Source organism: Maniola hyperantus, chromosome 9 (assembly GCF_902806685.2).
Source record: "Maniola hyperantus chromosome 9, iAphHyp1.2, whole genome shotgun sequence".
NCBI classification, from domain to species: domain Eukaryota; kingdom Metazoa; phylum Arthropoda; class Insecta; order Lepidoptera; family Nymphalidae; genus Maniola; species Maniola hyperantus.
Genome location: NC_048544.1, coordinates 1,910,889 through 1,982,977, shown reverse-complemented (window position 1 = coordinate 1,982,977; position 72,089 = coordinate 1,910,889). Strand labels below are relative to the sequence as shown.

Genomic DNA, 72,089 nt, shown 5'->3' with positions numbered 1-72,089 from the left:
TTGAGCTGTGCGTTGATAGATCAGTCAGTCAGTCAGTCAGTCAGTCAGTCATTCACCTTTTCCTTTTATATATTTAGATATAGATTTATATATAGATTTATATATAGATCTATATATATTTAATAGATATAGTATATAGTAGAAATTTGACTGCTTAGTCTGTCTGTCTGTGGCACCGTAGCGCTTCAACCCATCATCGTCTAAACCAACGCCGCGCGCCGATCTACTTCTGAGCACGCAATGGGGAGGGTTTAACCCGTAGTCCAACACGCTAGCCTATAGTGCAGCTTCACCTTTGAGAACATTATGAAAAGTTAACTTCTGCCTCCTATTTGGGTGGTCCGCGGTTCAATCCCGAGCCTTCGTTATACCAAACTTTTAAGAGGAAAATATCATGCATGTCAAGTTTCAGCCCGATCCGTCCAGTAGTTTGAACTGTGCGTTGATAGATCAGTCAGTCAGTCAGTCACCTTTTCCTTTTGGATATTTAGATTGGACATCAAATCAGTGCAAATGCAGATATGCTTAGGGTAATTCCGGGGGAGATGGCCGTACGGGAGAGATGGCCAATACATAAAAAAATCGACAATTAAACAGTAAATGGCTCTAATATCAGTTTAGTACGCTTCCTTTCGCGACCGGCGACAGGTGTCCGTGAGTTTTTGACAAAAAAGTACATGAAAATGTAAGTAAATTCCACTTTTTTGTTTGTATAAACATTTCATATAAGGCAAGAGGTTATCATAATATGTGGTGGCAAAAAGATTTTACAATATTTGCATGTTTTAGCACAGTTATTGTAAAGTAGTTAAGTTTCCACGCATTTTAACCTATAAATTATAAATCATAGTTGCGTGTTTCTTTTTTTAATTCATATGGCCATTTCTCCCGGACAATCGGGATAGATGGCCTATTGTTAGAAAACGCAAAGCCATTCGGAGGATCTCAGAAAGTATAGCTGTGAAGAAGTTCCCTTCTCCCTTTGTGATACTTCTGAAAGTGAGAATGAAGACAACGAAGAAGATAACTGTAGAGGCTGTGGAGAAAATTATCACAAGACCCAACTCGTCGAAGACTGGCTGCAATGTAATATTTGTATGCTTTGGACGCATGAAAACTGTACGGAGTTTGAGGATATGTGCTCTGACTGCAGCAATAAGAAAAAGAAGGAGTTGAAAGGACGTAAGGGCAAAGGGAAAGGGAAAAAGAGTACTGGCTATCTCTCCCCGACTCCTATGGCCATCATACCCGGACAATCTGGGAGAGATGGCCAATCGTAAGTTTTTTATTTCGTGCCAGGTTGATTACTTTTGTTTATTTTAAGACTGATTATTGTTAACATTTGATAACAGATATAATTAAAGTTTCGTTTGTGATTAAAGTAATTGTTTGATTTATTATGAATTATGATTCATTGACAATCAGTCCTCAAAGTTAATGGGGCCATCTCCCCCGGAATTACCCTAGCGATATCGTAACAGTTGTGTATTGGGAGGTCGATTGTTATTCTAGGACTGTTCCGATTGGACCATTGACCTGGTTCGGAATCGAAACATCTATAACACTTTCGCTCTTCAAGTCTTCACACATTTCGTATTTCATTTAATTTATACTAGCTGATGCCCGCGACTTCGCCCGCGTGGTATTAGGTTTTTGTAAAAATCCCGTGGGAACCCTTTGATTTTTCGGGATAAAACTAGCCTATGTCACTGGTCTTTAACTATGCATATATACTATAATTGGTGAGGTATAATATTAGGTTAGTTTTTAGGAAACTTGTAACTGCCTTTCTGCAACACAGGTTTTTTCCTAGTGCAGAGGGTAGGAAACTCCTTCTCTTACCTATATATTTTAGTATAATATTAGATATAATATAATATTAAGTCCTTAGTTTAAAAAAAAACTTGTAACTGCCTTCTGCAATACAGGGTTTTCCTAGTGCAGAGGGTAGGAAACTTGTTTCTTGTGTCTAAATTCTAAATTCTAAATAAATTATTCTTATTCTTATTCTTATTCTTATTCTTATTCTTATTCTTATACCCATGCAAAAAATCACGGCGATCCATTGCGCCGTTGCGACGTGATTGAAGGACAAACCAATAAATCAACAAAGCAATAAACCAACAAACAAACACACTTTCGCATTTATAGTAGGGGTAGTGATTATAAATGCGAAAGTGTGTTTTTATTTTATATTATCAGATACAAGTGAGCCCTTGACTGCAATCTCACCTGGTGGTAAGTGATGATGCAGTCTAAGATGATAGCGGGCTAACCTGGAAGGGATATGGCAGTTTTTATTAAACCCGTACCCCTTTGGTTTCTACACGGCATCGTACCGGAACGCTAAATCGCTTGACGGCACGGCTTTGCTGGTAGGGTGGTAACTAGCCACGGCCGAAGCCTCCCACCAGACCGTAGCTGAAGCTGTGATAGCCTAGGGGTTAGGACGTCAAGCTGTGATAGCCTAGGGGTTAGGACGTCAAGCTGTGATAGCCTAGGGGTTAGGACGTCCGCCTTCTAACCGGAGGTCGGGGGTTCGATCCCGGGCACGCACCTCTAACTTTTCAGAGTTATGTGCGTTTTTATTAATTAAATATCACTTGCTTTAACGGTGAAGGAAAACATCGTGAGGAAACCTGCATGCCTGAGAGTTCTCCATAATGTTCTCAAAGGTGTGTGAAGTCTACCAATCCGCACATGGCCAGCGTGGTAGACTATGGCCAAAACCCTTCTCACACTGAGAGGAGACCCGTGCTCTGTAGTGAGCCGGTGATGGGTTGATCATGATGATGATGATGATGATGATGTATCTACTACTTGACCAACCACAATGTGATAAACATTTTTGAATTATAATGTGACTAGGGCCTAGGCCAATATTTTCGCACTAGTGTCACTACACATCAATTTGTATAGACTCGGTAATTGACACTAACCTACGAATGTATTAGTAAATGTGCGAATTACGCGCCTACCGTAATTTCCTAGTTTTTTCTATTGCCATGTCCGTAAAATTGTGATGTTATCTCATGTTATGTTGGTTTTTGTTTATATGCCTAAATATAAATAGCGATAAACAAACAGGCCGATCACCTGGTGTTAAGTGATTACCACCACCCATGAACATTTGTAGCAACAGCAACGACGGACTAAGGCTGAGATCTATAGATATCTATAGATTTTAACTTAATTCAATTTCAATCTTTTGTAAGTATATTTATGTTAGTTAATAATTTAATTCGTGTAATTGGGCCTTATGCCCGTTCCTATTAAATAATAGTAATAAATAAATAAATAAATAGAGCGCACTTTGACTTTGATCAGACTTTAGGCGATATGCGTCCCAAAAGCGGTGTTGAGAGACACATATCGGATATTCAAAGAATCAAGTTTTGGCCTCAAAAACTACAAATCTTTATTTTTAAATATTATAAAAATGAAAGATATTCTTTAGTGAATTACGAGAGCCAAAACACGATAGGCACAATTTGGCTCAATACTCATTTGTCTACCATTCGAATATTTATAACTATTTAGTTACCTAAACCACTTTATATATTCTATAATAATTGTCAATTTCTTTTTTCTGTGTTTTATAAATTGTATCTTATCAGTTAGTTAGTGCATATATTTATTTAAGCATTGTTGTGTACACATATTAAGGGTTACCGCTTAGATCTTAATCAATTCTTATCTATCTATACAATTATTTATTTTTTTAGTTCTAGTTTCTTTGTCATGTTATGTAATATTTTTTGTGTGCAATAAAGTATTTCTATCTATCTATCTATTTATCTATTGTTTTTTTATTTGGACCATTTATAGCTGAAACCTGTTTTGTGTGCCTTTATAATAAAATAAAATACAAAAAATCGCGAAGTTTCCTCAAAATACGCATTTTTAACACGACCATTGGGAGAAAAACCAGTGAATTGGCGCTCTGGTGGCCTAGTCTATTGCAGATTATGTTGTGAAACGGTTCATACGTTTTATTTATAAGCATACAAGCTGCCCCGGGGAACTTCGTACCGCCTAACAGTTGATTCTTTTTCAGGCAATTTTTTAAATTTTTCTCTCCGTAAGAACCATCCTCGTAGGTACTTCAAGGAATATTATGAAAAAAGAATTAGCGAAATCGGTTCAGCTGTTCTCGAGATTAGCGATGAGCAACACATTTAGCGATTCATTTTTATATATAGAGATAATAGGTAGGTATGTAGTAAAGAAGCATATACAGGTACTAGGTATCTAATACTTATTTGCAGGTTAATGAAATAGGATAAACATAATTATTATCGTGAGCAAACTACTAAGAAACCTAAAGGTAAATTAAACATTATAATAGCTTTTTTATGTGATGGCAAGGTAGCCCTTGGTTGCATACTCACAAACCTATGTACCTATCATCATCATGATCAACCCATCGCCGGCTCACTACAGAGCATGGGTCTCCTCTCAGAGTGAGAATGGTTCTGGTCATAGTCTACCACGCTGGCCATGTGCGGATTGGTAGACTTCACACACCTTTGAGAACATTATGGAGAACTCTCTAGCATGCAGCTGTTTCCTCACGATGTTTTCCTTCACCGTTAAGGCAAGTGATATTTAATTAATTAAAACGCACATAACTACGAAAAGCTAGAAGTGCGTGCCCGGGATCGAACCACCGACCTCCGATTAGAAGGCGGACGTCCTAACCACAAGGCTACCTTATCCTGACTAACTGACGGATTGACTGATCTATGCCAGGGTTGTTGCGTTTACAATATTTTGACATCCGCGGATGCGGATTATTAGAAGTTCACATCCGCAGACGCGGATGCGGATGTGGACTCTGAATTAATGCACATATTCCGCATTTGTAGATGCGGATGCGAATATCCGTAACACGTTGGGTACCATTGTACACTTTTTGATTAGGACCCTATTACTAAGACTTCTGTCCGTCCGTCTGTCTGTTAGTGCGCTGTATCTCGTGAGCCATAATAGGTAGAGACATGACGTTTTCACAGAATGTGTATTTTCTATCGCCGCTATAACAACAGAGATTAAAAATTTCAAAATTACCCCCACAAAAATTAAAGAATATTAAAAGTGTTATTTCTTGCGCGATGGTACGGTCTTCTTGTGCGAGTTAGACTAGCACCTGACCGATTTTATTAATAAAAAAAACCAGCCAAGTGCGAGTCAGGCTCGCGCAATGAGGGTTCCGTACTACAGTCGTATTTTTTCGACATTTTGCACGATAATTCAAAAAGTATGATGCATAAAAATAAATAAAAATCTGTTTTAGAATGTACAAGTGAAGACCTTTCATATGATACCCCACTTGATATAGTCACTCACTTCGAAAGTTGAAAATACTAATTATTAGTTCTTGACCACAATTTTATATGTTTTGTGTGATCTAACCCTAAATTCACGGTTTTCAGATTTTGTCCCAAATGTCAGCTATAAGATCTACCTACCTGCCAAATTTCATGATTCTAGGTCAACGGGAAGTACCCTGTAGGTTTCTTGACAGACAGACAGACAGACAGACAACAAAGTGATCCTATAAGGGTTCCGTTTTTCCTTTAAACCCTACCCTAAAAAACCACCCTACCAGCAAAGCCGTGCCGCCAAGCGATTTAGCGTTCCGGTACGATGCCGTGTAGAAACCAAAGGGGTATGGGTTCAATAAAAACTGCCATATCCCTTTCAGGTTAGTCCGCTATCATCTTAGGCTGCATCATCACTTACCACCAGGTGAGATTGCAGTCAAGGGCCTAACTTGTATATGAATAAAAAAAATAAAAAAAAAATAAAAAAAAGTATAATTTGTTAAAATGTTCGCCAAATTGACGAAAATAATATCACACAAGCCATTTGCTAGTGTACCTACAATCTACATAGAGTTATTTATACTTGAAATTCAAGGCCAATAAACTTTATTAAGTGTACCCAGAGATGCGTAACACACGCATGACTGTAGTTTTCACTCAATAGTTTTCCATACTAGAAGTCCGGTTAGGGTCTATCCACACTGTGGTACCGAATTTTATCTGATTGCCACACCAACCCGTGCTTTCGTGATTCCTTTCGCCAAAGGTTGCTTAGAAGAGAAGCGCCGCCTGGCCGCCTTTGCATGCTACAGCTATAAGATTTTTTTTTTTTTTTTTTAAAGAATATTAGCCATTTTTTAAATGACTAATATTCCCCTTTTCTCTCCAATTAAGCGTCAAGCTTGTGCTAGGAGTAGGTACGACAATAATGCAAGGGGCGGGGTTTGAACCGTCGACCTTTCGGTTTTCAGTCCACTCCTATACCGGTTGAGCTATTGAGGCTCTAAAGATTAAGATCCTTGTAGGTTTTTTATATGTTTACTTTGTGTTGTGTGCAATAAAGTATAAATAAATAAAAATATTTAATGTGGTACCTCTGTTGTGCAAAGTAGATAGGTATAGGTAATAAGTTTAATTGGTGTAGGTCAGGTTAATAGGTACCTAATCAAGAGTTCAAAGATGGTTCAAACTCGTAAATTGAATTGTGATTTTCCATCAAACTAATCTTAGTTTTCAATCAAAAAAAGGATGTTGCAAACACTTCGTAATAAATAGATTTGCTTTATTATATTTTCCTAACTTATGCCCGTGACTTCTTCCACGTAGACTACACAAATTTCAAACCTCTATATCAACCCTTAGGGGTTGTATTTTCAAAAATCCTTTTTTAGTGGATGTCTACGTCATAAAAGCTATCTTCTTGCCAAATTTCAGCCTGATCTGTCCAGTAGTTTGAGCTGTGCGTTGATAGATCAGTCGGTCAGTCAGTTACCTTTTCCTTTTATATATTAAGACTAGCACTAATTGGCACCGACCCCAAAAAATATTATTATGGAACTAAATTAACTCTTGTATACATAATATATTCGGTAATAAATTAAATTCTTTTTCAATTTTTAGTGTTTGTGTATCGAAGTCGATTTTTATTCTTTTTGTAAAAAAATATTATTTCACAATTTTTAGTGGCCCCATGGTATTAAAATATGCTATGACTGGTTAAAAATCTACTGTTTACTAAGCTATTACACTGATCGCGAGCAATTCACTCTTATCCATTATCTATCTTCGAAGATGTTCATCAGATCTTCACCAAATTTAAATGGGACCAATTTTGAAGTATACCCTTTCAAACAAAAAAAGAATTTTCAAAATCGGTCCAGGCGTCTTCGAGTAATCCGGTAACATACTACATAAAAAAAAAAAAAAGATTCCGACGAATTGAGAACCTCCTCCTTTTTTTGAAGTCGGTTAATTAGGTACAAATCACTCCCCGCACCCGTGGTTTCCCCGCACGAGAAAGAGTGGGGCGCGTTTTCGTGAATTGAACTACCTATACTACTCGTGCGCGATAAGTTGAGACTCGCCTGGAATGCAACCCTCCGCCCGCTTCCCCTGTAACTTCCCCTCAAGCTCCCGTGTTGTACTGTAGACAACGCCATTTTTTTAACATCTTAGATCTTAGTCTCTAACTTGCTTACGCCACGCAACGACGACGCGCTCCGATTTTTGTCTACAGTACAACCACGCGTCTGTGGCGTCACCGCCTCCGAGGTCTCAACTTATTGCGCACGGGTAGTACCTACTTAAGTATTACATGGCCTGGGGCCTAGGGCGGCCAAGACTATCAATCCGCCACTAGTCACAGAAGTGCAGACTCGCTTTTATTATTGGAATCCGCGATATGACGCGTCGTCGCTTGCAACACAAGTGAAATCTGCACCTAAGTGTATACTGTGAACTTGGCCTAAATACCTCATGTTATGTATTACAGCCGCTCGCGAGTTTGCTTTGATTCATCATAAAGGTGGGTCTACGCTAGGCGAACCGAACTCGAGCCGAACACAATTCGTCTAGTGTGGATCGACTTACAAGCCTCGAACGAGCGCGTTGCGAGCATTTCGTTTGTGCTCGGCTGCGTTCCCCCTGTCGTCTCGGCTCGTGCTCGGTTTGCCTAGCGTAGACCCACCTTTATGATCAACCCATCACGGGCTCACTACAGAGCACGGGTCTCCTCTCAGAGTGAGGAGGGTTTTGGTCATAGTCTACCACGCTGGCCATGTGCGGATTGGTAGACTGCACACACCTTTGAGAACATTATGAAGAACTCTCAGGCATGCAGGTTTCCTCACGATGTTTTCCTTCACCGTTAGCTTTAACGGTATGTTTTAAGTACATAATTAAATATCACTTGATATTATGGTGATAATCGCACATAACTCCGAAAAGTTAGAGGTGCGTGCCGGGATCGAACCCCCGACCTCCGATGGCGGACGTCCTAACCACTAGGCTATCACAGCGAATTGTTTCACATCTGTAATGCTTTGATTCACATCTTTGCAATCCTACGAAATACCAATTTGTCTGCATGGATTATACAAAAATAATAAACAACTAGTGACCCGCCCCAGCTTCGCACGGGTAGCTTATTACAATTTTCGTAATGATCTCTAATTTTTTGAAAAAAAAATATAGCCTACTATATCACTCAGTCTAAAATCCACTAAATCTAAAAAGAACTGTTATAGACACATGTATACTTCCCTGCCTCACCTATGCCAGTCAAACATGGGTGTACACTAAGAATATCAAAAACAAGGTAGTAACATGCCAGAGGGCAATGGAAAGAAGTATTCTAAACTTACGTAAAATACACAAGGTAAAAAGTGAAGAAATAAGAAGAAAGACAAAATTAACAGACGCTCTAACACACGCTCTAAAGTTGAAATGGAAGTGGGCAGGGCATGTCTCGAGACTGACAGATGACCGATGGACTCTAAAAACAACCAAATGGCCAGGTCCAAAAGGCAAAAGGAAAGTAGGTAGACCAAAATCGCGATGGTCTGACGATATAGCACAGATAGCAGGAAATGATTGGGTTAAAAAAGCCAAGGATAGAGAGAAATGGCACCAACTGGAGGAGGCCTATACCCAATGAGGGATCCTTATCAAAAAACATATAAATATACTTATAAAGAAGCAAAATTGTACAAAAAATTCAATTAATATGTAAATAACTACTAATTTACTAACACAAATCTACAACTGTAACAATCAACTACAATCATAAATACACACGCACACATTTATACAATACGCTTATACACGCACACACATGCTCACACACACGCTCACACACCCACACACACACACACATCAACATAATATCACTGATTAACATACTAACAAATATAATTAGATTAGGTATTAGAATAGATTCAGAAACTCTGTAAATAATATTAATTGATAAGGAAAATAAAGGCTTAATAATAATAATAATAATAATAATATCACTCAGTAATAATGTAGCTTTCTACTGGTGAAAGAATTTTCAAAATCGGTTCAGTAGTTCCAGAGAGTATACCCCTACAAAAAGGTAACTAGGTAACTAGGTAAGGCAAGGGCTAACTTTTACCTGTCTGAATTAAAAAAAACCGGCTAAGTGCTAGTCAGACTCACGCACCGAGGATTCCGTATCTCGGGTATTTTTTCCGACATTTTGCTCGAATAGTTATCTTAGTTTGAAAATTGAAATAAGCACTACTAGTTATTGTTCATGAACACATTTTTTTGTGATGTAACCACAAATTCACGGTTTTCAGATTTATTTCTTCACTTGTGCTATAAGACTTACCTACCTACCAAATTTTATGATTCTAAGCAACGGAAAGTACCCTAACTATACCTATAGGTTTTCTTGACAGACACGACGGACAGACGGACGGACAGACAGACATCACAGTGATCCTATAAGGGTTCCGTTTTTCCTTTTGAGGTACGGAACCCTAAAAAACAAAAAAGTCTGAGAGGAGACCCATGCTCATAATGAGCCGGTGATGGATTGAGATGTTGAAATATTTCATAGACTACTTACTTGGCCTTGATTCTGTCACTATTGGAAGACGTTAGCGGAACATTAACATGATGTAACGTCGTTATAACATCACGTTGCACCACAGCACAGTTCGGCGGTGGCCCATACTCCACATAACATACACGCATTTCAATGTACCTACTTAGTCTTAGATCTATAGATAGTAATCTATATCTATACTAATATTATAATGAGGTAGTCGTTAAGTTTGTTTGTAGGGGGTAATCTTTGGAACCGATTTTGAAAATTCTTTCACCGGTAGAAAGCTACATTATTCCTGAGTGACATAAGTTTTATTTTAATTTCAAAAAAATTGAGATCCCTACGAAAATTGCAATAATGTAAAAAAAATCGTCTCATCTGTGAGCTTCTGTGGCGTGCGCTGCGTAAATAGATAAAGTTACACGAAACTGTTCAGTGGAATTGTTCCTCTTAAATAGTCCTAAAAAAGTCCACAATAGCATATATCTATCTTTTACGATAATCTCACAATGGGGCCGATTCTCTTGTACACAATCTCTAAACTAAATTAAATTAACAGGTCTAAATCTAGTGCTATCCTTTTCCGCAAGCCACATTATGACAGGGATAGCAATAGATTTAGACGTGTCATTTTAGTTTAGTTTAGAGATTGTGTACAAGAGAACATTACAAAAAATAATCAAAAATAATCAACACTCTTTGATTTTCCGGGATAAAAAGTAGCCTATGTCACTCTCCTGGTCACCTGGTATACCCATGCAAAAAATTACATTGATCCGTTGCGACGTGATTGAAGGACAAACTAACAAAACAAAACAACAATGCATTTATAATATGCATACCTATATGTACATATATAATTAGATTATTAACATCTATATATATAAAAGGGAAAGGTGACTGACTGACTGACTGACTGACTGACTGACTGACTGACTGATCTATCAACGCACAGCTCAAACTACTGGACGGATCGGGCTGAAATTTTGCATGCAGATAGCTATTATGACGTAGGCATCCGCTAAGAAAGGATTTTTGAAAATTCAACTCCTAAGGGGAAATTTGTGTAGTCCACGCGGACGAAGTCGCGAGCATAAGCTAGTAATTAAATAAACACGAAAGATTAAATAAAACTACATAATTATATTTGAGTAGGCATATCAAGTGTTTAATTATTTCAATGACACGCCTACTAATATTTAATGTATACGTTACACAAAACCGGAAACTAGGTCAATAGTCGCGCATAAACGTGAGCAGAATTGTAAACATTAGGTAGTATAACACTGCAGGTATGCTAGGTCACCACTCACCATCATCATCACGATCAACCCATCGCCGGCTCACTACAGAGCACGGGTCTCCTCTTAGAATGAGAATGGTTTGGGCATAGTTATGACGTACATAATAATACTGTGATAATAGCTATCTGCATGCGAAATAGCCCGAGACGTCCAGTAGTTTAAGCTGTGCGTTGATAGATCAGTCAGTCAGTCAGTCAGTCAGTCACCTTTTCCTTTTATGCATTTAGATAACAATCAAGTATTGCAGCATGCAAACCTTACAAGGTTAGTGAAATGGGTCGACTTTCCCACTCGCCATAGCTAGCTATTCTTGTACCAGATACTAGTAGGGTATAATTAAATTATCTCGCGACTCGACGAGACCATGAGTAGATAGACTGTGCAGGATTCTTCCAGACCCTGGGTCACGCTGACCGTTACCGATCTTTTTTTTCTATATAAGAATATTAGCCATGTTAAACGACTAATATTCCCCTTTCCTAACTAAGCGTCAGGCTTGTGCTAGGAGTAGGTACGACAATAGTGCAACGGGCGGGGTTTGAACATGAACCGTCGACCTTTCGGTTTTCGGTTGAGCTATTGATGCTCCAATCTATTCTGCTCGCCCCCATTTTCAGTTCCTGTGCAAAACTGACTGCCGTCAGGCTGTAGCTTCTTGGCCGGTATGCTTTCGCCTCTTCCGGGTGCAGTATACGTGTTTCCCTAGGTGACTACGTTTATGGATGGCAGTAATAAATGATGTGTTTGGGCGTGGCCTGTACTAGTGATGTCTAGCCCCCAAGAGGGAAGAGGGAGAGTGAGCAGGGACAAGAAGGAGACATACCATAATTTGTAGGGAGTCAAGAAGGCGCCCCGGGAAAACGCCAAGAGCAAGTACCGAACGGGCATCCCGCGATTCTGTCAATATAACCGAGAGGTTGGTGGGGCCATTGGGGGTTGAGGGCTGCCGCAGCCTCTCGGCAGAGCCTATACAATCACACGTTCGTGTCTCAGAGCTCAAGAGGTTGAACATGTCATGTGTCCAAAGACACTGAAATAAGAAATATACGAGTATAATTAAGTGACTAAAGTTTTCGATTTTGATATTAATATAAATTTCAACCTAAATATTTGCACACTGTCGGTGACAGTCGATTGTGTAAGGGATTGTTGTGTTATTGTTAACTTGTTATGTACCCACAATTTGGCAAATAAAATATTTTAAAAAAACCATCATCATCATCATCATCAACCCATGGCCGGCTCACTACAGCTGATCACGGGCGGGTTAATTGGGAGCACTCAGCACAGAATGAGAAGGGCTTTGGCAATACTCCACCACGCTGGCCAAGTGCGGATTGGTAGACTTAACGCACCTTTCAGAACAATATGACGCACTCTCGGGCATGCAAACCTCACTGTTTTCCTTCACCGTTAAAGCAAGTGATATTTAATTACAAAGTTACCGAAAAGTTAGAGGTGCGTGCCCGGGATCGAACCCACGACCTCCTAACCACTAGGCTATCACCGCTCTTCATAGTCCATACCTATTACTTACACGTAATTTAATGGAAAGCCTTGAAGCGTAGCCGGAACGCATCAAAGATTGCGCCTGATTTCAAATCCGCCTGGCTAGCCAGATACTAGTATGAGGTGTGATAATGTTGTAGTTGAAACTGAATAGTAGACCAATGCCTTTTTGATTACCTAGGTATATGGAGAGCCGCCTGTGCACCCTATACCTACTTATAAAAAACCGGCCAAGTGCGAGTCAGGCTCGCGCACTGAGGGTTCCGTAGTACAATCGTATTTTATCGTCATTTTGCAACGATAAATCAAAAACTACTTACTAGATCTCGTTCAAACCAAATTTTCGGTGCAAATTTGCATGGTAATGTACATCATATAGTTTTTTTAGTTTTATCATTCTCTTATTTTAGAAGTTACAGGGGGGGGGGACACATTTTACCACTTTGGACGTGTCTCTCGCGCAAACTTTTCAGTTTAGAAAAAAATTATAAAAAACCTCAATATCATTTTTGAAGACCTATCCATACATACCCCACACATATTATGGGTTTGATGAAAAAAAAATTTTTGAGTTTCCGTTCTAAGTATGGGGAACCCCAAAATTTATTGTTTTTTTCTATCTTTGTTTAAAAATCTTAATTAATGCTGTTCACAGAATACATCTACTTACCAAGTTTCAACAGTATAGCTCTTATAGTTTCGGAAAAAAGTGGCTGTGACATACACACAGACAGACAGACAGACAGACAGACAGACAGACATGACGAATCTATAAGGGTTCCGTTTTTTGCCATTCGGCTACGGAACCCAAAAAATTATGCACGCCCATGATCCCTAAAGTACGAGAAGTTAGGGATGAGTTAGGGGCTAGACTGCTAGAGCTACTTTTATAACTCTTCCTACAAGGTCCGGTCGTGCATGGAGTACTGCAGTCATCTCTTCGATGGCTCTGCTAAATACTAACTAGCCGCTTTAGACGCCGTTGATCGTCGAGTCAGGAGACTTAAAGGTGAAGATTCACCACTTTTGGGGAAGCTTCAGAGTCTTGATCCCCGCCGAAAAGTTGCCGGCCTATCGGTGTTCTACAGGATATATTTCGGAGAGTGTGCTCAGGAGCTGTTCGATCTTGTCCCTCCCTCACCTTTCTACCACCGTACCGCAAGACACCGGGCGAGTTTCCACCCCTATGTCGTCAACGTTCCATCTTCGCGTACGAAACGCTTTGCGTCATCATTCCTTATACGCATGGCTAGGGTCTGGAATACTCCGGGTATCTTTAAAACAAGAGTGAATAGGCACCTTCGAGGCAAACGCGTTACATCTTAGGCCACATCATCACTTCCCATCAGTTGTGATCGTGGTCAAGCGTGCGCCTATAACGAATAAAAATAAAAATAAAGTTTTAGATATGCTAAACATCCAGAGTATCAGTGTGGTGTCAGTGCATTTACTGTAAAGCTAGGCAATGTGCGAGTGCATTCATTAATTATTTACATTGTGCATACATATGAGGCAAAATGCCCGAGTGTTTTGACCGCCAAGAGAGCATCGCGTTGTTAAGTAAACAAGTTTTACTTTTATGTGCGAAAAACTAGTAGAGAGAGAGTTCTCGCTGGCAGAAACTATGCATGGATTGTACAGTGCGACAAGGCTATCTGGGCGCGTGGTGAAAATTGGAACTAACGTTGCCGCCAAGTGTTCTCTTTGTTCTTGTTTGAATATTCTAAGCCTTTGTTCTCCAACAGCGCCTCCCTGTCAATGTCATTCAAGTGCCAAGAGAGCCTTGTCGCACTGTATAAGTAATTAGTCTTTCTACATCGGTTTAAAGAATTTATTCTCAAAAAGAACATACTATTATCTTAACTATGTCTATACCTACCTAATTATAATATTTTTTATCTAACTTATTAACTATTTCAATTTTATGCAAATTACAAGTTTAGTCCTGGAAATTACCTGCGTCAAACATTATAAAAAGTTGTTTGCAAGGTGATTATTACTATCACTATAAATATTATAGATATTAAGTCATAAAAGTTTTTAAATAGACAAAAAGTTTGTGAACCAAGCATTTATCCTGTTTATCAGACTGAATGTAGGTATATTAATAATTAATACCTAGTTTATATGTCTGATGCAGATGGCAATCTTATTTATTGTGGAAAAAACCAGCGTCGCTAGCGCCTGTAAAGTCACACCCTTCTGTGTGTTTTTTAGGGTTCCGTACCTCAAAAGGAAAAATGGAACCCTTATGCGATCACTTTGTTGTCTGTCTGTCTGTCAAGAAACCTACAGGGTACTTCCCGTTGACTTAAAATCATGAAATTTCGCAGGTAGGTAGGTCTTATGACATAAGGGGAAAAATCTAAAGACCTTGGTTTTTATTTATTTTATTTTTTATTTATTTCATTATCATCATCAACCAATAGACGTCCACTGCTGGACATAGGTCTCTTGTAGGGACTTCCACACGCCACGGTCTTGCGCCGCCTGGATCCAGCGGCTCCTTGCGACTCGTCTGATGTCGTCCGTCCACCTAGTGGGCGGTCTTCCAACGCTGCGTCTTCCGGTGCGAGGTCGCCATTCCAGCACCTTGAGACCCCATCGTCTATCAGTATTACGAACTATGTGCCCTGCCCATTGCCACTTCAGCTTCGCAACCCGTTGAGCCATGTCGGTTACTCTAGTTCTCCTACGGATCTCCTCATTTCTGATTTGATCACGTAGAGAAACTCCAAGCGTAGCTCTCTTGATCGCCCGCTGAGTGACTCTGAGCATTCTTATGAGGAGGTGGTAAAATAGGGGTATGAAAAGAGATTGCCCATTTTCTTAGGAGCTTTGGGCCCCCCCTAATATAATTGTTGTGTCACCATGGTTTTAATTTTATTTTGTAGACAAATAATTAACTCTTTATATTCTGCAAACGATTTCTATTTATTCACCCTGGTTATAAAGAAATCTTATTTTTTATATTGCTGATATTGAGGTTATATTTAATTAATACTTCTTCAAAATAAATGCATGTTTACGATTCTAACTGTAATTGTGGATATTTTCAATAATAGAGTGAAAAAAAGTCGTTATAAAACATAATCGTAAAAAAATAACACATTTAAAAAAAAAAATTAAGTTTTGACACGACGCCACAAAAGAGGGCCCGTTTACGGGCGATCTCCTTTGTGTATTCCACGCGAAGTCGCGGGCATAAGCAAATTTTTGACATACTGTCCATAGAACAAACCCGTTAATTCACCATCACACGCGACTTACTCTTGACCGGCCTGTTATGCCACTTTTACTTTTTGATATATGCGTTGATAATTATATATTCGTAAAAAGTGGGTTACTAGTGCCAAAAGATTTCGCAATCGGCTAACATTAGATAAAATCCGGTAAATTAGGTAATCTGTGTGTTTGTTGACATTAAGAACCATGCATCATCACCGACATCAATCACGGGTCTCCTCTCAGAATGAGCTGCCACCACGCTGCCTGCCCAAGTGGGAATAGGCAGCTTCACACACCTCTGAGAACATTATGGAGAACTCTCAGGCATGCAAATTTACTCACGATGCTTTCCTTCACCTTTAAAACCATGCATACCTATCTAGGTACCTAATGTCTTTTAATTTATCCACTGTTTTTCTAATTGAAATTTTTTGAGTAGGTAGGTAATAGGTATATATTACGTATCTATATAGTGATTAGTTTAAAATGTAGAGAGCGCGTATCCGTGAGAATAACATATTATATGTATATCCAACGACCATTAATACCTACATTTCCGACAAGGAAGTCACATCTTGTGAAAGTAATGTTTATAAAACCCAGAAAAAAATTTCGACATATCGCGTTATACTTACAATACAACGAGTGATATAATAGTGCAATTAAAAAAATACCTAATTAATTTTACAACTCACTCACCTAATTTAATCCTTTTAATGTCACTGCCACAGTTTAAAAACACTAACACTCACAAGTTAAAAAAAAAAGAACCACCACTAATTTGAAAGCCAAACGGTCGGAGCCATGGCAGATTGTAGACTATTGCAACCCACCAAAATATGAGGCCAAAATGATAGTTATATAATCGTTTATTACAGCATATTACATAAAAATTGCCGTTGGGCACTCAAGTTGTATATTATGCAAAGAATGGTCGAATTTCTTTACGAATTTTAGGTTACACGATGAATCCTTTTGGCGCGAATTCGAAATTCGAATTATGGCGACAAGTTCGAAATGATCGCCGCGAGTTATCAAATAGAAAGTTGAAGTGCATCTGCGTAGAAATGATCGGATAGCGTTCGTTAATGACAAAATGTATTATTCCCCCCTACTTTGGCCGGTGGTGGAAGGTAGGTCAGATCGGACGTGTTTTGTGGCTGACCATTACTATGTTGTAATCCGATGAATGGGCGATCCGACGAAATGCTTCTTATAAGTGGCCTTCAGGTCAGGTGAAATTTTTTGCAAAGTTAGCTTAGCCTCACAGTCGCTATTCGGTTGTTTACACAGTGTAGGTATTTATCTACGAGTAGGTACTTACTTAATGTTTTTAGGTCATAGGTACTTTATTTCTGTGAATGGTTAACATTAAAAAGTTAGTAACGTAAAGTAAAAATATATTCTTTATTGTAAGGTACACCAAAAATTTAATTAAAAAAAAAAAATCACGTAAGACAGCATATTGATTACTAGATGATGCCCGCGACTTCGTCCGCGTGGATTTAGGTTTTTAAAAATCCCGTGGGAGTTCTTTGATTTCCCGGGATAAAAAGTAGCCTCAGCTACTGTATCTACGGTAGCTTAGCGTCCCCAGGATTTATATCTGTAACAAATTTCGTCAAAATCGGTTGAACGGATGGGCCGCGAAAGGCTAGCAAACAGACAGACAGACACACTTTCGCATTTATAATATTAGTATGGATATTATTGTCTTAAAAAAACAGGCGATAAGGAACTAAGAAATTCACAGGTTTTTATTACAGGAATCATTCAATGGTTATAAACACGACCACAAACGAAGAAAAAACCGCGAAGTGCTATTAAATTAGAGGATGGAAGTTGAGGATAGGGATGAAAAAGCATCCCGTTTGGTGTTTTCAGTATATTTTATATATTGCATATAAAACTTTTGTAGAGAGTCAAATTTCTGATCGGAAAAATAAAACAAATCGAAATAAACTTGAAAAAGAACTTGCCCTGTTTTAAGACATAAATTATTAATCCATATTATATGTCTGTCTGTCTGTCTGTCTGCTACCCTTTCACGGCCCATTCATTCAACAGATTTTGACGAAATTTCGTACAGAGATAGCTTACATCCCGGGAAAGAACATAGGCTACTTTTATCCCGGGAAACCAAAGAGTTCCCACGAGATTTTATAAGACTTACATCCACGCAGACGAAGTCGCGAGCATCGTCTAGCCGATAAAATGCAAGTATGAAAGATTTCAACGCGCGTTCAGCTGTTTTTATTATGGTTCTGATAATTTTTTTTTGTACGTAAGTACATACTCAACCATTTTTTTTTAGTATCACTAGATGATGCCCATGACTTCATCCGCGTGGATTTAGGATTTTAAAAATCCCAATAGATTTTTAAAAACTCTTTGACTTTCAGTTTTTTGATTGAGTCATAAATGGGTCTGTTTTTGAGTCATAAATGTGCGCTAGATGACTGCATTTGAGTCAAATAAATGAGTAAATAAATTTAGCTAGTTGGGTCTGTTTTTGAGCCATAAATGTGCACTCGATGACTGCGTTCGAGTCAAATAAATAAGTAAATTTTAGCTAGTTTAGTCTGTTTTTGAGTCATAAATGGGGCTGTTTTCGAGTCAAAACTTCAATGTAGTAACTAGTACCTACGTAGGTACCTATTGTAATTAACTAGGTACACGATAAAAGTTTTTAGGCGTTAAGACAGTTAATTGCTGGGATTCCTTTTTTGAATCGGTTAAACCATCAGATGACCTAGCTATAACAAGGTAGCTTTTTAAAAACTGATCGTAAAAATTAACTGAGAAAATAATTCATGTTTGTAACCTTAATAAAAATTTATTAGCTTAATAATTATTTAACATGAAATTCGGATGCACTTTAAAGTTTCCTGTATAACCTTATATTGAAAAAAGTAAGTATACCTAAGTATCCAAAAAAAATTAACATCATTAATATTTTTTAATAGTTAGTACCTAGTTAGGTACCTACCTACCCAGTCAACCTTGAAGCCTTATTTGCCCGACTACGGTGAGATTTTATACTTTACCTATCAGTAGGTATAAGTTGCATAGGTAGATTATTTGTTGTATACAAGCAGGTGTTACTTTGCGGAAATCCATGATATACAATAAATCGAAAGCTTAATTTGCTATAATCCGCTGATGATTACCTATATACTCTTTGGTCGAATCTGTATGGTGCAACATGTAGCATGCGACATGCAATGTCTATCTCCTGATTGCTCCTTATTGGTGCTAATTCCGTTACACTAATGCAGCTTAAGAGAAAGAAAAACTAAAATTAAAGACTATAATTTAAGCTAGGGTGTAAAGGAATTAGTACCAATAGTATTCCAATTCCAATAGTCTTTGATGCCTAGCTGCGGCTTCGTAGCCCGTGCCAAAGAAATGCGACATAATTTGTGCGCCTATCTTTTATTAAAAGCTATATCACATGAATTCATACTTGCGGTATTTTATGCGGTAACAAAATCAACAACGAGTTTCGAGTTTCGACGACAAGTTCCGTCAACAAGTTTCAGCAACAAGTTTCCGCAACAAGTTTCGTGTACAAGTTAAGGTTCGTACGCACCTGAGCGGCGCGGCGTGGCGCTTCAGCGAGCTGCACGTCGCGGCACAGAGCTTCAAAATAATATCATTTCTATCATTTTGTATGGCGCATATCGCACTAGAGCGGCGCTGCACAGCGCTTCACCGCGCGTTGCCGCGCGGCACGGCTGGAGAGAATATTTTGAAGCGCAGCGAAGCGACGCGCAGTGCAGTGACGCTAGTGCGACATACCCAGCGGCGCGGCGCGGCGCTTCGCGCTCGTACGCGAACGGGTATAAAAGTGACGCGCAAGTGACGCGAGGTGCCGCGTACTGAAGTTGTAGTGCGGTAGGCACCGTCGAGCGGCCTGAGGTGACGCGTTCTGCAGTCGGACTGAAGCGCCGCGCCGCGCCGCGGCCGCTCAGGTGCGTACGAACCTTAACTGCTAAAAGTTTCGTCAACAAGTTTCGACAACAAGTTTTGCCAACTAGTTTCGGCAACAATTTGCGTCACTTGTTGACGAAACAAGTTTCTGCAAAAAGTTCCGTCAACAAGTTTCAACCAAAGGTTGTAACAACAAGTTTCATTACAAGTTTCGTCAACAAGTTTCCGCAACACTGTAGATTATTATTGCAAACAAATTTCGCTTCTACTAAGCAAAATCCAGCTGCGAGTGCCAGATCCAAATGAAAATCTATTTTAGTCGATTTTAGTAAAATGAAATACTAAAACCACAGAATTGTACTATTTCTAAACGATCATTTTGATAAATTAATGTCAAATAGCAATAAAGTTTTGACATTGACAGATATATCAATAATTTCATTTTCAATTCAAAATCGTTTTTTTGTGTTTTTAGAGTTTTTACCTTAAATTATTCAAAGTTAAATGTTTTTATATTGCTACTTTTGCATTGCCTATTAATACTACGACCAAACAAAGCAAAAATTATTCTCTAACTCACTAAGAAGTGCTCTTTTCAGTGAAAGTTTCCAACACGGTATTGATTTTTCTCCTCAACAAGTTTAACAAAGAAAAACAAACGTTTGGACAATAAATTACTGATTTCCAGCAAGTAAATAATAAAAATGCTGCCTCGTTCTTATTACACCGATCAGGATATACAACGGAAACGTCAAATTGATACATTAAAGATCTTCAACGACAATGTTACAGAACTGAGTGAAAATACGGAATATAGAGTGGAATTCAATGCTAACGGTCGGCATTTCAGCTTAAACGTGGTTCTAAACCCGGATTTTCCTAATGAGAAACCGAGTATATTTGTCAACCCGGTTTTTCCTCATCCCTGGTTGGCAGAAAACTCAAATCAAGTGGTTGGTGCTCCAGGGCTGGTAAATTACACTCCGCATTCGGATCTAGGACGCGTAGTTCAGGCTATAATACGCGAGTTTCAGAGATGCGTACCGAATCTGGCGCATGAAGATAAGTCGACGGACACAAGCCCTCAGTCTCATTTCAGTGCACAGTCATTAATGTTTCCTGAGTTAAGTGAACTTACAGTCGAAGAGTTGCAAGAAATTATCGAGAATCCTGACTTGCAGGACAAACTGTTAGAAACCAACCCACAGCTGGTAGAACTGGACCTAGAAACAGAAGAACTAATGACAAGCATAGAAGAAATAGCCCAGGACAATCTCATGAAACAGCAAATGCTTGACACTCTCAAATCCGAGGTACAGTAGGATTCAAAGAAGTTAGTCACAAGTCATGTTGCAATGTCATAGATTGTGAGATATTTTTTGTCACTGTTTTTACATCTTACCAACGAAGTCCGCTCTCAAGCTGAGATCTATAGGGCCCACTTTGACTTTGCTCAGACTTAAGATTGAGTTAGAACGAGACAGATTTATGTGAGAGATAATATCTCTATGCAGAGATATCTCTATATACAGTACAGTTTATCTGTATATTATACATCTGTCTCGGTTTAACTCTGTCTTAAGTCAAAGCAAAGTCAGAGAGAGCTCTATAGATTTCACATTTACAGCTTATTTCTAAACTACCAAAAAGATTGAATGGTCAATCAAACTATAACTCTGCATGAGTTATGAGCATGAGCATAATTATTTTTAAAAAAATGTTAAGAAAAAAAAAATTGAGATAAATGTATCAGATATAATTTTAAAAAAAAGTAGCCTATGCCCTTCCTCAGGACACAAGCCTTCTCTGTTCCAAATTTCTTCAAAATCGGCTGAACAGATGGGCTGTGAAAGGCTAGCAGACTGACAGACAGACACACTTTCGCATTTATGATATTACTATGGAAGTATGGATACAATGTCATCTGTTACAGGTGTTAGACAGAATCTCAACAATAGTCCAAATGAAGATGAACTACGAGGATCTGAATAGGAAGCATCAGAAGCTGTCCGAGATGTATGACCCTCATCGGATCAGAGATTGTCTGAGGGAGGCTGCGTTGAAAGCAGATGAAGACGCAGAGGTTATAGCGGAACAGTTTTTATTGGGTTAGTATTCATCATCATCATCAACAACCGATAGACGTCCACTGCTGGACATAGATCTCTTGTAGGGACTTTCCACGCCATGGTCTTGCGCCCAGTGGCGTGCAAAGTATATAAGCTTAAAAGCTCAGCATACCCTGGCTTACTCTGGTAAAGCTCTGGCATTTTGAATCTACAAATGATTGGAATCTTTTTTTTAAATAATTGAAAATTCGTCAAATAGCTCGCCGCGCCTTGCAATAAAATCATAGCACTATCACAGTCACGAACCACGGCCGCGGTCGGTGTAAGCTTAGCCGATGAACCTTGAGTGAACGCCATCTATCGGTATTCGGTACTACTATCAGTCCTCTCCCATGACGCGGACGACGAGACGCGTCATCAGAGGCAAAATCCAGTTGTGCTTTTACTCACACATCCACGCTTACACGTATAGTAATATTACGCAACTCTAAGGTCTAGATGTGTGAGACATTTCTCCTAGAACTTGTTAATGTGTGCGTCAAATGACCCTAAATGACCCCTTTTTGACGGGCGAAATAAGCACGACTTCTGTCCAATCACAAGAGAGTTCAATACCGCGCGGAGTTTAAATTCGTAAGTACATGTAAGCATTTGAGTTTTTAATCTATTACAATCAAAATAAGTAGCTATATTTATTCTAATTCTATACTTTTTCAATTTAATTAATTTATTGATATTGTTTTCCATAAATTTGAGTACGGTTTAGATTCTAAGATAAAGCTTGCCAGTTTATGTTTCGAACGTAAATTCAAATAAATAAACCAAAACTCGTCCTATTTAAAAGAATAAAAGATTTAAAAGCATTATACCCTTTTATTGATAATTGCAATAGTTCTTTAATAATTAAATACTATTTCTTGCAAAATAAATAATAGCTTTTATGAATAATTCAATTTTTAAGGAGATTTTTGGTATATTTTGGCATAAAAATCTCAAACTTTAATTACCTACTCCATCTTGTTTTGTTTCCAATCGTTCAATGTGCAGTGTTTTGTTTTATTTTGGTGAAAAATAGAGTTTTTGTGGATATAACTACGTGAAGTAAATGAAATCCAGTTCGTTTTGTGATTTTAAAAGTTTGTATAAAGGTTTATTTATAGAATACTTATTACTTATTTGGAAAATGGAAGTTTATTCATGTGAAGTTTGTGATGGCGCTGTGTGTTTACAAAAGGTACTTAGACAAAACTTTGTTTCTCTTCCCTTTAACGTAAAAATATTAGATATTATTCGCAAAGGAATATGTGTACCACTGTTACAATTATCACAAAAAAAGTGATAAAGTCACTTATTTCGATGTTTGAGGTGGTTCTTTAGGCATGCGGCGCGGCGAGCGCTTCCTTGTAAATTGTATTGTACCTAACATCAGCTGATTTTGGCGAGTAGCAAGTAGGTATGTGCTTTTATGTTATTTATTTTTTATAGTAGTCATCATCATGATCATGATCAACCCATCGCCGGCTCACTACAGAGCACGGGTCTCCTCTCAGAGTGAGAAGGGTTTGGCCATAGTCTACCACGCTGGCCAAGTGCGGATTGGTAGACTTCACACACCTTTAAGAACATTATAGAGAACTCTCAGGCATGCAGGTTTCCTCACGATGTTTTTCTTCACCGTTAAAGCGAGTGATATTTAATTACCTACTTAAAACGCACATAACTCCGAAAAGTAAGAGGTGCGTGCCCGGGATTGAACCCCCGACCTCCGATTAAAAGGCGGACGTCCTAACAACTAGGCTATCACAGCTTATAGTAGTATGTATCATCAATCATTTTTTTTTAAAAAAAAATTTTTAATTTTTTAATTTAAAAAAAAATAATTTTTTTAATTTTATTTTTTTGCGATGTATTTATTCCCCATGCATACCCGGGGCTCCGGGCCTGTGCACGCCACTGCTTGCGCCGCCTGAATCCAGCGGCTCCCCGCGACTTGCCTGATGTTGCCCACCTAGTGGGGGGGTCTTCCAACACTGTGCTTTCCAGTACGGTAGCTCAGAATTACTATTTTTCTGCTGTGCTATTTTATTTATTTAGTCATTTAATAGTTTTTTGGATCCTGTTTTAACTAAAAACATTTTTTGGCAGGTAACATTCCAGTGGAGACTTTTATAGCGAAATTCGCCGAGAAACGGGCTCTAGGGCAAGCGAGGCGCGCCAGGGAAGAGAGGCTAGCTCACCAGCTGACGCAATTAGACAAGGCTACCACATAGAATTATTAGCTTCTAATATATAAAAACCCGCGAGTCAGGCTCGCGCAACGAGGGTTCTGTAATTCAGTCGTATTTTTTCGACATTTTGCATGATAATTCAAAAACTATAATGCATAAAAATAAATAAAAATCTGTTCTAGAATGTACAGGTGAAGACCTTTCATATGATACCCCACTTGATATAGTTATCTTACTTACTAATTATTAATTTATTTTAGACCACAAATTAATTTATTTTGTGTGTAAACCACAAATTCACGGTTTTCAGATTTATCTCCTAATGCCAGCTATAAGACCCACCCTGCCAAATGACTCTAGAACAACGGGAAGTACCCTGTAGATGTCTTGACAGACAGACAACAAAGTAATCCTATAAGGGTTCCGTTTTTCCTTTTGAGGTACGGAACCCTAAAAAACTACCATTCGCTACCAATGCGTCCGCGCATCGATCATCAGATTGAGTACAATTGTTGTTGGCACTTTGTGAAGGTTTCTAACATAGTACATTCATACGTTTTAAGTTCTCACTCGCCATTTTAACTTTGTGTCAACGGTCATGTCAAAAGTACGACATTAGTCCTTATTTTAAAGGTGGGTCCCGTACTTTAGACAAGACAGTTGACACAGAGTTAAAATGGCGAGTGAGTTCTCATTTTGTACGGACTATACCATCAATGTACGATAGGCTGCGCGTGAATCACATGGCAATGCATATCGGCGGGGTGATCGCGTAAAACGTTGCAGTAGCGACAGCAACGCGACAGCAGTAGCAATGCGACAGTTCATTTGCTGTAAAATTTGCTGGCGCGTGGCGAAAATCGTAACTAACGTTGCCGTCAAGTGTCCCCTTTGTTCTTGTTTGAATAGTCTAAAGCCTTTATTCTCTAACAGCGCCCCCCTGTCAATGTCATTCAAGTGCCAAAAGAGCCTTGTCGCACTGTAGGTACACATTCCCCCACTCTCAAAGGTCTTTTTACCTGAATGATGGTATGTACTATTTATACTAATTAGTTAAATGTTATGATTAATTCCTACTCCAAGTACATGATTAATTCTTTTTATAACTAGACGATGCCCGCGCCTTCGTCTGCTTAAGTTTCGATTTTGTAATATACCGTGGGAAATCTTTGATTTTCCGGGATAAAAAGTCAGCTATCAGTCCTTCCTAGGGTTGCAAGCTGTCTCTGTGCCAAATTTCATCAAAATCGGTAAAAACGGATTGATCGGGAAAAGCTAGCAGACAGACATACACTTTCGCATTTATAGTTATAATATTAGTATATTTATAGTTATACTTAACTATGTATAATGTACCTACCTATACATATTGTGTATTATGATCGTGATGTGATGTTCGAAAAAAATAATAGATTTGAATACAATTTAAATTAGAACGGTTGATATTTTTATTCAAATCCCTCTAAACTCAAATCTCTATAGATAAAAATGAATCGCTGAATGTGTTGCTCATCGCAAATCTCGAGAACAGATGAACCGATTTCGCTTATTCCAAACCATCCTCGTACTTCAAGGAATATTATAAAAAAGAATTAGCGAAATCGGTTCAACTGTTCTAGAGATTTGCGATCAGCAACACATTCAGCGATTCATTTTTATATATGAAAGAAGATAGTCCTATAGTGCATAACTGCGTAGGCTCCTGCGATAGTGACGCGGTGCGGGAGGGTGACCTAGTTGTCACAAGTTGACGAATCACTGAGCTTCGCGTCACGTCATCAGACCCCTCCCGCACCGCTTCGCTACCACAGGAATTTACTCAGTTATGACACAGGTTATGACTTATGCGTGCCTGTCATATAAGTATAGCCCTCTTCTTCTCACGCGACATTTTAACTGTATGGGTCAACTGTCAAAGTATCTTTAAAATTAAAATAAGAAATCGTACTTTTGACATGACAATTGACACAAAGTTAAAATGGCGCGTGAAAAGTCATTTTGTACGCATTATATGAATAGTTAAGAAAATAAAATAAATGTTAGGAGGAACAAAAGACTGCAGACAAAAATGAACGATAATATGTTCATGTTATTCGACAAAGGAGGTAAGGCCTTGATTCTGAAACCAGTTGAACTTTATAACATGCTTGAATGAAGTATACGCGGAGCGGGACAATATTAATCACTAATTAAATGATGCCCGCGACATCGTCCGAGTGGTGAAATGGTACAAAGTTTGCCAATTTGCCCTTGGGCAGCGTGGTGGACTATGGCCGAAGCTCTTCGCATTCTGAGATTCACCCGTTCTTATTTTTAGTAGGTTAGAAAAAATCACGTCTATCCCCGTTGCGCCGTTGCAGCGTGGTTTAATAGCAAATCAACAAACAAACTTTCGCATTTACCACCCCTTCACTACCCCTATTATAAATGTGAAAGTGTGTTTGTTTGTTGGTTTTTTGGTTTGTCCTTCAATCACGTCGTAACGGAGCAACGGATCGACGTGATTTTTTGCATGGGTATAGTTTAAGACTTGGAGAGGGACATATTATGCTACTTTTTATCCCGGAAAAATAAAGAGTTCCTACGGGATTTTTAAAAACCTAAATCCACGCGTACGAAGTCGTGGGCATCAGCTTATATAATAATAATAGTAGAAAATATACAGACGCCCGGTCATTCATTAATTTTATCATATTGATAGCGTAATGACATTATAAGATACTATAACTTAGTTGAATCTTATCAGTAGGTAGGTATTGCTCAATATCACCAGTAAGACTTTGAAAGTCGATCGAGAACCTATAGCAAATTGTGTAATTTAGTGAAAGGAACTTCCTAAAACGTAAACGTCTCGTGATGGAGGGAAAAATCGCCATTTTTATTTTCTTAAACGTATTTGTGATTGTATTAACTAAAACATTAGTGCAAGTGGCGATGTTAAGCAGGCATAATATACGAGCACCTTTGATATATAAATTGGGACATTTTTCACCAAACTCTTGGCCTGTATGGAGTTATAAACCTGGATACTTAACCGCGAAAGGTGCTGTACTAGAAGAATATATGGGAGAATACTTAAGGGATTGGTTGAAAAAGGAAAAGTTGTTTGATGAAAGTTGTCCAGCCGAAAATGAAATACACATATACGCAAATACTAAACACAGGACAAGAGAATCTGCGAAAGCCTTTACTAGAGGTGCATTCAGAAATTGCAATATTACAGTTTATGTAATTAATTCAGATGATATGGATCCCGTTTTCAATCCAATTATACATAACGGTTCGATGGATTTAAAAAATGAAATAATTAAAGAAATGCAGTACAAATTAGACGCTCTTCAGCTTCGTGATGCTTATTTAGAACTAGAAAACATATTGGATTTAAATACATCGCATATTTGCAATCACAAAAATGTGTGCAGTTTTGCAAATGCTAAGGATGAAATCTTTTATGAAACTGGACAGGAACCCAACGTGATAGGACCTTTGGATCATGGAAACAGTATTGTAGATTCATTCATTATGAGCTACTATGAAGGAATGCCTTTAAATGAAGTTGCTTGGGGCAAGATCAAAACTCCTGACCAATGGAAATCTCTTGCGAAAATAACGAAAGGAAATCAAAATGTACGCTTTAATAGTACAATACTGGCTAGAGAAGTCGCCAGACCATTAATTGAATACATAGCTTCATTAATTTTTAAAGAAAACGCGCCAAAATTCAGTTTACTGCACGGCCATGATTCAAATATGAATACGGTAATGGCGGCAATTGGATTCAAGGGTTTTGTGTTGCCAGAGCAATACGAAATTACTCCTTTAGGGGGTAAATTAGTATTTCAGAAATGGCACGATGATGATTATAACCGAGACTTGTTAAAAGTAGATTATGTTTATCAAAGTATTAATCAATTAAGGGAGGGTACAAAATTGTCTGAAGAAAATCCTCCCCAATGGGTGCAACTTGAAATTAAAGACTGTCCCATCGATGAAGACGGTTTTTGTCTTTGGGAAAATTTTGTAAAATTATTGAACCAAGTTATTACAATTTAGAATATTATAAAAATACAACTAAAGAAAATATTATTATATTTACCTAAGTTTTTATGTCAAATTGTATTTTATGAGGATTTATTAAAGTATTAATTCACAGAATGATGCTACTTTTATTTACAACGACAGGTTGTTCCAAACAAAAAAAATTGTGAGCTGCAACTCGTTTTTCCTTATAATTTGATTCCTAAAGTCATATAAATTTTGACAGCTACATAGAAAACGATTTTAGTTTCAAATAGCTATTTTTAGGAAGGTACTAATTTAATATCACTTGATAAAATATTCCAAAATTTTTTAGGCATCATTTTTTTTACAATGGAAATACTTTTCATGTCAAATGAGACATTGACATTTGACAAAGGAGTAAGGACAGTTGACAGTTGACACGACCTTGACAATTGACATTCTATTTTTTGATACGACTTACGAGGTTTGTTTTGTTTTGTTATTTTAAGTTATAATTCGTAATAATCATTAAGTTACAACTGTTTTAATATTACACTATCTTTTGTTAAGTTTTAGGTATCTTTACAACCGTATTATCAGAGTTATTGTTTAATTTTAGAGTTTTTAGGTTACAATTCTATGACCTCTGGAGTCCAGGCACTAGCGATAGGTATTTTTATTTCCTCATATTATCTTGCTCAATTGCCAATGTTTGCTCAACACCACTTTGTACAGAGATATCGTCTCGTCTTCACAGTTTGCCTAACTAATTAGAAGTCTAAATGTACAACCAATCATTGTTTAATACCATAATTTTTATATTAATATGTGTTATCATGCAAGTGACTATTTTTGTACTCATAATATATTCAAGTGCCATGTCGGCGCTAAAATTAGAACAAGTGGTTATTCTTAGCAGACATAATGTAAGAACTCCTGTGTCAAAAAATCTTGGCAGAATGACACCTCAGTTTTGGCCGCACTGGAAAGAAAAACCTGGGTTTTTGACCGAAAAAGGTTTCCTTTTAGAAGGTTACATGGGTAAATATTTTTATACTTGGCTGAATAAAGAAGGACTTTTGCCTAAAAACTGTCCCAGTGAAGAAGATTTCTACGTTTACTCCAACACTATGCAACGAACACTGTCCTCGGCTCAGGCTTTTGTAACGGAATGCTATCCAAATTGTAATATAACTATTCACCATGCAGACATTGACAAACCTGATCTTGTATTTACTCCATTAATTCATAACTCAACTGCTGTATTTAAAGAAATATCAATAAAAGAAATGGAATATGTTTTAAGTCATTTAAATTTAAATAAATCTTTTGATCTAATGGAAAGTATTCTGGAATATAACGAATCTGATTTTTGTAAAATGGACAACAATTGTTATTTGGCTGATGACAAAACTGAGTTAGATATAATCGCTGGGATGAAACCTAAAGTTAGAGGTTCGTTAAAAATATGCAATGAAGCTACCGACGCGTTTCTAATGGCGTATTATAACGGGTTTCCTTTAAAAGATGTTGCATGGGGAAAACTTAATGATACAAATTGGCCCTCTATTGTACAACTCACAGCTGGTTATCATAATGTAACTTTTAGTACAAAACATGTTGCTAGAGACATTGCTAGGCCATTAATAAAGTATTTGACTAACGTTTTCTTAAATGAAAACACTAAAGTAACTTTGTTAATGGGACACGATGCTAATATTAATGTTTTACTAAGCGCAATGTCTTTCAAACATTATGAGTTGGACTACAACTTTATATCAACTCCAGTGGGCGGGAAGATTGTTTTTCAAAAATGGTTGGATGAGAAAGCGAATGAGTATTTATTGAAAGTTGAGTATGTATATCAAAGTAACGAACAGTTAAGGGATGGTTTGATACTATCCAATGATAACCCGCCAAAGTTTAAATTATTAGAATTAGAACACTGTAAAATGGATGATAGAGGGTTTTGTAGTTGGGATGAATTTGTTAATTTCTTAAATGACTTATGATATCTGTGTAATGCATGTAAAATATTGAACTCATTGATTTTTGATATGGAAAATGTAATATTTATAGTTGAACTAGTTGATGCCCATGACTAAAAGTAGCCTATGACACTCTCCAGGTTTTTAACTATATTGATACAAGAAATCAGTTCAATTCATTGCTGCGTTGCAGAGTGATTGAAGGACAAACCAACTAACCAACACTTTTGCGTTTGTAATATAGGTGGTCGATGCCCACAGAATTCAAATAAAGTAACAGAAATAGTATCTCCTCGTTTCTCACTTGGCTACTCACAGTCAACACAATATACAGAAAAGTAATCATGCATACACATATTATTATTATCATATCATTCCACGCGGACGAAGTCGCGAGTATAAGCTAGTCCTCCAATAAAAATAAAAAATGCTCCCTTATTTGTAACCCATACCAATGAAGAAACTTATCGGAACAAAGCGGCGTTAATCATTCCGTCTCACTCACACTCTGTACACGGGTATACTGTGTAAGTGAGATGGAATTATTAATGTATTTCGATTCGTTTCTTTATTGCCACGCGTTATACCATTTCTATACCTATTTTAAATTCTGTGTGTGTACCTAATTTTAATTAGCAAATAATAATTAGTAAGAGCTAGTCAAGATGATATTAGTCAGTAAGTTAAGCTGTGGCCCTACCGCGGTTGTTTGACAGCTACAATGTCACGATCGCAATCATCTCTGATTGGTTAATGCTCGCTCACTATTGGCCACAATGCATTGTTGCAACAAGAATCGCACAAATTCAGCCAATCAGAACAATTGAGATTGTAATAATGATTGATGCAGGTTTTAGACAATCGCCCTACTGATTTAAGGTTCGTACGCACCTAAGCGGCGCGGCGCGGCGCTTCAGTGAGCTTCACGTCGCGGCACAGAGCTTCAAAATATCATTTCTATCATTTTGTATGGCGCATATCGCACTAGAGCGGCGCGGCGCGGCGCTTCACCGCGCGTTGCCGCGCGGCACGGCTGGAGAGAATATTTTGAAGCGCACCGAAGCGACGCGCAGTGCAGTGACGCTAGTGCGACATACCCAGCGGCGCGGCGCGGCGCTTCAGTATGCGTACGTCGCTCGAATAAGATACACGCGCATCTTGTTAGGTATTTAAAGTACAGGCAAGAATCGGCAAGATAGACCTCAAAATAAATAACGTAGGTTTAATTTTTGACACATGACGTGTTCCTCATGCTCTTAGAAGTATATCCTCAAAGGTCCCAACCCCTAGGATGTCGGCTTCCCCCCTTCCCAGTGTCTAAATGTATAAATGTCTCTCCGAGCGTTATGAGAAAACATCAATGGTAAAAATAATCCTGATTAAATAACTATAATATATTATGTACATATTATACCTACCTACTTCATCTAGGTAGAATTAATAGTTTCGGAAATATGCCTACCTATTGTTGTACTTGTGTTTATATTATACTAGCTTATGCCCGCGACGTCGTCCGCGTGGACTACACAAATCTCGAACCCCTATTTTACCCCCTTAGGGGTTGAATTTTCATAAATCCCTTTTTAGCGGATGTCTACGTCATATTAGCTAGTTAGCTAGCCAGCATGCCAAATTTTAGCCCGATCCGTCAAGTAGTTTGAGCTGTGCGTTGATAGATCAGTCAGTCAGTCACCTTTTTCTTTTATATAGGTATTTAGATATAATATGTACCTGTGTTTACCTGCCTATTTTATATATTCTATTGCACATAAAACAAAGACATTTTGCGAAAATGCTTTTTCTAATGTAATTTCCACAGAACCTAAGGGACTAGCTGATGCCCGCAACTTCGTTCGCGTAGATGTAGGTTTTTTAAAAATCCCGTGGAAACTTTTTGATTTTCGGGATAAAACTAGCCTATGTGTAGGTACACATAGGCTACTTTTATCCTACAGGGTATAATCTATCTCAGGTATATAGGTACTAGTAGGTAATTCCCGGAAATGTGCTCACCTATAGAAAAATCTAAATCCACGCGGACGAAGTCGCAGGCATCATCTAGTTGCATTTTTGCATTTTTTTTTAGATTTTTAATCCCGTGTGAACTCTTTGATTTTCCGGGATAAAAAGTTGCCTACCTCTGTCAATTCCCGGAATGAAAGCTACCTCTGGTCCAAACTTCATATAAATGGGCCTTTAACAATCCTGTGGAAATTCTTTCATTTTCCAGGATAAAAAGTAGCCTGTCCTTCCCCGGGATGTAATTCAACTTTGTACCAAATTTCATCAAATTCGGTTAAGCTGTTGAGCCGTGAAAAGCTAGTAGATAGATAGACAAATACACTTTTGCGTTGATAATAATATAAGTATGGATATGCATAAATATTTTTTTATAATTTCCATAAAAACTATCATCATCATCATCATCATCAACCGATAGATATGTCCACTGCTGGACATAGGTTTCTTGTAGGATTATATTACCGACCTGTGTGGTATACCTATTGTTTCTAATGTAATTTCCACAAAAACTATTAGGCAATAGCATAAAGAATTTTGTCTTCGACATTCTGAAGTAAATGTGAAATGGTACAGAGTCATTAAGAAGGCGAGGAAACAAAATGTGATATCCTTCTTGATATCGTGACTTTGGTATGTCAGCAATCCATTTCTTCTTCTTTTTTAGGGTTCCGTACCTCAAAAGGAAAAACGGAACTCTTATAGGATCACTTTGTTGTCTGTCTGTCTGTCTGTCTGTCTGTCTGTCTGTCTGTCTGTCTGTCTGTCTGTCTGTCTGTCTGTCTGTCTGTCTGTCTGTCTGTCTGTCCGTCTGTCTGTCAAGAAACCTACAGGGTACTTCCCGTTGACCTAGAATCATGAAATTTGGCAGGTAGGTAGATCTTATAGCTGACATTTGGGGAAAAATCTGAAAACCGTGAATTTAGGGTTAGATCACACAAAAAAAATTAAATTGTGGTCATGAACTAATAATTAGTATTTTCAACTTTCGAAGTGAGTGACTATACCAAGTGGGGTATCATATGAAAGGTCTTCACCTGTACATTTTAAAACAGATTTTTATTTATTTTTATGCATCATAGTTTTTGAATTATCGAAATCATACGACTGTAGTACGGAACCCTCATTGCGCGAGCCTGACTCGCACTTGGCCGGTTTTTTCTCTTCGATAATTCGTTCTTCTTCTGCACAACAAAGAAATAATAATCAAATCCTCTTCACTGTCGCTCATCTTGCGACGTTGTTGCTCGTACGCGAACGGGTATAAAAGTGACGCGCAAGTGACGCGAGGTGCCGCGTACTGAAGTTGTAGTGCGGTAGGCACCGTCGAGCGGCCTGAGGTGAAGCGTTCTGCAGTCGGACTGAAGCGCCGCGCCGCGCCGCTCAGGTGCGTACGAACCTTTATAGTTCCATTTTTGTCAGTAACCAGTAGGTATCCTTTTTCTACCTCCTTGGAAGGGCATGGACAGCGCCATCTATGAAGCTTTCAGGAAACGCCCTGGAAAGTTCCTAAACGCGTTTTCCTTATAACCCCAAAAAGTACCTAAAAATGCTTGGAGTATGGTCCTACCACGCATCGCCAAGCCATACGCATAGGCCAGACTAGCTCTGTGTGAGTTAGATTCTTTTCACGTAACAACGCCCAAACACTTTATTCTAGCCCCATTAACTACCGCTATAGTTTATGGGGCTAGAATTAATTATTAAAGATAAGAATTAAATAAAAATCATGATTTTTATTTATTTTTAACATGTTAACATCACGCTGTACGGAAGACTATCAATGACGTCACAAGGCGATAAACGAAAAATATTTTCAATTGTTTAACATAAATAAAAAATTTTTACAAAAAAAATAAAAACCGACTTCGTTACATAAACACTAAAAATTGAAAAATAATTTAATTTATTACCGAATATATTATGTATACAAGAGTTAATATAGTTCCATAATAATACTTTTTGGTGCCGGTGCCAATTAGCTTTAGCTGCGCGAATCGTCTAGACTTCATAATTTTATGGGACTCCACAATGGCACCTCATTGGCACCGACCCCAAAAAATATTATTATGGAACTATATTAACTCTTGTATACATAATATATTCGGTAATAAATTAAATTATTTTTCAATTTTTAGTGTTTATGTAACGAAGTCGGTTTTTATTTTTTTTGTAAAAATTTTTTATTTCACAATTTTTAGTGGCCCCATGGAATTATGCTATAACTGGTTAAAAATCTACTGTTTACTAAGCTATTACACTGATCGCGAGCAATTTACTCTTATCCGTTGAGGAGTTCCAGTATCTATCTTCGAAGATGTTCATCAGATCTTCACCAAATTGAAATGGGACCAACTTTGAAGTATACCCTTTCAAACAAAAAAAGAATTTTCAAAATCGGTCCAGGCGTTTTTGAGTAATCGGGGAACATACATAAAAAAAAAAAAAAAAAAAAAAAAGATTCCGACGAATTGAGAACCTCCTCCTTTTTTTGAAGTCGGTTAAAAATAGAGTAGGTAGGTACAATTGCTGGGGGAAAATATTTTTTGCACCATTTTAGTACTTAATGTAAACGATAGGCTGAAAACAGTCCAGAAGATATAAATACTGTCCTAACCACTATGATTCGAAATTTTCAGTACGTAGGTAATTCCACAACTATTTTGATGTGTAATTTGGTAGTCTCTCCAGTATGTACCTATACCTAATATTTTGTAGTGATTTTATATTATTTCCTTATATAATTTTTTTGTGATTTTACCATTACAATAAAATAGATTTTTATTTTTCTAATTTGTTGTTTTATTTCTACTACGACTTCCGGCGACATTTTCCTTATTATTTAAAACGATAACCTTAATAGGTACCTATAGTACGCGACAGGTCGAGATGGCAATCGTGGTGGAGATCCCCCGCGCTAACCCGGTGCGAAATTGCGGGGCGTCCCCCCGCCTCATACCATCTTGCCATCTCGACATGTCACGAAAATAGGTAGCGGTATTTTTTTGGGGCTAGAATTCTTTATATTATTAAAGAGAATAATTTAAAAAATCATGATTATAGTTAGGTACTTTATAAAAAATTAAAAGTAGCCGCCATACGCCCTTTGTGTGCGAATCCGACTCGCACTTGACTTATATTTCAAAGACTTTTTTATCTTTGCGACGCTCCTAATTTTATTTTGACACAAGTAGGTAAGTCAAAATTCTGGTCACAATTAATACAATAAATAACGAAATTCTCGTTATGTTTGAAATTTAAATTTTACGCGTTTTCAACCGAAATTTTCAGTGATTTTACCTACTACAACACAAACTGCTACTAAATTGCATTAATTTTAAATATTCTTATACCTACCTAATTAGAATTAATTATGTCACACTATCTCAAAATCCCGACTATGATCCAGAGTTCAGTAGATGCTCATAAAAAATGGATGCAGCTCTTAACTGAGGCGGACCACCTTGTGGCCGAGGATGCAGACCTTCAGGTGAGTAAAGACTCTGCGCTATTAATAGGGTCTTGGAGTCCAAGACTTGGACTGTAGTAGGTAAGTGTTTATGGCGCTAGAATTTCAGCTGTTTCTGCTGCGGCTCCCGGTCTTGATGCTATCTCCCTGATATAACACGAGGCCAATATGTCAACGCAAGCTGCGTCTCACATTAGCGCCCGTCCCCGTTCCCAGGGAAGCATCAGCGTCAATCTATCAGCTCTGTTGCCATCATGCCGACTAATCCCTGCCGGCTCAATTGGCAAAGGAATGTCTATGATGGCAAGAGCCCTTTTGATCGTATCGTTAAGAGAGCCATGCCTAAACAGCCTACTAGAGCTCATTTGGCAAGAGAGTGCGTGGATTCCAAATATTGATAATGTTATAATGGATGTTGGAGAAATGTTAAGGAATATTTCAGAGAAAAGCCGCCAAAGGGTTATCTTTGAAAGAGCGCCACATGCCACCTGAAGTTCTGGGCCGCCTGTACGCACAGTATTGTGACGTCATCAACAGGATGTACGACTCCTACCTGAGTAGCGTACATTTGCAGCGGGCACCCTACATCCTTGATATTGTCACCGTGATTTGGAAAAGGTACAAAATAGTCCTAGGTTCCTACCTTCTTGGTACAGTTTTTATTTTTTATTTATTTTATTTTATTTTATTAGATATGCCAACGATAAACTGTAACAACATTCACAAATATTAAAAACATGTCACAAACAATTCCAGTCCTACTACAATCGTCAATTATAGGCATATACAGCATTACAGTTCCTGCAATATATGAAGGCGAGTGAACTTTACTTGTAGCTACGTCGTACACATGGGCATTGCGTATGTGTGAGTGCATGTCGGACCAATCAGTCGCGAGCAAGCGCTCACAAACGCACACATTTAGTGTACCTTACTTATACCGAACCAATGGCCGCTGGGGCAGACGTGCTCTGGAGTGGAGACCGCGTATCGGCAAGCGCAGTGTGGGACGACCTCTAACCCGCTGGACTGACGACCTTAAGAAGGTAGCGGGAAGTGGGTGGATGAGGAAGGCGGAGGATCGTGTGTGGTGGCGTGCTCTAGGGAAGGCCTATGTCCAGCAGTGGACGCAAACAGGCTGATTGTTTGTTTGACTTATACCGGTACGACTTAAACACAAGCATGAGCTACTCGCCCTCGTGAAATGCAAGAACTGTAGGCAACTAAGAAAGGATCGTTTATAGATAATAGGTACTAGATGATGCCCGCGACTTCATTTTTCTCATAGTCGTTTCTTAGCTGACACCTAACCTCAAGAAAAAACCTACTTTCCAAATTTCAAGTCAATTATAATATCAATAATTAAAACTTTCTCATAAAAACTTACATCCCCTATTTTACCACCCTTATGGGCGAATTTTCCAAAAATCCTGAAACACGTATTTCTTCATTTGTGACCGAAAACCCAAATACCAATTTTCATGCAAATAACTTGACAAATGACGGACTTTCATACAAACTTCCATCCCCCGTTTAACCCACTTAGGGGTGGAATTTCGAAAAATCCTTTCTTAGTGGATACCTACTCTGTACAAAGAATAGACCCTCCGAATTTCATGGCTTTGGGACCAGCGCGGTTTAGGCTGTGCGTTGATATCTATGTCAGTCAGTCAGTCAGTCAGTCAGTCAGTCAGAACTTTGAATTTTATATATATAGATAGATTAGCGTAACGTATGTAGGTACCTACTATGTACACGCGTGCCGTGTACAAACTACAAACCAACAGAATGACGTCATTTTGATGTCAGCCGAAATAAAAATATACCATCAGCTCGAAGCTTCAGTCTGGTGCTGACGTCACTAAAATGGCGGTCACACCCATTAGCAATTTGCGGGACTTATTACCGCATGAGGATATCTTTACAACGGTATCACGAATTCGATTCCCGGGCGCTTTATCAGTCTTTTTCCATCTTTGTCTGTCCTTATTTTTCTGTCCCTATCTTCCCCAAAGGAAAGTCATTTATGCCATTGAAAATGTGCCAATTTTCAGATTATACGAGCTCCGTCAAGAGTTGGTACACGTCATAGTAAACGACTATATTTATGTGGACGCAGCACTTTTCATGTTGAAGAAGACACCGTACGATATTCAAGTTAGTTTGGCTAGGCAAAAACCTCAGTAGGTACCTACCTACCTAATTGAGGAAACCCCAACAACTCTAAAGTCTAGTCTGACGATCGAGTTTTCTGGCGTAGCCCATTTTATAACACGAGTCAGTAAATTTTTTACTAAAACCGAATTCAAACTTTTTTTAGTTATCATTCGGTCTTTTACTTGCCCTTTTCCGAGTGAATACAGGTAAACATCTGAAAGTAACGATTAGTGATAGTTCAGCATTTTACCATTAGAAATTACCAAATCCTGGGTTTTACTATAAAATCATAGTACCTAGGTAGGTACCGCAGTTCGTGCTTTTGAAGTTACATTTTGTGAAACCACCTCGTTTTGGCGATGTTGAACTTTAAAGTCAGCAAGTTAGATCCCCATCCCAACATCCTCTAAGAAAGTTTTGCTTTAAAGATCTGTCATTGCTTTAGATTGTAGTGCCATACCATTTCCCCTTGGAAAGCCGCTCTGAGGGTATGGAGCGACTTCTGCAGACCATGTGGGCAGATGCTGAGAGGCGGAAGAACGAACCAGAGTTGGTATGGATATCTATTTTTATTATTTATGTACTTATCTACTTACTTTTACAAATATTACTTTAGGTACATTTTAAAGCTTCACATTTTGAAATTCAAATGAGTTTATGTGGACTACGCGAGGATAGTGCAGTGAATTCCTCTAGCCTTTTGCACTAGACATTTTAGGAGTCATCTGGACCCTTAGGCCGCTACAGCCTCTCCATCTTGATAGGTGTGTGATAGATATACTGTCATTGATAGGTTGATATTTAAAGAGATATCCCATAATGGTCCCATAATGACCAGCGGGGCGATTTGCTAACTCAGTGTCTGACACTGAATGATAGTTACCAAGCTCATTTGACATTGGTTGGTTTTACATCGCTGTTTCACTGAGTGATATTAAAATAATTTTTCGTAGAAAACCTTCAAGGGATTAAAAATAAATTTCAAATGGGCTTGAGTTGGTGGCTATCATATTACAGTGTTAGACACTGAGTTAGTGAGGCTGGCTTGATTTATAGTTATGTGCGACAGGTTGTGATAATATTAAGTATTATGCTGCATCGTAATAATCATCTTCTCTGTTATTATTTTGCCATTATTAATTAATTGTAGGACCAGACAAAAAGTCAACTGCTGGAAGAAGATTGTTTACTCTCCAAGACCGAACTTTCCACGTTTCAATCTGTAGCAAAAATACCTATACAAGGTATGTACCTACGTGAATTCAATACAGTCTGACTGATTTAGGTATCTTTAAAGGATCATAAAGGTCGATGCGTAAAAAATGATAGCCTGTTTTTTTTAAATAAATTGTTCACAGAATATTCAGTTAAGTAAGTACATTAAAATACACAGACCTCCATCCTCTGGATACTGTAAAAGTTCATGTGAGGATGGCGAAACGGTTTAAACATCTGTGGTTTAAACCATAGAATTCAAAAGAGTTATCCAAAGCAACTGTAACCGTGGTAAAGTTATTGTTTCTGTCTATACTAGATGAAGGAGAATCAACAGAAGAGTTCATACAAGCTGTCATCATCCAGAAACATGAAAGATACAGGTAGGTAAGGAAATACACTTATTTGTATTATTTATCTTACAGCCCTATTATAAAACGCTGATGCAATCAAATTGATATAGAGCCACAATTACAACACTTAGGTACTCTGAATAATAAGTAAGTTTGCCACTAGAAGGTGTAATAATAAAAGTAAAAACTTCGGTGCTTCCACCCGAATTACTGCTACTAAAAGTTGCATTAGTTCGGTTAACCGGACTAACAACCGAACTACAGCCACTAAAAAGTTGCATTCGTTTGGTTAATCTGACAAACAAGGTAACTACAGCCACTAAAAAGTTGCATTAGTTCGGTTTACCGGACTAACAACCGAACTACTGCCACTAAAAAGTTGCATTAGTTTGGTTAACCGGAGTAACAACCGAACTACTGCCACTAAAAAGTTGCATTAGTTCGGTTAACCGGACTAACAACCGACCTATTGCCACTAAAAAGTTGCATTAATTTGGTTAATCGGACTGACAATCGAACTACTGGCACTAAAATGTTGCATTAGTTCGGTTAACCGGACTAACAACCGAACTACAGCCACTAAAAATTTGCATTAGTTTGGTTAATCGGACTAACAACCGAACTACTGCCACTAAAAAGTTGCATTCGTTTGGTTAACCGGACTAACAACCGAACTACAGCCACTAAAAAGTTGCATTAGTTCGGTTAACCGGACTAACAACCGACCTACTTCCACTAGAGGATTAAGTATTTCTGGCTGAATTTGATGTTAGCTTTTCTATTTCTCCTTCAGAAAATTCTTCATAGAAGACTTCAACGCCAAATGCCGAAAAAGAAAACTATATTTTACGGAGAAAAACGAAAGTAAAGCTCCTAAACAGCTTAAGCTATCGGCTGCTTTGTTGATTCAAAAAGTTTACAGGTAAGCTAGCAACTGTTTCGAGCTACACATGTTCTATTTCACGAAGACGGTTTGGCTATGTTTGTGTGAGTGCACACGTACACATTGTTTATAGTGTGCGTAGCGCTCAGTTTCGGTTTCGATAGGGACGCCACGCGACGCGCACACAAAATTGCGACACTTATTACTTATTATTTTTAGACTTATTATTTAGTAGCGACTCAATATAATATAATAGCGACAAAAAAACTAAACCCACGTGGACGAAGAGAGGTGGTCATCATGACTCATCGGGTTATTGTTGTACAAAATATCATTCATTTTCAGAAGTTACATGAGATTAAAAAGAGAAAAGATGTTAAATTACAAACGGGATGTGCTTTTGGGAATTTTACCAGATCCAGCTCGAAAGAGGTTGGTCGTAGACGAGGCAAATAATAAGGTGAATATCCATACTCCATACTAATTATAAATGCGAAAGTGTGTCTGTCTGTCTGCTAGCTTTTCACGGCTCAACCGTTCAACCGATTTTGACGAAATTTGGTACAAGGATAGCTTGCATCCCGGGGAAGGACATAGGCTACTGTCTATCCCGGAAAATTGAAGAGTTCCCACAGGATTTTTAAGAACCTAAATCCACGCGGACGAAGTCGCGGGCATCATCTAGTTGTAAATAAAGTATGTAGTCGAGTCTTCGAGAGAAGTCTTAGTCGAGTTTCCAAGTATATAGTCTAGGGTGGCTAAACAAAAAATATCCTTATAAGATGGTGTACCTACACTATAGATGCGACAAGAAAAATATCTGCATACAGCATTTATTTATCGAAGATTTTTTCTTAAACGTTAATTATTTCCTTAAACTGTTAAAAGAGTTTACGAAATACTAATAATGAATGTATTTCAGATATACGAGAGAAGACGTAAGACAAGAAAGGACATGCAAGCAAAATATATGAAAGAAATGGAAAGAGAGAAAAGTAGACTGGTAGTTTTAACGAGGGATAATCAAATCGACGATATAACGGAACATGTCATGGAGTGGTTCAAGGAATGGTAAAAATAAAGCTATAGATATCAATTGAAAGAAAATATTCATTTGATTGTTACCCGTTTCAAATTTCAAGAAAAGAAAAGAGTTTACCAGTAGCCGATGCATTTGACGATTCAGAAGTACCTACTTGTAATTTGTTTTAATAAAAATCATTTTTTTATTTCTATTTCAAGTTACCAGGGAATTCATCTTTACTATTACTTAATACTATAATAATTAACAAACTATTAGCAAGCTGAAGTGGCAGTGGGCAGGTCATGCCTGTCGTAGAGGCGATGGCCGTTGGAGCCGGAAAGTCCTTGAGTGGAGACCGCGTTCAAGCAAGCGTAGGGCAACGCCCTCCAGCATGATGGGCCGACGATATAAAGAGGCTGGCGGGAAGTGGCTGGATGAGGAAGGCTGAGGACCGGGTATGGTCAGTAGTGGCGCTCTTTAGGGAAGGCCTATGTCCAACAGTTGACGTCCACATGCTGATGATGATGATGATGATGATAATGATTACTTACCTACCTAGGTATATCTTATCAGGTGGCACGGCAGTACCCCCGCCAAGACGAGCCAAACTAAAGGACGGGGCACTACGTACCTTTTCTTGAATTTATTATTCTCCTAAAATCTAACCCATACCTACCTGTTATGAAGTTGTTGTTATTCGACCTTCTCATTCAACTGGTAGCTACCTAGCTTACGAAACACGGAAAGAAAGTAAACGGTCAAATTGAGACCAACCTTGCCTCGGAAAACAAAACAGGCGTATACTGCGCTTCTTTATAATATGTCTGTCACGCACAAATGAAACCCTTAAGTTTAATTCAAGGTATGAAGGCTACGGGTTCTTCCCCCAGTTCCCTTACGAGACAGAAGGCGGTACTGTGATGGTGATACGAGAAGACTATCCGTATATCGAGGAGAAGATAGAAGAAGATGAGAAGTTAGCGCAACTTACGAAGGGGAAGACTAAAGAAATGGTATGAACTTGAGTGTAACAAGGCGTTGTTAATCCCTTGTGCTCCGTCATTAGTGGTGGGATGGAACTTCGTGAGGTTTTTAGTCGGTAGTAGTCCGACATAGCCACTATGTTCCCCGTGGCTGGTGGTATCCATGATGGATTTTTCTCACGAGAAAAAAAGGGCTAACCTTCCGACTTCTACTAAGGGTATGCGAGGATATCTATGTATAGCGAGGGAAATTGAGTGCAACTCATTAATAGCATTGCCTTAGCTACCTATATAATTATGTAAAAGGTAAAACTGGCTGACTATTAACGCACAGTTAAACCAGTTGTCTGTAGAGGCTTGAGATTTTGAAAGTAGGTGTTCAGGATAGCTGCGGCCGTCTCGATACGCCCGGCTCGCGTTTCGAGGGGATAAGAGGGGACCGCGCATTTCATAACTCGAAAATAACAAGTGATTGTCAGACGAGTCTGTTAAAAGGTCAATTTTTAGAAAGGTTTGTTAGACTTAGGGTTCATTAGGCACATTGCCACTCAAGCCTCTTCCGGTCATCGAAAATGACCACCAATACCAACAGAAGCCAATGAAAACCGACCCTAGGCTAGAATCAAATTAGGATCACGCATTTAAGCAATGCAGGAACCACTGCAGAAAAAAGATAATCCAAGCTTTGAAAATAAAGGGAGCTTGGCACATCGCCCATCCTTGGTAAGGCAACTTGGCGTCTCCAAAGCGTAAAATTAAAAATTACGAGTTGCCTTGTTAAATTGTGTAGCAATTCTGTTAAAATGTAATTGAGCTAGAGGTAATATGATTCCGTATTTCGTTTGTCAGACTCAGAACATTATTTTGAAAATCCGCTGATAAATGCGATATCAATTATAATCCACTAGCTGATATCCGCGACTTCGTACGCGTGGATTTAGGTTATTAAAAGTGCCTATGTCACTCTTCAAGTCTTAAACTATACCCATGCAAAAAATCACGTCGATCAGTTGCTCCGTTGCAACGTGATTGTAGGACAAATCAACAAACAAAAACACTTTTGCATTTAATGGGTAGTGATTACTAATAGCTAACCGGCAGTTGACAAGAGAGCGAAAGGCAGCCTTAGAAGAGGCCAAAATGAGGGAGGAACTAGCCAAGGAGCAGAAGTTAAAGGAAGCGGAAATGCTGTTCAAGCAGCGCTGCAACCCGCTAGCAGACCCTGGCTACAAGCCACAGCAGTCGCAGCATACAGGGAACATTTCAGAGGTGAAATAAGCCAAAAAGTTGTTCTAACTACCCCTAACCAAAACAGAGCCTTTGAAGATATTATATTCTTAGCTTATCACAAGTTTAATAAGTTACAATAACGGTAATTTTTTTTGAATAAAAAAAAATGTATTCGTCAATAATAATTAATTCATTGGCCCCAACCATGGCACTTTTTCTTGTTACTCCAATTAACTTATTGGGGAGTAAGTAACAAGTAACACCTGAATAATTTTTATCATATTGGCCCCTGAAGCTCTAAAATTTACGATCTGGAGGCCATTGAGATTAAAGCAAAAGGAGGGCCAGCATGGCCCCCCGTGAAATGCAGTGGCCAACTGTAATAAGTAATTAAAAAACCGGCCTAGTGCTTGGCGGGCCACGCGCAGTTTAGGGTTCCGTAGTCATAATCCTCTAAAAACAGATATAACTCCTTAACCTTGAACCATACTTAGCCATAATAGTTTTCCTTTACAATTGATTATTATACTACTGCTAAAAATTGTATTGATATTCTACCCTTATCAGGCTCTTCAAAAATACCGCGCAGCCTGGTCTATCCACGACAGGTTTCCAGACAGGACTCCAAGCACTGTGTACGGATATTTACAGTCTGTACTGACTGAGGAGCTGATGAGCCAACTTCATGTAGAGTGCAGGAAATTTGTGGACGAACTTATGAGGTAGCTTATATTTTTGGTTCGTTGTCGGAATGAAATTTTCTTAACCCGACTTCCTGGAGAGAGCATTGGTAACGTGGGCTGCGGTTTTCGTACCTGGTATTTAATATAAGTTCCGCAAAATGCTAATACGCATGGCTGCCATTTTAGTGACGTGAGCGCTAGACTGAAGTTTCGAGCTGATGGTATATTTTTATTTCAGCAGACGTAAAAATGACGTCATTTCGATGTAAATGAGACATGGTTCCAGCGCAATAGCAATTTGTGGGACTCATACCACAAATTGCTAATGGGGAACTTTATTGTGATCCTTTAGGCTGGATTTAAAACTGCTGATCAAAATGCAGCAATTAATGTACAAGAGAATTGGACAGAAGTTTCCGAAACTGAAACCGAGGAAGAAGCCAGCAGTACCGAAACCACCGAAATCTTTAGAAATTACTGATAGAATGCTACAGAATATACAGGTACCAACGCCTTTCATGAACTTTCTTCAGTTCAAAATATATAGAGCTTCCGAGAAGGTCAAGCAGCTTGACATCGAGCACGTAGATGTTTTGCTTGATCAAGCTGTTTGATGATGCGCCCGTCAAGTGGCTTGATCAAACAAACGCCACTTTTCTCATAATATCTCGAATGACTCTTTGCTTGACGCAACGGTCGGACCGTTCCGTCAAGCAAAGAGTCACCGGTCGGTGCGTTACCGTGATCAAATCAGAAATGAGGAGATCCGTAGGAGAACCAGAGTAACCGACATAGCTTAGCGGGTGGCGAGGCTGAAGTGGCAAGGGGCTTTGGCAATCTCGCACCGAAAAGCACAGCGTTGGAAGATCCCCCACTAGGTGGACTGGACGGACTACATTAGGCGAGTCACAGGAAGCCGCTGGAGTCAGTCAGTGCAAGAGTGTGGCGTGTAGAAGTCCCTACAAGAGACCTATGTCCAGCAGTGGACGTTTATCGGTTGTTGTTGCTAATAACGAAGAGCATACCATTGTCAGTAGATTTGCGCCTCTGGAGGTATTAAAAAATCTCTTTTTAGAACTTATTGCTCCTCCTCTTACACATGCAGTCTGTGGAGTTATTTTACGCAAGAAAAGTAATTTATCTTTGGCATCTTGTATCAGCGCTATTATTGTGCTTCATAGGTTTCAGTATTGTACCTATTGTAACAGAATTCCTTTTGCAGGTTGTGTTCGGCTTGAACATTATTTCCAAGCCTACCGCCAAAATAAAGGACATTTATGGAGATCTGAACTACAAAGCGTACGAGCAGAACATTGCAGATCCGAATGCAAAGTACCAAATTCTTTCAATAAATCTTTTATTATTACCTACTAATTAAAACCGATAGATGTTGGGGTGCTGGAAAGGCGACCTTGCACCAGAAGACGCAGCGTCTGAAGACCCCCCACTAGGTGGACGCACGACATCAGACTAGTCGCAGGGAGCCGCTGGATTCTACGAGCGTCTATACGTCTATCGGTTGATGATGATGAATTAAAATTAAAAAATCCTTGACCGGGATGTATAGTCTGAGCTGAGATTTATAGAACGTAGGTACTTTGAGTTTGCTCAGACTTAAATGAGGATTGAGACAATTATGTATCTGATACAAATCTGTTCTCTAAGTCTGAGTAAATTCAAAATACGCTCAGGATTTAGAGACAAGATGTTAATCTCTTGTTGGCGAAAATAAAAGACGTCTGAGATGCAAGCTATCTTTGTACCAAGGTCAAAAACTATTCGACGGTTAGGCCGTGAAAAGGAACCAGTCTCTATACTAGTAAGAATTTCTTCTTCCATCAGATTTCCACCACCAGCCTACGGCGATATCAGACGTCGTTTGACCCTTTCGTGCGTGTTCGGGTCGGGAATTGAACCTGGTGCCGTTCGCAACAAAGCCGTGATGCTGCTCGGTCCTGAAAGACATGGAAAGTCCTTTATGGTCGACGCTGTTTGTGGGGAACTGAGTAAGAGACTAAGAACATAACTAAACTTCTTCAGACAGGCTTTTATCAGATGTATTTTGGAGAGTGTGCTCAAAAACTTACAACCTTGTTCCTCCTTCACCGTTCTACCACAGAAAAGCATGAATTCGTAAACCTAGGCATCCTTATGTGGTCGACATCCAATCTTTTCCACACACCGACACCAACCGCTAAGATATGAAAAGCCCTTCCGGCGTCTATGTTTCTTGCCACCTTCAAAGCAAGAGTGAATAGGCATCTTCCAGGCAAGCGCGCCAACCTAGACCTATAATCATTGCTTTTATTAAGCATGAATGTCGTCAAGTCGCCTATCTCGCAGTAAAAAATAGGTAGGTACTGCAGGATGCAAAAGCTGTGAATTGTTGTGATAAGGTCACTATCATCAGTCGAATTTATTTTATTCTTGCTGCGACAGTACATTTTGGCTAATAATGTGTGTTAGTTAATCAGAGGTACATTATGACACACGAGGTTTTGCGGCTTTTTACGACCTAATTGTTTGAAAAGAAAAGGAAATACCTACTATTATTCTTTGAAAATTATGCCACACATCATCAACTGTTGTAGTACTTACATACCTAAGGGTACCTATTTCATTTAGATGCAGTAAAAATTGATATAAGTCCAGAAGTTACCAGCGCAGTTGTCTCCAGGCCGGCAAAGGTTTTGTCTGAAGTCCTCGTAGCGGCGAGGGTGTTCCAGCCAGCTGTCATCTACATGAGAAACGTGGAAAGAGTTTTTCTTAAAAAGGTTTGTAAAAAAGTAGGACGATTTCGTAAGACCTGCATCAATCATTATTACAATCTCAATTGTTGTGATTGGCTGAATTTGTGCTATTCTTGTTGCAACAATGCATTGTAGCCAATAGTGAGCGAACGTCAACCAATCAGAGGTGATTGCGATCGTGACATTGTAGCTGTCATTGTAACGCAATCGCACAGGAAGCATTATAATATGTATCCTGATTCCTGGGACATCCGATAGATGTGCAGCATTGTATCACTTTCTCCTTTGTATAAATTTCTCCAAGGGCACTTGGGTTTCCACTCGCTCAAAACCCGAAGAGACTGCGACCAAATTGGTACAATTTGCAAGATTCTTAGGGGTGTGATTGACTGCTCTGAACTACACAACAAGCTCTGCTGCGTTTATGCACCCTCTAATTACAGCTATTTCCGCCACCGCTCCAAATTTTTCGTAAGTCCGTTTAGTCGCACGTTAGCGCGCTCCCAGATCACCCATACCGCGCACTTTGGCTGCGCTCAACGCACTGCTGAAGGAGTCCCCTCGCTGTGACATATTTGCTGACAAATGGGCTGACCTCATGGGTCAGATCTTGCACTTTTGTGAAAATTTATAATTTTGACAATTTTTGTAAGTATGTTTATGTTAGTTTGTACTCGTAGTTTAATTAGTGTAATTGGCTTTATGGCCGTTCTAATTAAATAATAAATAAATAATAATAATAATAATAATACTGGGGTGCCGTGGCAGTTCGCTCGCAGCCAGGATGCAAAAAGCGGTTTTGCTGGACTCGGCTAGGATAGTCCGCCGATTTCTTCACCTGTCGCCCTGACCCCCGGCCGTTTGGTCTCCCCTGCCGGGGTGTAATCCTCCGCCCGGTACAAATATGTATGTATGTAATGTTTATGTAGGTTTATTTATTTTTATGTATGTAAGTATATTATAAACTTTTTTGGCTTTTATATGTATCTATTTTGTACACGGGCGTGAGAGCAAATGATATATAATAATAATAAGTCCAAATAACTCAACCCAGAGACCCAAGCAAGGATATAGGATAGCTAGCTAGTGATATTATATGTTTTGATTGTTCAGGTACCTCCAGAAAACAGATATCTAAAAGCTAAAAAATTGAAACGTCCCTTGATCAAACTTTTGAAACAAATGTCAGCCGATGATAAAATCATATTTATTGGTAAGTTTGTTTTTACGGTTCCGTACCCAAAACCTCTGCTGTCGGTCCGTCTGTGCCAAGGTCTGTGCGTTCGTCTGTCTGTCAGCGGGCTGTATCTCATAGGTAGAGAGTTGAAATTTTCACAGAGAGTGAATTTCTGTTGCCGCTATAATTACAAATAATAAAAACCGAGATGGCGAATTTCAAAATGGTCGCTAATCAAATTTAAAAAAAGTATTTAAATACACAGTGTTATATAACTTGACCGGTTTTTATTTTAACCGCAAAGGTTTGTCCAAAATATTAGTGTTCTACTGTATAGAGATACTAGCTTATGCCCGCGACTTTGTCCGCGTGGACTACACAAATTTCGAACCCCTATTTTACCCCCTTAGGAGTTAAATTTTCAAAAATTCTTTCTTAGCGGATGTCGACGTCATAATAGCTATCTGCATGCCCAGCCCGATCCGTCCAGTAGTTTGAGTTGTGCGTTGATAGATCAGTCAGTCAGTCGATCACCTTTTCGTTTTATATAGTTAGATTACCTATATTTTATATGTTTATATATTTCGTCATCATCATCATGAGCAACCCATCACCGGCTCACTACAGAGCGCGGGTCTCTCTCAGAGTGAGAAGGGATTGGTAGACTTCACACACCTTTGAGAACATTATGGAGAACTCTCAGGCATGCAGGTTTCCTCGCGATGTTTTCCTTCACCGTTAAAGCAAGTGATATTTAATTAATTAAAACGCACATAACTCCGAAAAGTTAGAGCTGCGTGCCCGGGATCGAACCCCCGACCTCCGATTAGAAGGCGGACGTCCTAACCACTAGGCTATCACAGCTTTATATATTTAGTACCTTGGTAAATAAATGATTAATTGAGTACATTTGCAGCAACATGTTCAAATCCCTTCGTGACTAGAGCAAAACCAATGTTATCGCTGTTCAGAGAAGTCCTGTTAGTGCCAAGAACTGATTACGCCAGTTTGCAGAGCTTCTTTTTTGAGGGGTTTCAAAGGTACCTGTTAATAAAACCATACCTCATCTCTACATAGTAGGTATAAAATAAAGTCGCTTCCCGCTGTCTGTATGTATGAACGCGGAGATCTTTTAAACTACGAAACGGATTTTAATGCGGTTTTCGCCAATAGATAGAGTGATTTAAGAGGAAGGTTTCAGGTATAGTTTAATATTGGTTTGTGTTAATTTGATGAAATATCGATACCTCTGGGCTCAAAGGTCGTAAAGGACAAAACGCTACTTTTCAGGAGAAGCAAAAAACGAAAAAAATAAAATTCTTTTTTCTCTAGCATCTTCGTTTCTTTAGCTATTTAAATGAAACCTAGGAAGAAAGTGCTTAGAATTTATAGTGTTTTCTAAGGCAGTGTTCAAAAATTGCCCTAGTGCTGTATTTACTGAAATAGATTTCCTTTACGACCATAAATTTGAAAATAAATGTCCTTTACACCCCACAAATTATCATTCTATGGTATTACCTAAGGGTGTAAATCTAGTTTACTGCACAAAACTGAACAAAATAAGGAAATAACCGACATGTGTAATAATTTTTAGGGTCTTAAGGATCACCCGCTAAGGTATTCTGTAAGGATAAAATAATAATTACAGTTAAGTATTAAACGCATTATGTAATTTTGTATGTAATTATGCATAAACTATTACTTTTCTCTAAAAATAATAATGAAATAACATATTGTTAAATAAAACGTATTTTTTCTAATCAAACCGAGATCATTTATTTGGAATTGAACACGAAGCCTTACAATAAATCTTATAAATTAATATTTTGGTAACTAACTATTTTTTTATCCACTCTCTTCTTTAATGTTATAATTAGTTTCACTTCTTTCTTAAATCAACTTTATAAACATAAGATAATTTATTTATTCATCTTCCTTCTCACTTTCTTCATCATCCTCTTTATCTGTTTCGTTCAAGTAGCTCATAATCGCATGGAAGTTCCCTGTATTCGTTATGAAATCTTTTACGTGTTGTTCCATTTTCACACTAGCTTATCTGGTAAATATAAAGTATTTAACTAATGATTTTAAGCTTATTTCGTCATTTAACGAAATATTTTAATGTATTTAACGGGTACGGGAAAGACAGATGGCCTACCTACCTTTTGTAAAAGGAGTAACTGATAAAGTAGGTACATTGTTGAAAAAACAATACAACATTAAGACCGTGTTTACTCTCTTACAAAAGATTGTCCATTTGATGCTATCAACGAAGGATCGTCTGTCATACCAATGTCCGGGTGTGTATAAGATCGACTGCAGCTGTGGGAGCTCCTATATTGGTCAAACGAAGAGACCCATAGCAACTCGGGTATTAGAACATTTCAAAGCGGTAAACAACGATCCTCAGAAGTCTGCGATCGTGGGGCATATTCTACAGCCAGGCACAAAACATTGGATTGAACTCCACAATCCTCGAGTTCTCTCCATAGACCTCCACTATATACCTAGACTAGTGCGCGAAGCGATTGAAATTCGCAAACACCAGAATTTCAATCGTGAGGATGGTTTTAAACTAGCAAGTAGGTATGTGGAATCCAGTGGTAGAATTATGCAAACCAAGACAGCATCGAACAACATCGAAAGTTAATAGTGACGCTGTGAGTGTATTTTGCCGGACAGCTCGTGAAGTTGCAGCGAAAAGAACAAGAAAGAGGGTAGTTCGCTACTGCCCATGACAACTCGAACTTCATCTCTCGCAGCACCGCAGTCCCGTTGTAACCACGACCCGTGCAATTGGGTTGAAATGTGGACAAATAAAAACAAAAATTAATTGTGGTATGTACCCGTTATATACATTAAAATATACAGTATTTATATAATCTTTCTTATTACAATTTACTTACTTTAATTCTAAGATCAATAAAGTACTTGCTTGTACTAGGTATCTTAACCTAATTAGAAAAAAGTCATTTATATTAAATAAAAAATGCCCAAAAGTAATTATAATTCTTTTTTCTATGTTCATCTTACAGGAATTCTGAGACCAATCATGTAAATTCCTATAAATATCCTTATTTACGGCTAAAATATTTCTACTATTTACTTCTGTGAGATGTGTAAATTTGTATGGTGTACTAGTACTATCATAGATATAATTTTGTCTGAAATTAAAAGTTTGAAATCACTGGAAAACTCGAATAAACCCTCCAAAATTATATGTTCTATCGAAGCAGGCGTTACTTTGCGGAAGTCCATGATATACAATGAACCAAAAGCTTAATGTAGACCTTACAATCCACAATTGCAAAATTGCAATTGTGGATTGTAAGGTCTTAAAATTGATAAAATTGATGATGAGCCAGCACCTATATTAGATGAAAGATGTTAGTATGTTGGCCAATTTGAAGTATTTGTAATAAACGCTTTTTGTAGTCGAGCGAGTAGTGTACATTTAAAGATACATAATATGTAAAAATGACATCATAAAACCATTGAATTGTTTTATAATATTGGCATTTATCGATATAAAATATTGTTGTTCATATAATTTTGTATGGTTATTTCAAAAATTTTACAAGAATAGTATTAAAAATCAATATTTTTACTTCGCGCAGACACCGACATGCAGTTTATCATTTCAGGTTCTGCTGAAAATGTGATGTTTCAAATAACACATTTATATTTTTTTGTAATTTAGTAGTGTATGAACTAATATAATATTAAAAAAATAAAATTAAAAAAGGTTTCGTGTAGTGTCAGGATTTTTTCAGTGTGTTGTGAATTACAATGCACACTGCCAAGAATAGGGTTAATCAAGTTAGGTAGTATATTCTAGGACTTATGGGACTATTCCTCATCTACTTTTGTTTATTTACGCCCTTAATGGCGCAAATGAAAGCGCATTATTAAAATGAAACTAGGTAGTAAAGGACGCTTTCATTTTTTTATTTTAAATTGTAAGGGTGTACAAGACAATTTGTAAACGTGATGTCCTTTACGTCCAAAATTTTGAGGTGTCATATTAACCATCTAAGGTGGTATAAGACAATTGATAATTTATTTGTATGTTACGCCTAAAGGTTTTTTTAATACTTTGCTTTACTACCAAAAGGAGTAGACTCTGGTAACCAAGTGTTACTTACACCCATATTTTCACGATAAACTTTGTTTAACGTGCCAAATTATGTGGGTCGTAAAGGCATTTTTTTTACGAATTTCGTGAAACGGAATATACAGATCGATAGAGAATTAAAAACTGAGTAAAGCAGTGTCAAAAAGTCATTTTCGACCAAATGTCCTTTACGACCTTTGAGCCCAGAGGTATCGATATGACGATATTTGAACAAAATGTCGGAGTATCTACATTGCACCCATGCGAAGCCGGGGCGGGTCGCTAGTCTATAACATAAAAATGAATCACTAAATGTGTTGCTCATCGCAAATCTCGAGAACAGCTGAACCGATTTCGCTAATTCTTTTTTTATAATATTCCTTGAAGTACGAGGATGGTTCTTACGGAGAGAAAAATTTAAAAAATTTGAATCGACTGTTAGGCGGAACGAAGTTCGCCAGGGCAGCTAGTAATTTTAATAAAAATAAAGTAATATACAGGCTGTAATTAAAAAGCTCTGCCAATGTAGTTAGAACTCGCTCTAGGCACACGAGTAGATCTGTGCTCTAGGCTAGCATGGTGGGCTATGCTATAAGCCCTTCTCATTCTGAGAGGAGATCTGTCCTTAGTAGTCAGCCAGTAAGGACTTGATAATGGTGAATTCGAGTGCTAGCAAAAACTACGACACGATGGATTGATAAAATGATGAAAAAGCACAATACAGGGTGTACCTGACCGCTAACAAAAACGAAGACAGGTGATAGTACTGATAATTACTGATATGATGCCACAAAAAAAAACGCAAAAAATCCTTTATGTAAAGTTCACGATATATTCCAAATAAAACATTTGACTGACGACAAGTAGGCCATTAGAAGGCGATTCCACGTCGTAGATGGGACATTGAACCAAGTTTTTAACGCTATACATTGCGGGTTTGAAGAATACTTAATCACTAAAACTACAAAATGAGGCAAATGGTTATTGCTATTGGATTGTGTTTAGATAGTATAACAATAACGCTAAGTTTTTGCTAGTCTATCATATCAGTAATCATCAGTACAATCACCTGTCTTCGTTTTTGCCAGCGTTCTGGTTACATCCTGTATAGTACGGAATCGTTCGTGTGCGAGTCCGACTCGCACTTGACCAGCTCTTGTTATACACACACAGAATAAGAAGCATGCCACGCGACTACTGCGTGTCGTCTCTGGCGCAAGTCCTGCAGGGGTATGGTTTTGGAGTTGTACTGGAGTTGATCGACAAAGTCATGACCGCCGAAAGAATTGTAAGGTACCTATCTTAACAACTGATAAACACTTTTAAAAAACCGGCCAAGTGCGAGTCATGCTCGCGCAACGAGGGTTCCGTACCTACAGCACGGCTAGCATGGGCCGAAGATAAAAATTATATCCCCCGATTTTATCCACTGGACAGGAGACAACATTAACTTCTCCACCCCTCAGAGCACGGCAACAGGGGAGAGGAGAAGTTTATCCCCGTTTGACATTTCACGGGGACTTGGGGGACTATTTATCCACCGTCTATAGCATGGGGCCAAATAAAAGAAGTTAAACTGTCCTTTTTTGACATTTGAGAGGGATAATTTTATCATCGAGATTAGAGGTGGGTATAATGCTCATAGAACTTTAACTCAATTATTAAAAGATCAAAAAACATGTTTCGCGCTTTCTTTATTAGTTTGAAATAGAGAATTTAGAACGAAAATAACATGAGCACGTAATTAGTGATGGAAGTAATCCCTTTGAATTTCCCGACGCTGAGTTCCGACACTTGTTTCGGATGGACAAATATTATGTGCTGTACTTATGCGAGCAGCTTAATGAAGCACTAAAGCCGATTAATTCGGTGGATGGAATCATAAAAGTAAGTAAGTACTTACCTATTACCTAAAACCATCTTGTGCAAACGAATAGGTACCTAATTTAGGATACCTACTTAGGTAGGTAGTAGGTACCTACAAATAGGTCCTACATGCGGCTATTATCTATTTATTCTACGTCCTCACATCTATAAGACTCTTGGCAGATGGTAGTTACCAGTGAGATACAAGTCAAGATCATGGGATGACTATTGCCCGCGACTTCATCTGTGTGGATTTAGGTTTTGAAAATCCTGTGAGAACTATTTGATTTTCCAGAATAAAAAGTAGCCTGTGTCCATCCTCAGGATGTAAGCTAACTCTGTAGGTACTAAATTTCATCTAAATCGGTTAGACTGTTGGGCTGTGAAAAGCTAGCAGACAGACAGGCAGACGCACTTTCGCATTTATAATATTAGTATGGATTATTGGAAATATAAAATAACACAATGTCTCATTAGGTATAATAAAATCATTTATTTGAACAAAATAGGCAGGAGTCTAATTTAACAAAACAATTCTTAAATTAAAATACCTAACATATTAACTGAAACAAGTTACACACCTATATCATAGTTCAATACATATTGATACACAAACACAATAACACTTTACAAATTATAATGGTTCATCATAAGTGTTTTGTAAGAGTAAATATGTTAGCCTATTATACTTTATAGACCATTTCAGTATATCCTCTTACTTTTAATTTATTTTTATTGAAAATCATTAATGTATAAATTGTATATTTCAGAATTCCAATGGAACAACCAAAGGACAGACTAGAAAATGTAACAAATAAAGAAGTCTCACATATCTATGGATCAAACCAGACTGCTAACTGTTGCCCGACAATAAAAGGGAAAAAGGGATGGAATAATAAATACATATTTGCATTAAAATATATTTCTTTAACTACCTATTACCTAAAACCACCTTGTGCAAACCCATCCTTATATCTACTACTACTACTAGGGTTCTGAAGGTACCAATGGGACCCTATTACAGTCTCAGCTCTCCGTCTGTCTGTCTCTCCTGAAACGGAACAGGTTAAAGTTGAAATTTTGTATTTCTATTGCTGCTATAACAAAAAATAACAGTTTCAAAATGAACCCTACAAATTTTGCTTTAAGTACTCTTTCTGTGTGATTGAGTAACAAACACAAACTTTTAGGCATTATATTAGGAATACCAATTAAAACAATGCTTATTTGGGTGTACACAAATCTCTGATGTTAACTTAACAGATCTAAAAGTAGTGCTATTATCCTTAAGAAAAGGAAGTAACAAGTTTAATGTTCAATCAAACCACACTGCCATAGAATAACTTCCTATATTCATAACTATTTACAAATTACAAAAATGTACTTATCCTCTACTTTTTATTCATTTATTGGCATTTATAGGCAAACAACTCGGGGCTATTGGTTTTATAAAGTACCCACTGTGTACAAAGTGGGTAAAAGGACAGTCTCACCATAGTCCACCACCGACACTTCAAAGATTTCCTGCCATAAGATAAAAAACATTGGCTTGACATGCTTATAAAGAAATTAGGTTAGTTTAATAGCTCAAACTATACTAGCTTAACCAATTTTAAGTGATATTGAACTCTTCTCAGTGCAGTGTGCAGAACTGTTAGTTTTATCATCATCTCAAACAATAATGAAAATATTTTATGTTGATAAGATGTGTACCTAACTTACCTATTCCAATAGGCACCTAAAGTTATTTTGATTTTGTTATACAAGACACACATTTAATAGAACTAAATTAATACACGCATCTCTCTGGCTGGCCCATTATGAAGTCTTCAGGTCCAATTCCTGTTGAGCATTCATGCCCAACAGTGATAATTATGTGCTCATATATGTGCCCGACGGCACTATTGAGACATTCCCGGTGGGCTTACATCCCGAGCTGCCTCATCATACTTAGTAATAGTATGTGTCAGTCAGTGCCCTTCTTCAAGTACATATTTCCATGTCTGCAAATAAAACAACAATTTATGCATTTCTTTGTCGCTAACAATATCAATATATTATCATTTCAATTTTGTGTACTGACTAACACAAATTGTCTTTGTGATACTTACTGTGATAACTAAGAATTTCAACTATTCGATTATTTTTTAATTTGGATAATTTAAAAGTGGAGTTAGGTTAAGTAAACACAATAACAATACAATTGTACGTGCATAATCTTCTGTGAATGTTTTTTAAACTATTTTACGGCTCCGGGTTCTAGCTCTTTTAAAATAAAAAGCAGCCACAGACGAGTTACGAGTTGGTTACGAGTAACGAAAACGCGCAAAATCAAAAGCACAGATAAAAAATAATAACACTTTGACATTAGCCGAGGACTAGTCTTTCCCCGCCTTATCACCGGGGATAATTATATCCAACCCTGTGCCCATGCTCGGAGAGTGGAAATAACTATCGGAGGGGATAAAATTTTTATCCTTTCCTCGGGGAGAAAATTTCCCGGCCCATGCTAGGCCTGCTGTAGTCGTAATTTTTCGACTTTTTGCACGATATTTATAAAACTATTTGTAAAAATTCATAAAAATAAATAAAAATCTGTTTTAGAATGCAAAAGTGAAGATCTTTCCCCCACGAAGATACCCCGCTTGATATAGTTATCTTACTTCGAAAATTGAAAATACTAATTATACCTAATCATGACCACAATTAAAAATTTTTTGTGTGACGCAACCACAAATTCACGGTTTTCAGTTTTTCTTGGCTATAAGGCTGAGATCTATTGAGCGCACTTTGACTTTGCTCAGACTTAAGATTGAGTTAAAACGAAACAGATTTATGTGTGAGATATAGCTCTGTCTCGTTTTAACTCTGTCTTAAGTCTAAGCTAAATCAGAGTGCGCTCTATAGATCTCACCATAAGACCTACCTACCTGTCAAATTCCATGATTCTAAGTCAACGGGAAGTACCCTGCAAGTTTCTTGACAGACCGACAGACAGACTATAGTTACAAAAAAAAATTTACAAAAAAAATAAAAACCGACTTCGATACACAAACACTAAAAATTGAAAAATAATTTAATTTATTACCGAATATATTATGTATACAAGAGTTAATATAGTTCTATAATAATACTTTTTGGTGCCGGTGCCAATTAGCTTTAGCTGCGCGAATCGTCTAGACTTCATATTTTTATGAGACTCCACAATGGCACCTCATTGGCACCGACCCCAAAAAATATTGTTATGGAACTATATTAACTCTTGTATACATAATATATTCGGTAATAAATTAAATTATTTTTCAATTTTTAGTGTTTGTGTATCGAAGTCGGTTTTTATTTTTTTTGTAAAAAAAATTTATTTCACAATTTTTAGTGGCCCCATGGAATTATGCTATGACTGGCTAAAAATCTACTGTTTACTAAGCTATTACACTGATCGCGAGCAATTTACTCTTATCCGTTGAGGAGTTCCAGTATCTATCTTCGAAGATGTTCATCAGATCTTCACTAAATTTAAATGGGACCAACTTTGAACAATACCCTTTCAAACAAAAAAAGAATTTTCAAAATCGGTCCAGGCGTCTTCGAGTAATCGGGGAACATACATAAAAAAAAATAAAAAAAATAAAAAAAAAAGATTCCGACGAATTGAGAACCTCCTCCTTTTTTTGAAGTCGGTTAACAAAGTGATCCTATATAAGGGTTCCGTTTTTCCTTTTAAGGTACGACCTCACTCATACCTATATTATGACGTTTTATCGGTCTCAACGACAGAGATAATGCTCTACAAATCCGCTATCTTATTTCCTACTGCGTACTGTAGTGATAATGTTTTATGTCGTTTTCTAGATTAAATGTAACACCATTCTCGCAGTTGGAGTTTCTCGAGCCGTTGATTGAAGCGGGAATCGAAGCTGTTACTTTGGAGGTATTTCATCATTATAGCTATTTTATTTAGATTTTACCACAGAATTCTCCGGCCAAGTGCGAATCAGGCTCGCGCACCGAGGGTTCCGTTCCACAGTCGTATTTTTTCGACATTTTACAGGATAATTCAAAAACTATAATGCATTAAAATAAATAAAAATGTGTTTTAGAATGCACAGGTAAAGCCCTTTCATATGATACCCCATTTGATATCTTCGAAAATTGAATTATACTAATTAAGTATTAGCTAAATTCACGGTTTTCAGATTTTTTCCCCGATAAGACCTACCTACCTGCCAAATTTCAAGATTCTAAGTCAACGGGAAGTACCTTGTAGGTTTCTTGACAGACCGACAGACAGATAGACAACAAAGTGATCCTATAAGGGTTCCGTTTTTCCTTTTGAGGTACGGAACCCTAAAAATGGTTCCGTGACAGTGCATCGTAAATTCTTAGTAACACAATTCCAGAGAATATATTACCTCGGATTATTCTGTTTATCCACCCTAAAACAGCCACCTAAGGGTGTATACTCGGAAACATAATATTATGTCCATTTATCCACCCCGGACTAAAATAATATACAAATTCCGTTAACAATCCTGTCCGGGGTGGATAGATGGACACACATTTCTGAGTATGCACCATAGGGTGGCTGTTTTAGGGTGGATAAACGGAATAAGCCATTATATTTTCTAGTGTCCAATACGTATTTACAATTCGTAGAGGTATGGGTTTAATTATTCTTAAACTGTCATACCCGTTCCAGTCTAGCCCACTTTCTTTCTTTATGTAGGTAGTTTATAGTTATAACTTTTTTATTTTTAGGAATATCAAGAATATACAGACTTCTTCATCGCAAACTCTCCGCTTAGAAAAGAAAGGGAAGAATACGATATAATCAACAAGTACAGGGCATCCTTATACGAAAAAATATTTAAGGATGAGCAGAAGAAACTAAATGCATGAAAATACTGAACATTTTATTCCATCAAAAATAAGTATTATCATAAACATTTTAATTTACCTAACAAATAAAACTGTGAAAAAATAGCACATTTTTTAATTACATAGGTACTTAATGTACATAGTACCTAGTTAGTAATAACAATAAATATCGGATACTGGTCATCAATTTAAATAAAGATTAGTATGATTTTAAATGGTAATAAAAATAAATAAGTAGATACAAACATTTTTCGTTTATTATTCTCAAGACATAACGTCAAGGTTGGACTTCCAAAAAAACGTCCAATTTTGGACAATGTTATGTTATTAGGGGTGGCGGAGGAGAATAAGTTTTTATTTTAATAGGTACCTACTAGCTGAGTAGCTGACGCCCACGACCTCATCCGTAAGAATTAGATTTTTTTTAATCCCGGTGAATTCAAATTTTAAAAAAAGTAGCCTATTCGCGTTCCACGTTTTTATTTATATCTATGTCAAATATCACGTCGATGCGTTGCTCCGTTACGGCGTGTTTGAAGAACAAACAAACATTCCCATTTATAATAAAATGGGTGGTCACTTAATAAAATGGGAAACAGTTTTATTTAATAACTAGCTTATCCCAGCGACTTCGTCCGCGTGGACTTCACAAATTTCAAACTCCTATTTCACCCCCTTAGGGGTTGAATTTTCAAAAATCCTTTCTTAGCGGATGCCTACGTCATATGCTACAGCTATCTGCATGCCAGAGCATTTGATATAAGTTGTTTGAGCTGTGCGTTGATAGATCAGTCAGTCAGTCAGTCACCTTTTCCTTTTATATATTTAAAGATTAAAATAGAATTAGATACAGGAAGAAAAGCTCTAGCAAATGAAAGTATCATTGCCAGGAATCTTTTTGATTGTTTATAAACCGAAAAATATTTTCAGGCGATATTCGTTGACGTACCTACATCATGTGACAACCCTGATATTAAAATAATACGGTAGAATCCGCCTAACTGGAAATTATGTACATTAACAATAAAATTTTAATTAAAATTTAATGTAATTTTCAGTTAAAAATTATTATAATTTTTAGTTAAAAATGTACCACCCTTTTATTAAAAAGCGGTACATCCCTAAAAGTACCTGGTTTTTGACTATCGCCAAAAACGTAAGAATTTTGAAAAACGTTTGTTTCTAAAAAAGTGTTAAGTAGTTAATAAAGGATGTGGTAACTAGAACACTGGCAAAAACGAAGACAGGCACCTACCTACTGAGGATTACTGATAAGATACCACAAAAAAACACGAAAAAATTTAAAATTCTTGTATCTTTTAAAAGTTCACAATAGTCACAATACATTGCAAATAAAACATCTGACTGACGCTAGAAGTACGTATATAGGTAGGCCACTTGATGTCAATGCTGCCTCGTAGGTGGGGCACTAACCCGAGTTTTGCACGTTATACATTGCGGTTTGAAAAGACTAAATCTCTTAAACTACAAGATAAAGTTAATGTTTATTGCCTTGGATTATGTTTAAGTAGCATAATAATAACGCTAAGTTTTTGCTAGCGTTCTGGTTATGTATGTAAAACCATGACCAAGGCTTTTAGTTAGTTTTTAGTTTGGCGCACATTTTTTTAAAACATCAGTTTAACCCAAAAATTACTTTTCAGGGTTATCCACTATTTAACTAAAGAACGACAGAAATAGGTACCTATCTTAAGTCATTTAACGCCGGTCTGCATTAAAACTAGCGCTCTAGAAATTACAGACAGTGGCATGCATAAGATTTGAAGGTAAGGTATGCATGCATAAAGGTAGTGGTTCGCTTCGAACTAAGACCTCGCAGTAGATATCCCATAATTACCATAAGATAATCATAATCATAATTATAGTTTTGACAATTATGTTAACAGGGCCATCTATTAACATGATTGTGAAGTCATGTTATAAATACCGCTGCCCATTAAAAATTCAATAGTTTCCTTTATAACATTTACCCAATTTTAATATTTGTTGTTCAAGTACAAGATATTATAACTGAAAATTATACACAAGTTTCAGTTTCTAATATGTAGCCGTTTTTGACATAGCGTCAAATTTAATCTCCATTTTGAAGCCCCCCATTTCGTATGAGTGCCCCCCTGAAATAGAGCTTTTTATATTTTTTATGCAATATTCGGCTGAAGGCCATCAGTTTACATATTATTATTGTTTAAATTTAAAGTAGGTAATTACGTTCAGTAATTCAGAAGTTATAAGGCTCTGACAGCTGAACGGACGGACAAGTACAATTTCACTCAAGCAGACTCAGAGACCTCACTCCGCTCGGTCCAAAATTGTTTGTCTGTCTGTATCTTCCTTACCTAGGCGTTCACGAATTTATTACATTGGAGGTGGGGTTTTCCAGTACCCCATGTAGATTTGAACGCCAAAATACATTGCTGCAGAAGGAATACCATAAATTCAGCCAATCACAACAATTATTGAGACTGCATATAATTGTATGTCTGCCAATCCGCACTGAACCAAACGGATCAAACTATGGCTTAAATCCTTCTCTTTCTGAGAGGAGACCCGTATGTGCCCGTACTTGGTAGAGGCGAAGAAACGACTGGAAGAATAACTGGAGTAATGTAAGCCGACCTTATAAAGACTATAAGTAACCGAGTACAATGAACAATTATATTATTGTTTAATATTTTAAATTTATATTTTTAAAATGCATAAGTACTTAATTGTTGAAATGTTATGTAGGTACACTAATTTATGCAACGTTTCGCTACGGCTTGCAAGAGTTCAGCAACGTGCCTTGTTTTCACACTTTATAATCGGGTCCCCATAACATGGTGAACGTGTTAATTGTTTTGTGTTAATTATTAATTTTAATTATTATAAAGCAAGTGTATTATATAGTGTCAGCAATAGTACCAATACCTGAAGGTAAAAGTGCATATTACGCGTACAGCCTGAGAAAGGACTCGCCATATTATTTGCTCTACCCATGTGACAGTTCAGCTCTCATGTCAAAAGTACGCTTTAGTGGCGAATCCTTTCTTGGATTGTACGTACCTATATAATAGGTACTAATATTATGCGTATACGAGTATTTATTTCTTATAATAAAATTGATAAAACTGTAAATGGATGATTTCTGTACGTCCATACTAAATGCGAAAGTGTGTCTTTCTGTCTATCGGTCTGCTAGCTTTTCAGGGCCCATCTGTTTAACCGATTTTTATAAAATTTGGTACAGAGAGATCTTGTATCCCTGGGAAGGAGATAGGGACGAGACAAGGTTTTTAAAAATCCCATCTCCCTTTGATCTCCCGAGATAAAAAGTACCTAGCCTATGTCCGTTCCCGGGATGTAAGCTAACTGTATACCAAATTTCATCAAAGTCGGTCAAACGGAGCACTCTTTTGCGTTGATAATATTTAGTATGACGGCCATTATGCGCTTAGATTTATTGCGTTTGAATTATTAATACCTTAGTAGTACTGTGTCCTTTAAGCATTAAAATAAAAACACTTGTTTTTTAGCACAGAAAAGGTTTAAGTATGAAATACGTTCAGCAATTTGAGCGCAGTGAAAAGATTTCATTTGTTGGGCCCATATACAGGAGTCTGAGACAAAAATCGTTGAAGAAATATTGGCTTAAAACTTTGAGGGAAGCAGAAGTTCGAAGATCTCTTCGAGGATGCTATCCGAGGATAAACTCGTAAGTATCGTTGGTAGGTACTTTATTTGTTCTATGGGTACTTAAATACTATCTAGGTATAATAGCAATGGTGAGATTCGTCATTATGACGGTAAAAATCTATTGAGTGCTTATTTGGCTTAATCCTTTTGTCCGCCCCAAAGCAGCTGTTCTAGGGAGTATACTCGGAACCGAGTGTCCATTTTAATTTCTCAAGGTCCGCACGGACGGATTTTGGAAAGTGAAATTGGGATGTCCCTACATCCCAAAAACGTACCAATTTTTCCCGAATTTCGATTTCAGGCCCTATTTTACCGTTAAATGACTGGGCTAGAGTTATCGGTATTCTCAGTATGACTTTGATTTTGCCTTCTGATTTTTTCACAGAATTCTGTGACATGGATGAAAAGACAATAGATTATTGAAAAATCCCTCCAAAAGTTATTGTTTTTTTTTAATTTATTCGGATCAACAAACAGTAGCACACAGTGCTTAGATAAAAAACAGTAATAATATAATATATTAATATTATACGTGCTACCCACTACGTCAACCAAATAATACCTATTATTAATTAATATTTACTTGATATACAATTACATGTATAAAATATAAATGTAGAATAAAATATAAATAAAGAATATATTAGTTTAACGACCATCTATCTAAATTCTAATTATTCTACAGGCTTAGTGTAAATAGTATATTATTATTTTTATGTGTCTCAAACTGTACCTAATTGTAAATCGATTTGCTCCCAAAAACGACTAACGACAGAAATACACATCCCTATTTAAGCATACGAAGATTTTGATTTTATTGTCTCACGAGGTGCGAAAATTAGAGCATTGAATGCGGGGGTAATGCCGTCTTTGCCTTAGGCGCCCCCAGACTCCGCGCTTCACCGCGATTCTAGATACAACACTCTCGCTACGCTCGGGAGTTACTCTATCATTGCTCGTTACTCTTGGGATTCGTCCCGTTCCCGAGCCCCGTGACTTAAGACATTGCATTGCGCCCACGTTGAATAATCTACTATTACTATGACGTTGAAGTGTGAAATCTATCGCTGTTAAAATGAGAAAACTCATGCCTACTAAGGGTAACGCACAACAGACGGAAACGTTTTAGTGCGGAAACCAGCCCAGAGTGAAGAAGAAGGGTACAGACTACAGTTCATTTGTATGGCATTACGATTTAGTCCAGTAGGTACAGACACTACGCATAAATCATACAAAATTGAGTCACTAAACTACTCTGCTATGCAAATTATCATATTCTGCCTATATGTATGTATCCAGTATAGCATAACTTAGATGATAACGTAATGCTGATAAAAATGCGCGCTGCCGCTGTGCTTATTTATGTTTACTACGGGCTCGACAGTCGAATTCCTGCATCGCCCCAAGCGGACGCGCGTTCTAATTATAAATTTAAAAAAAACTAGACATTTCGCGCGGGAATTTGTCTCATTTTTGTGAAGTGACCAGTATTTGTAGAAAAGTGTACTGGACAATAAAGTTAAAAGTTTGCTGTAGAGTTTCGTTTGAAAAGTTTGAAATTATATTTAGCAAAAATTTATAAATACTCCTTGGTGTTGAATATTTTACTGCGCTTATAATTTATACTGCATTTTTGCCAGGTACATGAATTAATGATGTGATGTGACTGAATTTGAATAAATTTGTCATGCTAAATGCGTAGTTTATCCAAAGAATTTTCATTTAAATGAGAAATCCTATTCTCTCAACTCTCTGTACAGGGTAAACACGATAAAGTGTTCAGTGTTGAAGTAAAGACTTCAGACTACACAACTAAGAAATGAGAGTTTTTTTATACCTAATATATAGTAAGAGAATAATATTATATTGTAAACCCTAAATCTGATTTCGATCTCCTGGTTAAAAGAACGCAATAATTTTTAAAACAAAGTAGGTACCTACCTAGGTCCTTGCTTTATTTGTCTTCTCGATGAGTTTATAAAATAGCTCTCTCATACAAATGGCATGAAAAGTTCCGATAGTGGCATGAGAAGTCCTCATTATTATCAGTAGGTGTCATAAAATATAATCGTTATCATTTCACTATCACTATAGGATACAAGTTCAAAGGCGTCTAAGACGCCTACAAACGGATCACATTGATCGCACACCGCCGCGCCGGCAGAGCCGAGCACGGCATCTCTCTTGATGAAAAACCGGGCAAGTGCGAGTCGGACTCACCACGAAGAGTTCCGTATCCGTACCATCGTACAAGATATTTAATAACACTTATGTTTTTTTTTTTTTATGAAAATATTACAAAACAACTTTAAGCTAGCCTTATGTAATTACTATAGGTACAAATCATGCCCGCGTGGAATGGTGCCAAGAATAATGGCTGCATTTCCGCGCTGGACAGCCAGGCTGATCCGTTGCGCAAAAAATGAGCCAGCCCTTCTGTCACCAGATGAGGCTATTAATCGCGGTTAAATGTCTCGTAAAAAAATTTTAGCACTAAGACTCCATGGCCCCAGGGTCTCAACGGCAAACGGAACAAAAATGTAACTCTTGATAAGAGAGGCATACTTGCGCCGCTTGCCGTTTTCAACTGTTTCTGCTGCGGCCCCGGTCTTGGTGCTTATATTGTGTTACTGAAATTTAATGACGGACATCGTCATATGTATATGATTTATTAAAGTAATTATGTTCTTGAACACATTTAAATTTTTTTCATGATGTTACCACAAATTCAGTGTTTTCGATTGCCATCTATAATGTGATTTAGTAAAGTAGGTAACTATGTTCGTGAACACATTTAATAATTTTTTTGGGATGTTTCACTGTTTTCGCTTTACTTGTGCTATAAGACCTAACTACCAAACAAGATTCTAGTTCAACAGGAAGTATCCTATAGGTTTTCTTAACAGACACGACAGCCAGACAACAAAGTGAGTTCGACTAGGTATAAGGGCTCCTTTTTACCAGACTGCAACGCAAAGAAGTGGTTTTTGAAAATTTTAAAAAAACTTGCAATATATTGAACTCCTGATCAGGTGTGGAAATTTTATATCAACAGGCATAATAATATCCATAACATGATTATTATTATTTATCTATAAAGATAATAACAGCTAATATACCATAGTAATAGGATAAAATATTAACCTATTAAAATTTATCTAGTTACCTACTTATTGATGAAAAAATAAGTCCTTAATTGATTTAATTCCACTAATATCGTATCTAATTGTTCTAATTCATATATTAATTTTATAAAGTAACAGGTGGAGTTCTCGGAAAAAGGTCACAGTACATTCCATTCACATCGTACCTAGGTACACTGTTCACAAACACCGGGTCGGGTCACGTCGGCCAAATTTCTCGGAACGTCGCGTCGTCGCGGGGCTCAAATATTCGCTAAAGTCACCATCTCCGGGGGCCTCGCCTCGTTACAACATTCATTTGGCCTGCATTCATTTCTCTTCGTAGGATATTAATTGATTTTTCTTGACATCTTTTATAAAAATACCACATAATAGCCATCACCATTATCGTCAACACCTCTATTAATAAAATATCACTTAATTCCAGTTCTGAATAAAGGCGACTAGCGCTGGCCTCGCCATTGGCATTTTGCGCCACCACGATGGTCTCTTCGTTTGACTTGGAATATTTCTTCCCCATTTTCTACCTTCATCGCTTCTCCTGAAGTCCTTAGAGCAGGGTCGCCATGTGGTGATTGGTGTTGGTGATGATGATAGAAATAAAACGTCTGATCATGTTGAGCGTAAAGCGTGTAATAATAAAGAATGCATTAATTCAATGTAACGTGCAACGTTAGCAGTTTTGGGGCAAGCTGGTGTTACACCGAGCTTACGGTTGGAGACACACCAAGCCTACACTATAATATAACTAGGTACTTAGCTTAGTGCGAACCGAAGGCAGCGCGCGGCGGTTCTAAGCATGTACCCTAACCTACATAATTTAATTATTATCTACCTTTTTTTTTTAACGCTGGGAAATGCGTTTACGCATCCCCCCTCCTGGAAGCCAGCCAGCTAACCAGCCAGCCAACCAACTGGAGGGAAGGTATGTGGGACTCGCCGGCCGAGAAGCGACCGGAATACCCACTAAAACCCAGCGGCGCACCTGCGCGTCGCCTGGCGACTGGGTCACGGGAACGCCGATACAAACCACCGCGACCCAGCCAGCGACGTCCGCCGAAGCGGACCCTCCACCTCCTCCACGCACGTCCGAGGTGCACCAACTATGTGCACCTCACCTCCCCTGGAGACGCAACGGGCGACAACGCAATCTCGCGCACGTCGCCCGCGTCTCAACCTCCGCCTCGCCCACTGTGCCTTCTGCTAGTCAGAGGGACACGCGGAGATACCTCCCCCCTGCCAGGTCATTAGTCATGGCCAACAATATCCCCGAAGAGAGATTATTAGCCATGTTATCGGGGTGCACCGGCCCGAATACTGCTCTTCCCCTCGGATGCCCGATGCATCCAAAAGGGACCAGCAGCACCCAGGCACACTGGGAGGTTACCTGGCTGGCACCCCATTATATTATCTACCTATCTTGGTCAAATAGACTTTACTTAAGTCTATTTAACCAAGGTAGGAACCTACTTGACCGTTAGAAACGTTTTATAATAATTATCTCAAGAAGTCGTTTGAAAGGTATTAATTTTATCGGAGTGGTAATTAAATAGATTACTTTCCGGATAAGTGGTCTTTGATATCTATGTATATCTAGGGTGCTTTCTAATTAGCCGCAAAATGCCGCTCGCAGGCAAATCGTAAATCCTACCCCATCTAGTACTAAACAATTTGCCTTTGGACAAATAATTAATTAGTATCTAATGAAAATAAAGCATATTTTCATGTAAGGCTTTTCGTCTAGATTTACCTAGGTTTTTTTATTGGTCGTTAAATTCTCAAAGCCTTTTCTTATTGAGATGAGCAAAAAGTCAGAAAGTCTAGTATTTCTCATCTAATGACCTACTTCGTCGTCATGACGTGAAAACGTTTCTATACCTTACGAATATTATAAGGAGGTAAAGTTTGTAGGTTTGTTTGTAGGGGGTAATCTCTGGAACTACTGAACCGATCTTGAAAATTCTTTCACTAATACCTAAGCTATATTATTCCTGAATAACATGGGATACTTAGGAAAGAGGCGTTTGTTCAACAGTAGACCGCAACTGTGCGAGTTGAATTGCACTTTATTGCGTGGAAGCAAGAGTCGCTATTTATTTAAATGTTTTTGCGCGAAGCTTCTGTAAATGTAAATACTCTCAGGGTGAGATCTATAGAGCGCACTTTTACTTTGCTCAGACTTAAGATTGAGTTAAAGCGAGACAGATTTATGTGAGAGACATATATGTATAATGACATGTGCGGTGTGCCTGATAGTAAACAGTCAACAGTGTTTAAACAGTAAGCAATTTGTCTTTACACAGACTGTTACGAGGCAAATAAAGCTATTTCAATTCTAAACATGCAATCGTAAATCTACAATCTACAGTAAACTATTAGAGAAGAACTCTGTGACCATAATATTGTGTTGTTTAGATAGTCCATTTTATTATCGTGATGCCCATGATAGTTCTATTCTAAGTAATAAAAAAGAAAAGAAAGAAAGAAAAAAGTTTAGTATTTTGTAAGTTGTGCCAGTGCCACATATCATGTTATAAGTTATAACTTATATCTAATATCTACTTACTTTAATCTTGAGAGCCGCAGCAGAAAACGGCAAGCGGCGCAAGTAGGTAGGTATATTATGCCTCTCTTATCGAGAGTTACATTTTGTTCTGTTTGCCGTGGAGACCCTGGGCCATGGAGTCTTCAAAAAAAAAATTACGAGCCATTTCACCAGAGCGGAGCAAGACCAATAATTAATCTATGATTTCCAATGATATTAGAAGAAAAGAGGATGATTTCACCATATTTATTCTAGTCTTTGAAGTATTTCTAGCCTAATCTGGTGACAGAAGGGCTGGCTCATTTTTTGCACAACGGATCAGCCTGGCTGTCCAGTGCGGAAATACAGCCATTATACCCCGTGGGCATGATTTGTATAGTAATTAGATAATGCTAGCTTTTATTGTAATATTTTCAAGTGAAATTTAAAAAAATCTTGGATGTTTCTTTAAAAAATCTTCATCATTTGACAAGGAGTATTTATATCTGACAAATACCTAGCAGAATTTTAGGCAGACAGAAGTATTTTCAAAACACTTTACAAAACAACTTTAGTGAAAATGTTTAGTAAAAAATGATTTTACGTATTTTCATAAGAGACGTAGGGGTTTACCCTAATACGTGAGGCTTTGCGTATCCAATTGAAAAGTACAAAAATATTTAATCAGCTTTTCCTTAAGAGCTTCCGAAGTTTTCAAATCCAAATGACTCTTTTAAGCTGACAAGTATTACAAACTGTATATAGTGAAATAAATAATGGCTGAATGGTTTAAACATGTTAAAAAATGGAGTGGTGTATCCAGGCAACCAGAAACCCCTGATCTGACCAGAAGTCAGTACTCTCTGGTGTCCACTGGGGAACTGACTGCCGAAGCGATTCAAGTATGGCTGAAACTGCCCAAGAAGATCAAGTATGACCCTGAGTTAGAGCCGTTCCAGAAGCGATATGAAAAGGAAATTGGTGAGTTTATCTTGTAACTAGCTTATGCTCGCGACTTCATCCGCGTGGACTACAAAAATTTCAAACCCCTATTTCACCCCCTTAGTAGAGGTTGAATTTTCAAAAATCCTTTCTTAGCGGATGCCTACGTCATAATAGCTATCTGCATGCCAAATTTAGCCTGATCTGTCCAGTAGTTTGAGCTGGGCGCTGAAAGATCAGTCAGTCAGTCAGTCCTTTTCCTATATACTATATTTAGATTTATTTTCTCCTGGTACTTCATCATCATCATCATCAACCGATAGACGTCCACAGCTGGACTGTATGGGTCTCTTGTAGACTTCCACACGCCACGGTCTTGTGCCGCCTGAATCCAGCGGCTCCCTGCGACTCGTATGATGTCGTCCGTCCACCTAGTGGGGGGGTCTTCCAACACTGCGTCTTCCTGGTACCTACTTATTACGATCTTATTATGAAGCTTGAGCTGTCCGTCCGTCTTAGATCTGTCTGCCAGTAGGCGGACAGGTAGACTGATGGACATTGTTATGAATATACATAGTCTGTGTCAATCTAGATACAAGAGGTCCGTGTCATTAGTCTTTGTTAGAAAAAGTCATCTTGTGATTTGTGATTATTATAAATTATATATTTTCTATAGACTTGATTCAGGCTATTTTATTGTGATATTATTTATACTAAAGTATTATAAATTATACAGACATATCTCATAAACCATAATAGGTAGAGTTGAAATTTTACAAGTCTGTCATTTCTATTGCCGCTATAACAACAAATAATGAAAAACCAAGCTGTACTTTACTCTCTCTGAAATCAGATAGTTATATACTTAAGTACTTACTTACTTTTTTAGGGTTCCGTACCTCAAAAGAAAAACGGAACCCTTATAGGATCACTTTGTTGTCTGTCTGTCTGTCTGTCGGTCTGTCAAGAAACCTACAGGGTACTTCCCGTAGACCTAGAATCATGAAATTTGGCAGGTAGGTAGGTCTTATAGCAGACATTCGGGGAAAAATCTGAAACTGCGAATTTGTGGTTATATCACACAAAAAAATTAAGTTGTGATCATGAACTAATAATTAGTATTTTCTATTTTCGAAGTAAAATAACTATAATATCAAGTGGGGTATCATATGAAAGGTCTTCACCTGTGCACTCTAAAACAGATTTTTATTTATTTTTATGCATCATAGTTTTTGGATTATCGTGCAAAATGTCGAAAAAATACGACTGTAGTACGGAACCCTCGTTGCGCGAGCCTGACTCGCACTTGGCCGGTTTTTATTTTAATAGTTGGCAACCCTTCCCCTTAATTCGCACCTGTCTGCCCTTGAGTAGATTCAGCACGTCATGTAGGAAGACCATCTCCAATTTATGAAAAAGCGGACACAGCTAGTTAAATACATTTAGTCACTAAAATGGAAACCAAGGCTCATAATAATTATAATTATTCTATACTTAATTTACCATACCTAAGTAAATCGTAATGCCCCATCAATGACTTTTATCTCTATAATTATTATACTTATGTAATATAAATCTCAATTAAATGACCCTGACTGAGAAAACATCCAATTATTCTGAAACACTTGAATCGATTTTCATCAAGCATAGCTAACAACCACATCGATTAAACAGGCTTACGAATAAAAGAAACCGCATTCAAATCAGCCCTTGTGTTTGAGCTCTACGATGCCACAGACAGATACACAGATACACGCGTTATAAACTTATAACGCCGTATATATTTCCGCCGGGGATAAAAGAGATAGAAAATCTTTTTAGTCCTAATAACTAAGTACAAAATTTTTAGTGTCCTGGGATTTCAGAACGCCTCTTAATCCTATTCTAACGTGACCTTATAATGCCCAAAAAAAAACACGCTATTTTAAAACATCAATAACAAAAAACCGGCCAAGTGCGAGTCAGACTCGCGCACTGAGGTTCACGGTTTTCAGATTTTCAACCTCATGTCTGCTAGTGCTATAAGACCTACCTTCCTGCCAAATTTCATGATTCTAGGTCAACGGGAAGTAGGTACCCTATAGGTTTCTTGACAGACAGACAGACAACAAAGTGACAGACGAGTGAGAGACAGACAACAAATCCTATTAGGGTTCCGTTTTTCGTTTTGAGGTACGGAACCCTAAAATTATGTCAGCCAATGGCCTTTGTCTAGTGAATAACAATTACATTTTTCCTTATAGAGTAAAACTAAAAACTTGAATAAATAAAGGTTATAAGTTTTAGGGTTCCGAAGGGTGCCAATAGGATCCTATTACTAAGCCTCCGCTGTCCGTCCATCCGTCCGTCTGTCTGTCAGCGGGCTGTATCTCGTGAACCGTAATAGGTAGAGGTATTTTTATTGCCGCTAAACAACACAGATCTAAAAATCTAGCTAGGATAGCCGGTTCTCAATGATATTAGAAGAAAAAGCCGGTTCTTGATCTTGTAAGTTACAAGCACGTAAATTGGTCAAGATCAAATCCATGTATGTGTGTAACAAGATAATCTAAATATATAAAAGGAAAAGGTGACTGACTGACTGACTGATTGGCTGACTGACTGACTGACTGACTGACTGATTGATCTATCATCGCACAGCTCAAACTTCTGGACGGATCAGGCTGAAATTTGGCATGTAGGTAGCTATTATGACGTAGGCAGCCGATAAGAAAGGATTTTTGAAAATTCAACCCCTAAGGGGGTGAAATAGGGATTTTAAATTTGTGTAATACACGCGGATGAAGTCGCGAGCATAAACTAGTTGGAAATAAACGTTTTATTTA

The 72,089-nt window shown here is 37.9% G+C and overlaps 4 protein-coding genes across 8 annotated transcripts in view; all 4 read left to right on the top strand.

Annotated features, from left to right (window-relative positions):
* Positions 1-20,316: 20,316 nt before the first annotated feature.
* Vsp37A (Vacuolar protein sorting 37A) lies at positions 20,317-25,607 on the top strand. The gene is made up of 3 exons (XM_034971694.2): positions 20,317-21,187; positions 21,808-21,982; positions 24,089-25,607. The coding sequence occupies exons 1-3, from the start codon at positions 20,579-20,581 to the stop codon at positions 24,211-24,213; spliced, it is 909 nt and encodes a 302-aa protein (XP_034827585.1). The 5' UTR covers positions 20,317-20,578; the 3' UTR covers positions 24,214-25,607.
* Positions 25,608-26,895: 1,288 nt separating this feature from the next.
* LOC117985179 (glucose-1-phosphatase-like) lies at positions 26,896-28,316 on the top strand. The gene has a single exon (XM_034971873.2). It carries the CDS (start codon positions 27,028-27,030, stop codon positions 28,222-28,224), a length of 1,197 nt encoding a protein of 398 aa, XP_034827764.1. The 5' UTR covers positions 26,896-27,027; the 3' UTR covers positions 28,225-28,316.
* A 320-nt stretch (positions 28,317-28,636) lies between these two features.
* Positions 28,637-58,983, top strand: LOC117985178 (IQ and AAA domain-containing protein 1-like). Its single transcript, XM_069500608.1, has 22 exons — positions 28,637-30,174; positions 35,546-35,670; positions 36,092-36,267; positions 37,704-37,806; positions 38,252-38,386; positions 38,957-39,050; positions 39,341-39,404; positions 40,168-40,296; positions 40,603-40,717; positions 41,180-41,328; positions 42,144-42,294; positions 43,366-43,533; positions 44,062-44,216; positions 44,530-44,680; positions 45,400-45,509; positions 46,020-46,183; positions 46,803-46,951; positions 48,041-48,140; positions 49,021-49,144; positions 53,392-53,511; positions 57,937-58,015; positions 58,843-58,983. The coding sequence occupies exons 1-22, from the start codon at positions 28,956-28,958 to the stop codon at positions 58,981-58,983; spliced, it is 3,921 nt and encodes a 1,306-aa protein (XP_069356709.1). The 5' UTR covers positions 28,637-28,955.
* A 5,068-nt stretch (positions 58,984-64,051) lies between these two features.
* The window catches only part of LOC117985511 (P protein-like), a 57,687-nt gene continuing 49,649 nt past the window's right edge, over positions 64,052-72,089 (top strand). The window contains exons 1-2 of one of the 5 annotated variants that reach the window (XM_069500995.1): positions 64,052-64,206; positions 68,940-69,303. In XM_069500995.1, coding sequence (XP_069357096.1) covers positions 69,099-69,303 — 205 coding nt within the window. In that variant the 5' untranslated portion in view covers positions 64,052-64,206; positions 68,940-69,098. Of the gene's footprint in view, positions 64,296-68,843; positions 69,304-72,089 lie in introns of all 5 variants that reach the window. The other 4 variants (XM_034972250.2, XM_069500993.1, XM_069500994.1 and 1 more) reach the window with 4 other exon arrangements.

Bases quoted from the DNA above. Each gene is read 5' to 3' on its own strand.
- Vsp37A (XM_034971694.2), top strand. From the start codon at position 20,579: ATGCTGCCTCGTTCTTATTACACCGATCAGGATATACAACGGAAACGT. The intron at 21,188-21,807 runs GTACAGTAGGAT...CATCTGTTACAG, and splicing joins TTGACACTCTCAAATCCGAG to GTGTTAGACAGAATCTCAAC. The intron at 21,983-24,088 runs GTTAGTATTCAT...ATTTTTTGGCAG, and splicing joins AGCGGAACAGTTTTTATTGG to GTAACATTCCAGTGGAGACT.
- LOC117985179 (XM_034971873.2), top strand. From the start codon at position 27,028: ATGGAGGGAAAAATCGCCATTTTTATTTTCTTAAACGTATTTGTGATT.
- LOC117985178 (XM_069500608.1), top strand. From the start codon at position 28,956: ATGTACAACCAATCATTGTTTAATACCATAATTTTTATATTAATATGT. The intron at 39,051-39,340 runs GTATGTACCTAC...TGTCTATACTAG, and splicing joins AGCAAAAATACCTATACAAG to ATGAAGGAGAATCAACAGAA. The intron at 44,217-44,529 runs GTAGCTTATATT...GTGATCCTTTAG, and splicing joins TTTGTGGACGAACTTATGAG to GCTGGATTTAAAACTGCTGA.